General features: G+C 35.8%; 2 protein-coding genes and 1 non-coding gene across 3 annotated transcripts; 2 read left to right on the top strand and 1 right to left on the bottom strand.

Annotated features, from left to right (window-relative positions):
- Positions 1 to 29,255: 29,255 nt before the first annotated feature.
- On the top strand, positions 29,256 to 29,355 carry LOC145151552 (U6 spliceosomal RNA). Its single transcript, XR_013732120.1, has one exon. It is a non-coding gene; the product is annotated as a U6 spliceosomal RNA (small nuclear RNA).
- A 1,347-nt stretch (positions 29,356 to 30,702) lies between these two features.
- On the top strand, positions 30,703 to 31,170 carry LOC145112456 (uncharacterized). The gene has a single exon (XM_079048620.1). It carries the CDS (start codon positions 30,703 to 30,705, stop codon positions 31,168 to 31,170), a length of 468 nt encoding a protein of 155 aa, XP_078904746.1.
- Positions 31,171 to 47,993: 16,823 nt separating this feature from the next.
- Positions 47,994 to 50,326, bottom strand: LOC145161708 (Adenine nucleotide alpha hydrolases-like superfamily protein). Its single transcript, XM_079081352.1, has 4 exons — positions 49,919 to 50,326; positions 49,705 to 49,826; positions 48,671 to 48,823; positions 47,994 to 48,309 (listed from the first exon to the last, which is right to left on the bottom strand). Exons 1-4 carry the CDS (start codon positions 50,162 to 50,164, stop codon positions 48,216 to 48,218), a joined length of 615 nt encoding a protein of 204 aa, XP_078937478.1. The 5' UTR covers positions 50,165 to 50,326; the 3' UTR covers positions 47,994 to 48,215.
- Between the last annotated feature and the right edge of the window lie 21,763 nt (positions 50,327 to 72,089).

Raw genomic sequence — 72,089 nt, 5'->3', positions numbered from 1 at the left:
TAAAGAATGGAAAATTGAGCGTCACTTACGTCGTTGCATTCACAAAGAAGATGAGACTATTTCCCTACTTGGCGCCCACTGAACTCTCCAAGATTGAGAGATTTGCTAACGGATTACCAGCGGACTTTGGTCCAACGGTGAAGATGGCAACCACTCTGAAGGAAGCTCTCAGAGCAGCTAAGAACGTAGAGACCCAGATTAGGGAAAAGGGTCTGGAGAAGGTGGATGTTGGAGAGAAGAGGAAGTTGGAGGGATCCTCCAGACCCGATAAGAATGATAAGTCCTCAAAGTCTAAATATCAGAAGGCTGGAAGTGACACGGCGAGGTGGTGTGACAAGTACAAAAAGAAGCACTTTGGAGAATGCATTGAACGAGTGACATGTTACAAGTGTGGGAAAACTGGTCACTATGCTAATGAATGCACAGACAAGAAGGAATTATGCTTCAAGTGTGGTGAAGAAGGACACTTCAAGCAAGACTGCCCGAAGAAGGAAGGAACTGCAAGGCCGAATTCCCCACCAAAGGCAAGAGGGGGGCATATTTTATGGGACTTGATGAAGCAACAAGAGGGCGAGAGTTTGGAGCTACTTGTTTAGAGTAATTGAGGGAGGGAGATAAATAATTAGGGTTATCCTATATAGGCTAATAAGTATGGAAAACTCAAATAAATGTTGTAATCGTTTTCAAGAAATAATATAATTTCCTAAATTATGTTATGTGTTTTCTGTGCGAATTCCTTTTTGCCATAACTTAGTGGATTGCGAGACAATACTTGGGACAGTTATGAGTAGGTGTGAAAAGTAGTAGAGGCATATACTACCGGAAGCAAAGGATTCGCACTTGAATCAAGGAGAGTCACAAGGTTGCTAAAATCTGGTAGTTGAGTTGTTTTGTTCATTTCCATCATTACCTTTGTTTCAGTGATGATTCATGTTTCGACCCTAGTGGTCATATCAAATTGAGTACGGCTAATCTACGAGGAACTTTTGACATAGTATGCGACTTTAGTCAAAGATTGAAGTAGTAAAGGATCGATGCGATCGATAGACAGATCGCAGTCATCACAATTAAGTAGATAGAAGCTAGGAAAGCTACCTACAAAGATGTGGTAATACCACATTAGAACTGTTGGATAAGGTGTCTAAGTCCATAACTATTTCTGGTATGTACTTGACCCGACCCGGCATGGTCCATTTGGGTTGCATGGCACCATGCAATTGGATAAACTAAAATGAGAGAAATAACACTTATGGTTTATTAATATATTATAAGTTCTAATATATTAATAATATTATTTAATTAGTTTGATCAAGAATTAATTTAGAATTAATTAAGTGATCAAAAGATAACTAATTAAATATATGGGTAGATTATGTAAATCTTCCATATCTTATATAGTGGGCTAAGAGGCTCCATGGATTATCAAGTTCGGTTCCACCCATAGGATGCTCCATGGGAGTTACAAACCCATGGGTCATGGAAATGAAGAATCATGACACATTAGGGTTTACATGGTGTAACCCTAGATGTGTCAACACTATATAAGAAACCCATTCTCCACCAAAATTGGCTACACATAAGAAACAAGAAGGCTAGGCCGATTTTAGAAGTGTGTATTCTCTCTAAAGTCATTCCAAAAGCATTTGGTGTTGTGTGAAGCATTTGAGGCATCACACTTGGGGTGCTAGGCTCACAAGGTTTCAAGGATCATAAGCAACAACAAGGTAAGTTATTCTATCTTTCATGCAAGTTAAAATTTGTTCCCCATGTATGCTAGATAGGAATATAACCTTGGAATTCAACTTTGCATGATAATTAGACAAACATAGATCCAAGGTTATTAGGGTTGCATGTACACTTAGGAAGTGTTAGAATGCTCAAAACCCATCAAGAACATGAAGGAAGGTACCTTTAGGAGTAAGCATTATACTCTTAGAGACAAGGTTATAGAAATCGGAGGACATGTGAGTTACAATTACCACCTAGGATGGAAAGGTAACATGCCGAGTCAGTATGCAAGCCCTGTTTTGTTGATGATTCCGGGACGTAATCATCCTAAGGGGGAGACAATTGTAACACTCGTAAATTCGGGCTAGGCAATAAATTTATTATAAGCTATAATAATGAAATTTAAATAAGAGATTGTTTAGGATAAATAATCTTAACCGAGTTATAATATATGTTGTAAATAGTAAGTTGCAAATAGGTTACTTATTAGCCCTAGCGATCTAAATGAAAGTCGTAGTATTTGGAAAAGTAAATTTGTGCATACAGGGAACGTCCAAATCTGACTTCAATGGAGGAAGTTATGATTTTTCTAAGATTTCAGTGTAGTAGTGTGCACACAGAAATCGAGTTTTAGATCGGTTGATTTTTGGCCAAAACAATCTTCACGAGGATTGAACGTCTCGTTAATAGGATTCTAAAGGGGGAGATAATTGTAACACCCGCAGATTCGGTTATCACCTAGGATGGAAAGGTAACATGTGGAGTCATTATAAGAGTTACGGTTATCACCTAGGATGGAAAGGTAACAGGTGAAGTCATTATACTAGCCTTGTATTGTTGATGATTATGGGACATAATCATCCTAAGGGGGAGATAATTGTAACACCCGCAAATTCGGACAGCACATAGTAAGTAATAATTATTAAAAATAAAACCCTTGAATAGGATAATATATAGTCATGCGCACTACTAAATATATAATATAAGTTTCGTATTAAGAAAAATAGGAAAAATTAAACCGAATCGTCCATAAATCGTAAAAATGAGTGCGCCAAAACATATATATATATATATATATATATATATATATATATATATAGAGAGAGAGAGAGAGAGGGAAATTACACGTTGTCCCGTTCCCGAAAATATAACTTTCGTAGAAATCTAACTCCTTATGAATTACATATGATTTTTATAAGATATAAAACTCAGCCACGCACAAGGAATGTATGACATAAAATGCTACGAAGAAAATGGTTGACCTTTAGGTAAATTCACCAAAAGGAAAATCATAGTACTCTTTAAGATAAGAATTTTGAGAAAAGGAATACAAAAAACGGAGTCCGTACGACAGAGTTATGATTTTAGGAAAATCATTTAATCATATATAATAGGGACAAAAAATAAATTCTGAATTAGCCGATACAGTCTAAACGAAAGTTGTAGATCTTATCGATAGCTTTCCGTGGATATAAAGAATGTCGAAAACGAAGCTCTTATGAAGAAGTTGTAGAATTTACAAAATTTGTGTTTTGCATCGTGCGTAGTTCATGCCTAGTGTGCGACGTGCGCTTCTAGAAGGTGAAAACACGGACCACAAAGAGGCCGACATGTGGCACAAAGCATATGGGGAGACTTCGCCTTAAAATGCATGACGTGCACCCCATTTGTACGCCGTGAACCCCAAAAACCGCCTATAAATGGCCTCCAATAGCTCATTCTCTTCCCACACGTCCCAAGTTCTTCTCTCTTGATTTGCTTTCGATTTTAGCCTATTTTCCCTTAGTTTTATTCTACGGAAAAGCCCTGTGATCCCTAAAGTAGTAGTAGCTAGCAAGTAGAAGCTCTTCCAGTGCAATTTTCGGACTTTAGTCTAGGAAAACTTTGTAAGTTAAATTACACTCATCCTTATTTCAATGTAATTTATATTTATAAGTCATAGTCATTATTATGAACCTATAAATAAGATTTATCAGTAATTCCAAGTCACAATGTTGATTGATGTACTTACGAGAGAGATGTCTAGAATGGTCACGTTGGCTTGGTTGTTGGATTTCAAAAAGGCTATATGCCGAAATGATCCTGTCTCCCAACTGTCCTGCCTGGCTTATCCTTATTTGATAGAACTCTTTATTCATTGAAATTATAGAGGAATCTAGACTATTAATGTAGTCACCGGGATTACGAGACTAGACTAAGACTTAGTGTTATACGTTTAGGTCTTTGAGAAGTATCAAGGGCAAGCGTTGCCGAAATCACAAGTCATCTGCTTTTAACTTGCGAGTGCATAGTTACTTTCTGCTTACACATAAATACAAGTATTCTAAATTCTTAATTGCTATGTGTGTTGTCTTTGATGTGTTTAATGTTGTTGTACAATATTATTGTTACTTGATTTAATAGTATATTTATCATACTTATTAATAGAATTGGGTAGTGAAGGGTTGTGTGAAATAACAAATGAGAGGTTATGATAGGGCTGTATGAGATAGTGTTTATGATGGGTAGTGAAAGTTGTGCGAAATAATAAGTCATCTCTGTCGTGTCTATCCCAAGTACTTTTGTATTATCGTGCTTATCCAAGGTGCTTTTGTGTTACCGTGCTTATCCCAAGTACTTTTGTACCGTTGTGCTTAACCCATGTACTATTGTACTATCGTGCCTACCATGACTATCCAAAGTACTAATGTACTGTCGTGATGTTGTGTTTACCCAAAGTATTATCATAATGTCGTGCCAAATCATCTAGGAATTTTAGTTTTCTACTGATAAAGATCCTTTAAGAAAGATCCCTTGAGATTTTATTTTAATGATGATGAATATATAATTAATGATTATAATATTGTTCGTTGAAAACTATATGTATCTCACCAGGTATCCCAACCTGACTCGCTCAGTTTCTTTGTATCACATGTAACGATACGAAGGTACTGATAGATAATTATCTTCTAAGAGAATTAAAGGAGTTCATAGATTGCTAAGAATATTGATGTAAGGTCTGTTTATGCTTATGTTTCTGTATCAGTTATGACATCCGAAGGTTTAATAGACAACGAAAAACATTTCTTCGGAAAGACTTTTACGGGACCAAATTCCGCATCAATAAACAAACTATGGTTTTAAATAAGCATAAATAAAAGTTTTAAAATCGATGTAAATTTGGGGATGTCGCAATGGATTAGTTAAAACCATTCATTTCTGAATCCAAGAGTATGGATTAAGTCGTTATGTAGGATTAAAATGTGAGGATCGATGGAATATGGTAGATTGCCCATATGAGGTGTATTTGCATATGGAAAGTTTTACGATATATATATATATATATATATATATATATATATATATATATATATATATATATATATATATATATATATATATATATATATATATTATAACATTGTGGGATTGAAATCCCTATGTACTCACCAAGTTTTCCAACCTGACTCACTCAGCTTCTTTGTATCATAGGTAGCAGTACAAAGGTACATGCATGATGAGCGATTCAAGGAGATGTAGACTATTAGTCTAAGACAATGTAGGGCTTGTTTATGCTTATGTTTTGTATCAATTATGACATACCAAGTTTAAGGAATTAATGGAAAACATTTCTTCGGAAATACTTTTAATCGGACAAAATTTTGCATTTACAAATAAACTCAGTTTTAAATAAGCATATATGAAAAAATTAAAAATGGCCGTAAAAATGGGGATGTCACAGTGAAAGTGGAAGTATCCATGAGTATATTTGCCGAAAGATCAAATGCGGCAAGTGCGGATAGAAGGGACATAATCAGCAAACTATATGTTGGAAGTAGAGTTATGCCATCATTGTCATCATCCTCATCACATTAGGGCTAAATGCACGTATTTGGTAGTGGGGGTGATTCAGATCCCAACACTTGTTGTTCCGCAAGAAGCAGAGGGAACGATTTTGGTTTCAACACCTAAGGTTTTGCAATTATCTAATGGATTTTTGGGGGAAAGGGAACCCATGATCAATAAATTAGTTGTGTTGTTTTCTATCATGGAAGAATGAGTTGTGCCGGTGGAAATGTTTGATATGTTCTCAAGTATGTTGTTGTGTCCATTATTTTTCACTTACGTGGGGCACAAGCAATAATACTATGTTGGGAACATCAAAGTCATTAGATATGACAAACATGAGTTTCTTCAAAGTAAAAAAGGAACTACAAATCACATAGGAAAAGCTTGCTTGGACTTTGGTCAACCACGAGTTGCAAAAGATGATGGTTCAAACCTAAGTAGGGAAGAACTGACTCTTAAAGTGAAAGTGCAAATAGCAGTTCGACTTTTGGTTTCTACGTTAAGGTCCCATAGAATTAAGACACAAGTAGGTGGAGGTTGTTATTTTTGGTTTTGGTTTAAAGAAGAAGGAAGTTTTCTAGAATACCCATTGACTATAAGTTTTTCGAAGTACTTCTCAAGGAGAGGTTGACCTTTCCTCCCAAGCATCTGATAGGCTTTAGGAATTGACCAAATTCTTGAGTGCGGCACATATAACCAAGAGAGCCAAATAGGTTCGTGTCATCTAGGAGATGGGATTTATCCTCATAACGGAGAAGCTACTAGACAAGAAATTCAATAGGTCACATAAATCGCCATAAGGAGCGTCGAGTGCTTTCGTGTAAAAAAAGGATGGACCACACAAGGAATAAATCAAAATTAGAAAGTTTAGTTAAGCTCATAGTAAGGATTTCGTGATCCCATGCCAAAGATTTACAACAATAGGATCACTGTTAAGAAGAATATGTTTTAGGTATAACTGTTTTAAGTTATCGTCTAATGTGTGTATAGCTAAAATAAGAGATGCCTAGAAGAGGATCATTCAGGATGGAATAGGTCAATTAAGAGATGTCGTAATACTTTCCAAGGGTTGCATATGTATCAACAGTATATATGATAGGATTGGTGGATCAAGTTGTTGATCCAAGTTCGACCAGACGATATTGATGTTATCGGTAGCAGTTGAGATTAACTAAAAGTACCTAGCATGAATTGGCGAGAGTTCAATTATAGGAGTGACTCCTTGTTTAAATTGACGTAAGCAGTGCTAGTTGTTGGATATTTAGCTTCGAAGACGCCTCATTAGTTTAAGTGTTGTTGAGGTTGTTGGATTAGTGTCTAAGTCCATAACTATATTTGGTATGTACTTGACCCGGTTGTAGCATGGCCCTTTTGGGTTGCCTTCACCAAAGCAACTAGACAGGAGATTTATGAAGAGAGAGGATATTATGGTTTATTAATATTTTATATGAATAATATATTAAAAGAGAAATCATATTGTTTAATTAATATTGGTCAAGAATTAATTAAGAATTAATTTTGTGGCTAAAAGAGATTAATTAAATAAAGGGGACTGGAATTGTCAATTATAAGATAGTTGAATTTGGGCTATGGATCTTATGGATTAAGGGAGTGGACGATTTCAAGGTGGAAGCCCACTTGGAAATCGTCCAAGGGCCTTATTCCAGAAGGTTATTGGAGCTTCTTAGGGCCTAAGCTATCCAATTAGGGTTTTGACTGAAACCCTAGCAGCTCAGCTATTTAAGGACCCCTAGGGCTTCATATTTCGGCTACACCAGAAACCCTAGAGTTCCTATAGCCGAAATTGTGCCTCCATCTCTTCTCTTCTTGATCATCTTCTTGCCTTGGTGTTTGTGATTCATTAGAGTCACAACATTTGGGGTGCTAAGGTTCTCAAAGCTTCAAGATCTACAATCAACAATCAAGGTATTCATCTAACTTGTTTATTTGATATTCAATAGTTTTGTTGTATGCTACATTAGGGTTTACAAGCTTTGGATAAATTTGCATGTACAATAGAGAAACCTAGATCCAAAGCTTTAGGGTTTTGCATGTGCACATAGGATGTTCTTTTGCTCAAAACCCATCAATGGTATCAGAGCCTTGCTTGGTTTCTATTGTATTTGATGCATTGTGTGTTTGTCTTTTGCTTGAAGTCGATTTTTTGGCCTTCTGCCCGACAGACTCGTCGAGTCAGATGAACTCGACGAGTCCAAAAGGGGACTCGGCGAGTCGGGCTGTCAGACAGAGGGAATTTCGGGAGTTTTGCTTATTTTGACTTGGGATAATTACCATAAGTGTTTTTAATTAATAAAATCCGAATTTTATTGATTCTATAAGATTATCTTTGTCAAAATAAAAGATTTTTGTCATTTAATTAGATAATTATTACCTTATTTGATAAATCTTAATTATTTGAATTATTTGATCAATTATCTTGCATGAAATTGAATTAGGTCAAAATTAGATAATCACCAAATTAATTGTTTAATTGTTTATTTGAATTTTGATCTAGATAGTTCAAAAATGTTTCAAAACTTGCCCTCAAGTTTTGGAATTTAAAATTGTTTTTTATTAAAAGTTTAAATTTGAAATAATTAAATTCCAAACCCTAGAGTTTTACAAGTTTAAAATTCAACCCTATACTATTATAATATTATAAGAGTAATTATTATATATGTATAAGATAAATGCTAGTCTTACCGTTAGTAGGCCTCATTCACGAAGCCAATCTATAAGGGGGGTATAAGGTTATGGCCTATAAAATGGTCGTTTAATGGGTGTCCACTCTCACCCACTGCTTCATTGATTGGTGGAGGGTCGTTAGCCGAACGGGTTGGATCGGGCTACTAAATTCCTCATTAAAAGTATAATGATTAATAAAGTAACTAAATGTTTTTATAAAATTCCCAATCTTAGTTACTTTAGGAAAAATGTGAATTTTGATGCTATTCCACAATTATCCAAAATTAATAATTATCCAAAACTTTGATTTAATAATTATCCAAAATTAAACAATTAATTTAAACTATTAAATCTTGAAGGATTATCTTTAAATTAAACAATTAATTTATCTTAATCCCTTTATCCCCTAGATTTCGAAAATTATGGAAAGGGATAATTCAAAATCTTTAATTATCTAGTTTAAACAATTAAATTGATAATTACAAAGATGGCATTATCCAAATCCCTAAAATTTTGGGATCTTATCTTGGGGACATGTGGTATTCGAAAAACCCTAGGGTTACTCAACCCTAATTTCGAAAATATGGAGGCAAAGGAAAAAGGTTTAAGAACCCTATCAAAAATCGCCAACTAGAGTTTTGCAACCCTAATTGCGAAAATTACCAAGCCTTAGGGTTTACTAGCTATAAACCCTAATTTGTCAAGTTCATATTATGTATCAAATCCAATTGAAAACAAAACATGGCTCTGATACCACTGAAAGGTTTTATACAAACAATCCTATGTGTGCATGCAACCCTAATTGGATCTATGTTTTCACTATAAGACATACAACTTTATGAACACATAAGGAACCCTAGCATGCTTCTACTATTTTCGAAAATCATATAGAAGAGTAGAACACATACCTTTGTTGTTATATTGCAATAACAACTAATTTCCTTGATCTCTTAGACTCTTGAAAGCAAGTACCACAAATGTAGTACCTCTAATGGCTCACAAACACCAAGAAGCAAGAAGGCAATTATGAGAGAGGAGGGAGGATGCTAATTTTCGGCCCTAGGGTTTCTCTTGGAAGCAAGTGGCCGAAAATTGCAAGCAAGGGTCTCTATTTATACTGTAGGCTGTTAGGGTTTCAATCTAAACCCTAATGGACAGCTTAGTCACCAAGCAGCCCAAGGAACCTTCTGGAATAAGGCCTTGGACGAAAATATGATGATCCTTCATCATAATTTCGTTCCCCCTTAGCCCATTAGGTTTCTCAGCCCAAAACTCAACTATCACACATTTGACAGTTTAAGCCCCTTTATTTAATTAATCTCTTTTAGTCACCAAATTAATTCTTAATTAATTTATGACTAATACTAATTAAACAAATATGATTTCTCCTTTAATATATTATTCTTACAATATATTAATAAACCATAATATCCTCTCTCTTTCCTTAAATTACCTTGTCAAGTTGCTTTGGTGAAGGCAACTCAAAAGGACCATGCACAATCGGGTCAAGTACATACCAAATATAGTTACGAACTTAGACACTAATCCAACAGTTGGATCCTAGCCCTAATTTCTCATTTGGGTGTTTAATTGGGGATTCTTATCTAATCAAACTTTGTCTTTTTTCCTTTTCAGATGTCGAACTCAAACAACGCTTCAGGCTCAAACTCTTCCGGCTCATTCTCACTCATGAATTTGTGTGGGAGGGTAATCTTCGATGGAAACAATTTTAATGATTGGATCCGCAACATACGAATGGTTACCCGCTACGAGGACAAGGAGTATGTCCTCGACAAGGAGCTGAACGAAGTGAACATCGAGACTGCTACTCCCGAGGAGATTGCTGCCAATGAGGCCCACGAGCGAGATGTTACGAAATTCCATTGCATCATGCTCGCCACCATGACGGTAGAACTCCAAAAGTCCTACGAGGACTTCTACCCCTACGATATGCATCAATATTTGATGGATAGGTACCATCAAAACGCGAGGCAGGAGAGGTACGAGATCATCACTTTGATGATCACGACCAAGATGAGAGACGAAGAGTCTGTCACTGCTCATCTCCTGAAGATGAAAAGATATGTCGACCGCCTGCAGAAGTTAAATGTGGACTTCAATGAGGAGCTGGCGATTGACATAATTCTTCACTCCTTACCTCCTTGCTATAACCAGTTCTGCATGACCTACCACATGAACAAAGAGTAGGTCACGTTGAGCAAGCTTCAAGGGCTATTGAGGACTGTTGAGAGCAACCTCAAGGACAAATCTGTTGCATCAACTCCTACTGTTGCCCTCGTCTTGGCTATTGGTAAGAAGAGGAAGACTCCTTCCAAGAGCCACCATAAGGGAAAGTCCCATGATGGCACTTCTTCTAGTGGAACAAAGGCTGATCTCGCTGCACCCACCTCCAACCCAAAGGATGCAGAGTGCTACTACTGCCATGAGAAGGGGCATTGGAAACGAAGTTACCCGAAGTACTTGCAAGATATAAAGGATGGTAAGATCAAGCCATCCTTCACAGGTATTTACGCTATTCAATATAATAACTCATCGCATGCTATTTCTTGGGTACTTGATACAGGATGTGGTTTTCACATTTTTTCTGATTTGCAGGGCCTAAGAAGAAATAGGGATATGGAGTATGGGAAGATAAACTTGATCATGGGGAACAGAATATCGCCGCCTATCACCAAGATTGGAGTTTACTCTTTAGTGCTTAGTAGTGTGTTAGGTATAGAGTTGAATAATTGTTTCTATTCGCCAGAAATGGAAAGAAACATCATTTCTTTTCATGGTTTATATAAACAAGGATTTATATTTTCGTTTGATAATGAAAAAGGTTCTATTAATGCTTTTCTTAATGGTGTTTTCTATTTTGAAGCATTGCCTTGTAATGGAATATATGAAACTGTGATGGTTGTAGACAATTTAGGAAATGATGTGTTGTGTATCGATTCTTCCAATAGTTTGGATAAAGCATGCTTGTGGCATTGTCGTCTTGGACATGTCAACAAGAAACGCATAGCCCAACTCCAAATGGATTGAGTGTTGGAGTCATTCGACCTTAGGGACGATGACGTGTGCGAGTCTTGTTTACTTGGAAAGATGACCAAGTCACCCTTCACTGGTACTTGTGAAAGGGGTGAGGGTTTATTGAATCTCATACACATCGATGTGTGTGGGCCCTTTAGATCCACCACAAGGGATGCGAGCCACTTCTATGTGACTTTCACCGATGATTATAGCAGATATGGGTATATCTACTTAATCAAGGGCAAGTTAGAAACCTTTGAAAAGTTCAAAGAGTTTAAGCAAGAAGTTGAGAATCAGTTGGGCAGGAAAATCAAGATGCTTCGATCCGATCGAGGTAGAGAGTACCTTAGTCTTGAATTCCACGACTACCTCAAGGAATGCGGAATCGTTTCACAATTGACGCCACCTAGGACACCGCAGTTGAATGGTGTGGCTGAGAGGCGTAATCGAACCTTTCTGGACATGGTTCGTTCCATGATGAGTCGTGTTTCGCTACCTATCTCATTATGGGGGTATGCCTTAGAGACTGCCACCCATATCCTTAAATTAGTCCCTACAAAGAACGTTGCTAAAACACCTCACGAGATATGGACAGGGAAAGCTCCCTCGTTGGCACATATCAAGGTTTTGGGTTGCGAGGCTTTCGTAAGACGAGAGACTCATGACAAGCTCGAACCTCGTAGTGAGCGGTGTATTTTCATCGGCTACCCATAAAAGTCCTTTGGTTATCTCTTCTATAGACCGAGTGACAATGTTGTCTTCGTTGCGAGGAGAGGGGTTTTCCGAGAGCGAGAACTTATAAGTCAAGGGGACAGTGGGAGGCAAATCGATCTTGAAGAGCTTCAAGAATCGAACGATGAAGAAACCTCTAACACTGGCGCTCAACTTGAGGAGGAAACTCCTATTGAACCGATTGACGAGTCATTACCTCTTAGACATTCCGAAAGGGTTAGCGTTCCACCCCAGTTTTATGGTTTCCATATTACTACTGAAGGGGATACGTTTACTAGTGATAGTACACTAATACATTTGGACGAACCTAACAGCTATAAGGAAGCCATGGCAGACACGGAGTCTGCGAAGTGGAAAGAGGCTATAGACAGCGAGATTCAGTCCATGTATGACAAGCAAGTTTGGAATTTGGTTGACAATGTGCCAGGTCGTAAGACAGTCAGGTGCAAGTGGATCTTCAAGAAGAAGACCGACATGGATGGGAAAGTACACACTTATAAGGCGCGATTGGTTGCGAAGGGCTTTACTCAAACTCCTGGAGTTGACTATGATGAGACCTTATCACCGGTTGCGAAGATAAAGTCTATTAGGGTGATGCTAGCCATTGCTGCATTTCATGACTATGAGATATGGCAGATAGATGTCAAAACTGCTTTCCTTAATGGGAAGTTGGCTGAGGATGTTTACATGAGTCAGCCAGAGGGTTTTGTCGATGCGAAGCATCCCAATAGAGTGTGTAATCTTGAGAAATCCTTTTATGGGTTGAAACAAGCATCTCGCGGATGGAATCTTTGTTTCGATGAGAAAGTCAAAGAGTTTGGCTTCCTGCGAAGCGAGGATGAGTCATGTGTATATGTCAAATCCAATGGGAGTATAGTTAGCTTCCTCGTATTGTATGTCGATGACATACTGCTCATAGGAAACGACATCCCAACCCTGTAGGAGGTTAAGTCCTGGCTTGGGAAGTGCTTCGCTATGAAGGACCTCGAAGAGGCTGTCTATATTCTGGGAATAAGGATAGTGAGAAACGGGAGTAAAAGACTAATAGGACTTAGTTAGAATACTTACTTGGACAAGGTACTAAAGCGTTTTAGTATGGATAATTCCAAGAAAGGGGAGTTACCGATCCAAAGCAGTACCAAGTTGAGTAAGACTCAAAGTCCGAGTACCGAGGCTGAGATAGCAGAAATGAGTCGAGTACCTTACGCTTCCGTAGTTGGCTCGATTATGTATGCTATGACTTGTACTCTCCCTGATGTGGCCTTCGCTTTGATCATGGTCAACAGATATCAAGGGAACCCTGGTAGAGTGCATTGGACCGCAGTTAAGAATATTCTTAAGTACCTTCGGAGGACCAAGGAATGGTTTCTAGTCCTCGGTGGGAGTGATGACTTAAGGGTGCGAGGGTATAGTGACGCCAGTTTTTAGACAGACTGAGATAATTACCGATCTCAGTCAGGCTGGGTCTTTACCCTAAATGGGGGAGCAGTGACTTGAAAAAGTTCGACGCAGGAGATCGTAGCCGATTCAACATGCGAATCAGAGTACATAGCAGTGAGCGAAGCGTCAAAGGAGGCAATATGGTTGAAGAACTTCATCGAAGACCTTGGAGTTGTTCCAACCGTAAAGAAGCCTATGGAAATTTTTTGTGATAACGAAGGAGCGGTTACCTTGACCAAGGAACCGAGGGATCATGGCAGATCTCGACATATCGACAGGAAATATCACTTTATTAGACATCGGGTGGAAGAAGGACTCCTCGTAGTGAAGAGGGTATTGTCAGAGGATAACCCAACAGATCCCCTTACGAAGGGACTGAGTAGGGTTAAGCACTTGCAGCACGCTAGGAGCATTGGGCTGAAGGACAATATTAGTTTAGATTAGATAGCTTTGAAACATGTAATAGATAAATTGTAATTAACATTTGATGAATAAATAAAGGAGTATTATTTATGAGTAAAGTTATTGTCTTGTGTTAATTATTTACCTATTGTTTCACTTTGCATGTTTTAACTTCCTGAATAATAAGATTATTTGAATAGTCCACAGTCGCTTGTACTTTGGAAGTAGGTATGAAAGAAGACTATCATGAATTGGTTTGTAGACTGTCTAAAATGTATTATACATAGCAAAAGTTTGATGCAACGTTCATGAGTGCTTATGAATAAGATTTGAGCATTGAATTAAACCCATGCTTGCTGGCATCACTTCATGGAATTTATCACGAGTGATCGCAAGACGATAATATCATATAGTCTTTGAACCTAGATATATGGTTTATTGTTTGCAAGTTGATTGTGCATTGATAATGCGTAAACGCATCAGTAACTTGATGTTATAAAACGCATTGTTGTGCATGATTTGATGAGTGAATAGTAAATACATATAAGTCGAAGTTTATCTATTCCTTTTATCCTAAGAGGGTAAAAGCGATATATGGGCCCCTCAATGATTTGGTTTGACTTATGTGTCGGGCCTGGTCAGGACTGAATTGATGTGTTCAATTAAGTTCTATGTCAAATAAATTAGAGATCGAGAAACAAACTGCTGGACAATAAGTATGACCATGTTCCATGTGATTGTCCGCACGATATCTAGAACAGGGGACTATACGATCCCTTATCTAAAGGACAGGTTATTGATAAGATCAAGAGTTTTGAGAACTGCGATTGCTAATCGGATCCTGAAGTCGTATTTGCATTTATAGTTATTAGACTTATCCAAGTGGGAGACTGTTGGATTAGTGTCTAAGTCCATAACTATATTTGGTATGTACTTGACCCGGTTGTAGCATGGTCCTTTTGGGTTGCCTTCACCAAACTAACTAGACAGGATGATTTATGAAGAGAGAGGATATTATGGTTTATTAATATATTATATGAATAATATATTAAAAGAGAAATCACATTGTTTAATTAATATTGGTCAAGAATTAATTAAGAATTAATTTTGTGGCTAAAAGAGATTAATTAAATAAAGGGGACTGGAATTGTCAATTATAAGATAGTTGAATTTGGGCTGTGGATCTTATGGATTAAGGGAGTGGACGATTTCAAGGTGGAAGCCCACTTGGAAATCGTCCAATGGCCTTATTCCAGAAGGTTATTGGAGTTGCTTAGGGCTAAGCTATCCAATTGGGGTTTTGACTAAAACCCTAGCAGCTCAACTATTTAAGGACCCCTAGGGCTTCATATTTCGGCTACACCAGAATGTTGGGTTTTGAGCAATTCTAACACTCCTAAGTGTACATGCAACCCTAGAAAACCTTGGATCTATGTTTGTCTAAGATACATGCAAAATACTTTTTCCAAGGTTCATAAACCTATCTAGCATACATGGGGAACTTTATAATAAAAGAGATAGCTAGAAATACATACCGTGTTGTTGTTATGATTCCTTGAAACCTTGTGAGCCTAGCACCTCAAGTGTGATGCCTCAAATGCTTCACACAACACCAAGTACACTTGGAATAAACTCTAAGAGAATAAGAACACTTGGATTTTCGACTAGCCCTCTTTGATTCACACTAGTGGCCGAAAATGGTGAATAATAGCTTCTTTATATAGTATGTTACAATTAGGGTTACACCATGTAAACCCTAATTGTCATGACCTTTCATTTCCATGACCCATGGGTTATGTAACCCCCATGGAGCATCCATGGAGCATCTTATGGGTTTAACCCAACTTGATAATCCATGGAGCCTTGGCCCACTATATAAGTTATGGATGATTGACACAATCAACCCATATATTTAATTAGTCTTCTTTTGATCACATAATTAATTCTAAATTAATTATTGATCAATACTAACTAAATATTATTATTCTTATTATTAATATATTAGAACTTATAATATATTAATAAACCATATGTGTCTTATTTCTCTCATTTAGTCTATCCAAGTGCATGATGCCATGCAACCCAAATGGACCATGCCGGGTCGGGTCAAGTACATACCAAATATAGTTATGGACTTAGACACTATATCCAACAGTCTCCCACTTGGATAAGTCTAATAACTATAGTTGCAAGTATCACTTCATGAACCGATCAGCAATCGTAGCTCTTTCAAGGTCTCTAGGAACTGAGAAGATGATGGTGTGCCATTTTAGATAAGTGATCATATAATCCTCTGTTTTAGATATCAGCCGGACAAACACATGGAACAATGTCTTTCTATTGTCTAGCAGTTGTTTCCCGATTTCCGATTTGTTTGACATAGAACTTAATTGAACACATCAATTTAGTTCTGACCGGGCCCGGTACATGGGTCAAAACAAAATCATCGAGGGGCCTAGATATCAGCTTCTAATCCAAGAAGGAACAGATAAATTTTGACTCATATGTTTGCTCTACTACTTGTTGAATTACACACAAAGGTACGTTTTATAACATCGAGTTACCAATACGTTTTCGTACAATCAATGCATAACCAACTCATAGGTAACAAATCATATGTCTAGGTTTGAAGACTTATATGATATTACCGTCTCACGATCACTCGAGATAAATTCCATGAAGTGATACCAGTGAGCGTGGGTTGAATCCAATACTCAGAACTTATGAGCACTCATGAGTGTTGTAGCCCCCTTTGTTCAACATCTTGGACCTCTACAAACCAACCCATGACAGTCTTGATTCATATGTACTTCCAACATATGATTGACTGTGGAGAATTTGAATAATATGATATATACCATAACATAGTTATTCTGGAAGTCAAAACATGCAAAAAGAAATACTAGTAAATGATTGACAAGAGATAGCAACACTTTACTCATAAATAACAACTTTTATTTATCATCAAATGCCAATTACATTTTACATATTTCAAAATTATCTAACTTCTAAAAACTAATATCATCTCTTAGCCCTATGCACCTAGCATGCTGAAGATGCTTAACCCTACTCAGTCCCTTCGTGAGGGGATCTGTCGGGTTCTCATCTGATGATACCCTCTTTGCCATGAGGATTCCTTCTTCTATTCGATGTCTGATGAAATGATATTTTCTGTCGATGTGCCTGGATCTCCCGTGATCCCTTGGTTCCTTTGCTAAGGCAACTGCACTTTCACTATCACAGAAAATTTCCATGGGCTCCTTAATAGCTGGTACAACTCCAAGGTCTCCGATGAAGTTCCTTAGCCATATAGCCTCCTTTGCTGCTTCACTTGCTGCTATATACTCTGATTCACAAGTGGAATCAGCCACTGTATCTTGCTTGGAACTTTTCCAAGTAATTGCCCCTCCATTTAGGGTAAAGACCCAGCCCGACTGAGAGCGGAAATTATCCCTATCAGTCTGAAAGCTAGCATCACTATACCCTGCTACTTTCAAGTCATCACTCCCACCAAGGGTAAGGACCCAGTCCTTAGTCCTTCGCAGGTACTTGAGAATATTCTTTACTGCAGTCCAGTGAGCCTTGCCAGGATTACTCTGATATCTACTAACCATGCTTAAAGCAAAAGCAACATCAGGACGAGTACAAGTCATAGCATACATGATCGAGCCTACAGCGGAAGCATATGGGAATCGATTCATCTCAGCTATCTCTTCATCTGTACTCGGGCTCTGAGTTTTACTCAGTCTGGCATTACACTGAATAGGTAAATCTCCTTTCTTGGAATTTTCCATACTGGACCTCTTCAGCACTTTGTCCAAGTAGATACTCTGACTAAGTCCAATTAGTCTTTTACTCCTGTTTCTCAAAATCTTTATCCCGAGGATATAGGCAGCTTCTCCTAGGTCTTTCATAGCGAAACACTTCCTAAGCCAGGATTTCACTTCCTGCAAGGTTGGGATGTCATTTCCTATGAGCAGTATGTCATCTACATACAGTACCAAAAAGCTAACTACACTCCCACTAGCCTTGACATATATACACGATTCATCTTCACATCTCGAAAAGCCAAACTCCTTGACTTTCTCATCGAAGCAAAGATTCCATCTATGAGGTGCTTGTTTCAATCCATATATGGATTTTTCAAGCTTACACACTCTATTAGGGTATTCTGTACTTACAAAACCCTCTGGCTGAACCATGTAAACATCCTCAGCCAACTTTCCATTAAGGAAAGCGGTTTTTACATCCATTTGCCATATTTCATAATCATGAAATGCAGCAATGGCTAACAGAACCCTAATAGACTTAATCTTGGCCACTGGTGCAAAGGTCTCATCATAATCAACTCCCGGAGTTTGAGAATAACCCTTTGCAACCAGTCGTGCCTTATAAATGTGTACATTACCATCCATGTCGGTCTTCTTCTTGAAGATCCATTTGCACCCTACTGTCTTACGACCAGGTACATTGTCAACCAAGTTCCAAACTTGATTGTCATACATGGATTGTATCTCACTATCCATAGCCTCCTTCCATTTAGCAGACTCAGGGCCTGCCATGGCTTCCGTGTAGCTGTTAGGCTCTTCTAGATTTATCAGTGTATTATCACTGATAAGAGTATCACCTTCTGCAGTAATATGGAAACCATAATAATGTTCAGGTGCATTCCTAACTCTGGTGGAACGCCTCAGAGGTATGGACTCTTCAGTTGGCTCAACAGGAGTTTCCTCCTCAGGTTGAGGGCTAGGGTTTGAGGTTCCTTCACCGCTTGACTCTTGAATTTCTTCAAGGTGAACTTGCCTCCCACTGTCTCCTTGGCTTATGAGTTCTCTCTCTCGAAAGACTCCTCTTCTTGTTAGAAAGACCACATTATCATTGGGTCTGTAGAAGATGTAACCAAAGGATTTCTGTGGGTAGCCGATGAAAATACACCTCTCACTTCGAGGTTCGAGTTTGTCATGAGTCTCGCGTCTCACGAAAGCCTCACAACCCCAAACCTTGATGTGGTCTAGATTTGGAACTTTTCCAGTCCACATCTCGTGAGGTGTTTTGGCAACCTTCTTTGTAGGGACTAGATTAAGGATATGGGCGACAGTCTCTATGGCATACCCCCAAAATGAGATTGGTAGCAAAACTCGAGTCATCATGGAACGAACCATGTCCAACAAGGTTCGATTGCGCCTCTCAGCTACACCATTCAACTGTGGTGTTCTGGGAGGTGTCAATTGTGAGACTATCCCACATTCCTTAAGATAGTCAAGGAACTCGGTACTAAGATACTCACCACCTCGATCGGATCGAAGCATCTTAATGTTGCTGCCCAACTGATTTTCCACTTCTTGCTTAGACTCTTTGAATTTATCAAAGGTTTCCGATTTATGTTTGATTAAGTAGACATATCCATATCTACTAAAATCATCAATAAAAGTCACATAAAAGCGATTAACATCTCTAGTGGCGGTTCTGAAGGGTCCACACACATCTGTGTGTCTGAGATCCAACACACCTTCACCCCTAGCACAAGTGCCAGTAAAAGGTGACTTTGTCACTTTCCCAAGTAGACAAGATTCACAACTATCATCCGACTTTAGGTCAAATGATTCCAAGACTCCATCCTTTTGGAGTTGGCCTATGCGTTTCTTGCTTACATGTCCAAGACGACAATGCCATAAAGATGCTTTATCTAAGCTAGTGGAAGAATCAATACACAATACATTATTTCCTAAGTTATCTTCAACAGATACAGTTTCATACACACCATCACAAGGTAATGCTTTAAAATAAAGAACACTATTATAGAAAGCATCAATACCACCACTTTTATTATCAAAATAAAAGGTGAAACCTTGTTTATACAATGCATGAAAGGAAATAACATTTCTTGCCATTTCTGGCGAATAACAACATTTATTCAAGTCTAATGTAAACCCATTATCTAGTAACAAGGAATAAACTCCAATCTTGGTGACAGGTGAAACTTTCCTATTCGCCATGATGAGGTTTATCTTTCCATGCTCCAAATCCTCACTTCTTCTTAGTCCCTACAGATCAGAACATATGTGAATTCCACAACCTGTATCAAGGACCCAAGACTTAGAATGAGGTGAGTTATTAGACAATATTGTGTATATACCTGCATGGTTAGGTTTTACTTTCCCATCCTTAAGATCTTGTTGGTATTTAGGGCAATTTCGCTTCCAGTGCGACTTTTCATGGCAATAGAAGCATTCAGCCTCATTAGGGTTAGCAGAAGGAGTGACAAAACCTTTCTTGGTTTTGCTTGAAGAGGAGCCTACAAGGGTCTTACCCTTGGTACCCTTAGAAGGGTTCTTTCTCTTCTTACCTTTGCCATGCCCGATTGCCAAGACATTAGCCGCAGTAGGAGTAGGAGGAGTAGTACCACCCGACTTACCCTTAAGACTACTTTCTGCAGTCTTTAAGAGTCCTTGAAGTTTACTAAGTGTAACTTCTTCCTTATTCATGTGGTATGTCATTCTAAATTGATCATAACATGAAGGTAAGGAGTGCAAAATGATATCTATTGCTAGCTCCTCAGGAAAGTCAACATTCAGTTTCTTCAAGCGATCCACAAATCTTTGCATTTTCTGCATGTGGGTCGTGAGGGACTCTTTGTCCTTCATTTGGGTGGTTATCATGGAGGAGATTATTTCATACCTCTCTTGACGAGCACTTTGATGGTATCGCTCCATCAAGTCCATGTGAATCTCAAAAGGGTAATAGTCCTCATATGACTTTTGGAGGTCAGCTGTCATTGTGGCAGTCATGATACATGCTACTTTGGTAGCATCCCTTTCATGTGCCTGAAATTCAGCAGTCTCCTCTGGGGTAGCAGTTGACGAGTCATTACCTCTTAGACATTCCGAAAGGGTTAGCGTTCCACCCCAGTTTTATGGTTTCCATATTACTACTGAAGGGGATACGTTTACTAGTGATAGTACACTAATACATTTGGACGAACCTAACAGCTATAAGGAAGCCATGACAGACACAGAGTCTGCGAAGTGGAAAGAGGCTATAGACAGCGAGATTCAGTCCATGTATAACAAGCAAGTTTGGAATTTGGTTGACAATGTGCCAGGTCGTAAGACAGTCAGGTGCAAGTGGATCTTCAAGAAGAAGACCGACATGGATGGGAAAGTACACACTTATAAGGCGCGATTGGTTGCGAAGGGCTTTACTCAAACTCCTGGAGTTGACTATGATGAGACCTTATCACCGGTTGCGAAGATAAAGTCTATTAGGGTGATGCTAGCCATTGCTGCATTTCATGACTATGAGATATGGCAGATGGATGTCAAAACTGCTTTCCTTAATGGGAAGTTGGCTGAGGATGTTTACATGAGTCAGCCAGAGGGTTTTGTCGATGCGAAGCATCCCAATAGAGTGTGTAATCTTGAGAAATCCTTTTATGGGTTGAAACAAGCATCTCGCGGATGGAATCTTTGTTTCGATGAGAAAGTCAAAGAGTTTGGCTTCCTGCGAAGCGAGGATGAGTCATGTGTATATGTCAAATCCAATGGGAGTATAGTTAGCTTCCTCGTATTGTATGTCGATGACATACTGCTCATAGGAAACGACATCCCAACCCTGTAGGAGGTTAAGTCCTGGCTTGGGAAGTGCTTCGCTATGAAGGACCTCGAAGAGGCTGTCTATATTCTGGGAATAAGGATAGTGAGAAACGAGAGTAAAAGACTAATAGGACTTAGTTAGAATACTTACTTGGACAAGGTACTAAAGCGTTTTAGTATGGATAATTCCAAGAAAGGGGAGTTACCGATCCAAAGCAATACCAAGTTGAGTAAGACTCAAAGTCCGAGTACCGAGGCTGAGATAGCAGAAATGAGTCGAGTACCTTACGCTTCCGTAGTTGGCTCGATTATGTATGCTATGACTTGTACTCTCCCTGATGTGGCCTTCGCTTTGATCATGGTCAACAGATATCAAGGGAACCCTGGTAGAGTGCATTGGACCGCAGTTAAGAATATTCTTAAGTACCTTCGAAGGACCAAGGAATGGTTTCTAGTCCTCGGTGGGAGTGATGACTTAAGGGTGCGAGGGTATAGTGACGCCAGTTTTTAGACAGACTGAGATAATTACCGATCTCAGTCAGGCTGGGTCTTTACCCTAAATGGGGGAGCAGTGACTTGAAAAAGTTCCACGCAGGAGATCGTAGCCGATTCAACATGCGAATCAGAGTACATAGCAGTGAGCGAAGCGTCAAAGGAGGCAATATGGTTGAAGAACTTCATCGAAGACCTTGGAGTTGTTCCAACCGTAAAGAAGCCTATGGAAATTTTTTGTGATAACGAAGGAGCGGTTACCTTGACCAAGGAACTGAGGGATCATGGCAGATCTCGACATATCGACAGGAAATATCACTTTATTAGACATCGGGTGGAAGAAGGACTCCTCGTAGTGAAGAGGGTATTGTCAGAGGATAACCCAACAGATCCCTTTACGAAGGGACTGAGTAGGGTTAAGCACTTGCAGCACGCTAGGAGCATTGGGCTGAAGGACAATATTAGTTTAGATTAGATAGCTTTGAAACATGTAATAGATAAATTGTAATTAACATTTGATGAATAAATAAAGGAGTATTATTTATGAGTAAAGTTATTGTCTTGTGTTAATTATTTACCTATTGTTTCACTTTGCATGTTTTAACTTCCTGAATAATAAGATTATTTGAATAGTCCACAGTCGCTTGTACTTTGGAAGTAGGTATGAAAGAAGACTATCATGAATTGGTTTGTAGACTGTCTAAAATGTATTATACATAGCAAAAGTTTGATGCAACGTTCATGAGTGCTTATGAATAAGATTTGAGCATTGAATTAAACCCACGCTTGCTGGCATCACTTCATGGAATTTATCACGAATGATCGCAAGACGATAATATCATATAGTCTTTGAACCTAGATATATGGTTTATTGTTTGCAAGTTGATTGTGCATTGATAATGCGTAAACGCATCAGTAACTTGATGTTATAAAACGCATTGTTATGCATGATTTGATGAGTGAATAGTAAATGCATATAAGTCGAAGTTTATCTATTCCTTTTATCCTAAGAGGGTAAAAGCGATATATGGGCCCCTCAATGATTTGGTTTGACTTATGTGTCGGGTCTGGTCAGGACTGAATTGATGTGTTCAATTAAGTTCTATGTCAAATAAATTAGAGATCGAGAAAGAAACTGCTGGACAATAAGTATGACCATGTTCCATGTGATTGTCCGCACGATATCTAGAACAGGGGACTATACGATCCCTTATCTAAAGGACAGGTTATTGATAAGATCAAGAGTTTTGAGAACTGTGATTGCTAATCGGATCCTGAAGTCGTATTTGCATTTATAGTTATTAGACTTATCCAAGTGGGAGACTGTTGGATTAGTGTCTAAGTCCATAACTATATTTGGTATGTACTTGACCCGGTTGTAGCATGGTCCTTTTGGGTTGCCTTCACCAAACTAACTAGACAGAATGATTTATGAAGAGAGAGGATATTATGGTTTATTAATATATTATATGAATAATATATTAAAAGAGAAATCACATTGTTTAATTAATATTGGTCAAGAATTAATTAAGAATTAATTTTGTGGCTAAAAGAGATTAATTAAATAAAGGGGACTGGAATTGTCAATTATAAGATAGTTGAATTTGGGCTGTGGATCTTATGGATTAAGGGAGTGGACGATTTCAAGGTGGAAGCCCACTTGGAAATCGTCCAATGGCCTTATTCCAGAAGGTTATTGGAGTTGCTTAGGGCTAAGCTATCCAATTGGGGTTTTGACTGAAACCCTAGCAGCTCAACTATTTAAGGACCCCTAGGGCTTCATATTTCGGCTACACCAGAATGTTGGGTTTTGAGCAATTCTAACACTCCTAAGTGTACATGCAACCCTAGAAAACCTTGGATCTATGTTTGTCTAAGATACATGCAAAATACTTTTTCTAAGGTTCATAAACCTATCTAGCATACATGGGGAACTTTATAATAAAAGAGATAGCTAGAAATACATACCGTGTTGTTGTTATGATTCCTTGAAACCTTGTGAGCCTAGCACCTCAAGTGTGATGCCTCAAATGCTTCACACAACACCAAGTACACTTGGAATAAACTCTAAGAGAATAAGAACACTTGGATTTTCGGCTAGCCCTCTTTGATTCACACTAGTGGCCGAAAATGGTGAATAATAGCTTCTTTATATAGTATGTTACAATTAGGGTTACACCATGTAAACCCTAATTGTCATGACCTTTCATTTCCATGACCCATGGGTTATGTAACCCCCATGGAGCATCCATGGAGCATCTTATGGGTTTAACCCAACTTGATAATCCATGGAGCCTTGGCCCACTATATAAGTTATGGATGATTGACACAATCAACTCATATATTTAATTAGTCTTCTTTTGATCACATAATTAATTCTAAATTAATTATTGATCAATACTAACTAAATATTATTATTCTTATTATTAATATATTAGAACTTATAATATATTAATAAACCATAAGTGTCTTATTTCTCTCATTTAGTCTATCCAAGTGCATGATGCCATGCAACCCAAATGGACCATGCCGGGTCGGGTCAAGTACATACCAAATATAGTTATGGACTTAGACACTATATCCAACACAGAAACCCTAGAGTTCCTATAGCCGAAATTGTGCCTCCATCTCTTCTCTTCTTGATCATCTTCTTGCCTTGGTGTTTGTGATTCATTAGAGGCACAACATTTGGGGTGCTAAGGTTCTCAAAGCTTCAAGATCTACAATCAACAATCAAGGTATTCATCTAACTTGTTTATTTGATATTCAATAGTTTTGTTGTATGCTAGATTAGGGTTTACAAGCTTTAGATAAATTTGCATGTACAATAGAGAAACTTAGATCCAAAGCTTTAGGGTTTTGCATGTGCACATAGGATGTTCTTTTTCTCAAAACCCATCAGTGGTGATGTCAGTAAAGGTTCGACCTGCAATGTAGTAAAAGAATCTAAGTACCCCTTTTGGGATATAGAAATGCAATAAGATGGTAGAGTATCATCAGAGATTGTTCAAGTTTTTGGGTAAATGGTTTCATTTGGGATGATAGAGAACACAAAAGGGTAGTAAATGACTAGTGTAAATTTCCTAGATACGTTTGTTCAATTAAGAGTCACATTAGATAGATCGTCGAATGAGACTACGAATGTGTCAAGTAATGCGTTGGTATTATCTTAGACTTCAAGATAGGCTACGCTCCTACTTTAGTGTCTTCTTATAGGAGGGAGTGTGAGTTGATAAAAGACTATAGTTGAACGATAAAAATCATAGGTTATTATAGGGCGACAAGTTAGACTTTAATTCGTATTACCATGTAATCATATGTTAATGCATCATTCTTATCATAGGTTTTTGGGGTAAGCTACATGTTTGGTTCAGTTATTACTTTTGTTGATAAAAATAAGAGTTAATATAAAACTAGGATAGAATTTTAGCATTCGTAGGTCGACATAGGACAACAATTAGATTTTAGCATTTGTACGGTGTAGTGCCTCAGATCGGTTGTAGCCTCAGAAGTTTAAGTAGCAAAGATTTGTTATGATTAATGGATATCAAGGAAGGATGATGTTTGGGTTCTTTCAGGAACAGTGGGATAATGGTTGTGAGTCTTCAAGACCACCAAAGGATTGATCATGAGTGTTCGTACCCAATAGGGATGATGACAAGAGTGATCTAGCATCGTAATCCCAATAGTTGGATAATATCACGATGTGTCGTGAGTAGGCATAGGAACGAATTGCTCGAGCAGTAATTGTATCTTGATACTGGTAAAGTAGTTAAAGCATTGCGAGAAGGCTATTTGTGACCTAGTGTTCATTATAATCTAGTAGTTTGAAAGATGAGTGAGCTTTATAATGAGCCCGTAACCAGTACTAGAGTATTGGTTCTAGAAGTTTTCAAACCAGTAAGCTCACTTTAGTAACTGTGGTTAGATTTCATGATGTTGGAAAACCTGAACTAAATAGGAAAACCCCTTGCAATTTAGGGTTGTGTGTGCATGTTTTAAGGGTATACCATAATATCATGGGACACAAAGTCAAAATGGTATACCATATGCCTTTACAAGGGCATGATTACAGAATGGATCAACATTTACGTCTGAGAGCGATTATCAGTTATAAAGTATAAATTCTGGAAGTCCAGGTTGACGAGTTCCCGATTTTGGGAGACTTTGCAAGAAGTCGGGGGATAGATTTAAGGTAGAAAACGAAGTTCTATAATTAAATAAGTGTAGATAGGTGAAATCAATGTGGAAGCGTTGGTTAGGTCCCGAATTGACCTCAAGTACCACAATAAGATAGTGTTTGGGAATTTTATTAAGGTGCGCTGGGAGTAGAATTTCGGGGACGAAATATTTATAAGTGAGGAAAATTTGTAACACCCAATTTTCACTTTATAGTAGAATTAAATATAAAAGTCTGTTTATATAATTCAAAGTTGTGATATATTACTTATTAGTCTAAATGATCCAAATGAAATTCGTAGTAATGGTAATTCTGAGAGCGTGCATATAAAGAACACCTAAATTTGACTTTGTATGAAGAAGTTATAATTTTTCGAAGTTTTGGTGCAACAGTATGCGACACAGAAATTGAAATTAAAATCGGTTGCGTGTTAGCCAAAACAATGTAAACGAGAGTCGAAGATCTCATAAATACCAATTCGTCGATATCAAGAACATCGAGAACTGAGTCCGTGTGAAGGAGTTATGAATTTTACACGGTCTTTTGCAGTGTAATATTCATAGATTATTAAATTTAAAATAGGATAAGAACTATTCGATGGAGTCTAAATGAAAGTTATAGTACTCATCAATAACTACATGTGAATATTAAGAATGTCAAAATCGGAGCTCGTATGCGAAATATATGATTTTTTGAAGATTCACAATTTTACCCGTCTTGAGTGATGCAACACCAGCCAGAAACAGACATGTGACCCCACCATACTCAACACCTGCTACCTACCCATAGGAGCAGCGCGCCCTAGTCTGGTTGCGCGACGCGCCTACCCTATAGAGCCTCTATAAATAGCAATTAAAGGCCCCTTCATTTCTCACCTTCACATTTAGGTTTCTTTCTCTAGAAACCTTTCCTCCCTTTAGATTTATGAGTTTTTAGAGTTCTGAAGTATTCACAATAAGGCTCTAAGGCGGCAGAGAGTCGGGCAAAAAGAAATGCTCGATATCGAGGTCCTGCCCACGACTTTTCCGGTTTTCGCTAGAAATTTTTATAAGTTAAGCTGCTCTTACTACGCTTTAAGTGTAACTTATATTTATATTCATAGTTATTATTATGAATCTATAAATAAGAATTATCAGTGATTCCATTCATAATACTGATTGATCTACTTACGAGAATGATATCTTGGCTAGATTTAGTGAGGAGTTTAAAGTGAGATTCCCAAACAGTATACTTTGTATACCAAACGGACCATACCGCCGATATGATCTTACATGGTTGTTCCTTATTTGATAGAACTTTTGATAGTCATTGGGATTAGTGAAAATTATAGTATTTATTACCAGCCTGCCATAGAGATTAATAAATTCTAGTATTATAGGTTAATACTTGTTAGACACGTTACCCGCTTAGTTGGATCAACAGTTGGATAACGGATATTCATCGGATTAATTATATGTGTGAGTTATATCACTATACTATGTATTAAAATCTATGTTATCAATAGCGTGCTATAGCGATGCTATAGACACGCTATAGCGTTTTACGGTGGTACTGAACCGCTATTTCAAAATAGTGTTTACGAATAGCGGTGACGCCATTGATCGCTATTTACCGCGAACCCCATCAACACTATAGCGACGCTACACCCGCTTTTACAATTTCGTACACATTGGGCTACTTTGACAAAGAAAAAACTGATTGTGAGCTATTTCAATATTAAATCTGTATTTTTTTAATTCCCCCACTACATTTTTTGTTTCAATAAGTCCAAATAATAAATCTAATTAATTACAAGCTACAAAGCAACGAATGACAATTTTTTTCTCGTCTCTTGTTGTACTTAGAAACCACGAACGACTTGAGTTGCGATGACACTTTGACACTTTTTAGTTTCCATATTACTATATTAGAATATATATATATATATATATATATATATATATATATATATATATATATATATATATATATATATATTATGTTATGTTTTATATGACTTTTTATGATATTGATTCTATATAGTATTAATACTCTAATATATAAATTTTGTATAAATATATAATATAAATTATACATAATGTTAAAAAATTGCTAGACTACCGCTATACCGCTGCAATAACTGTGATTTCAAATAGCGGCATGTGACCGCTATTGAAATTTCGACCGTGATAACTGCTTAGATTACAATATATATCCATGTATGTTAGGATATAAGATTCAATAGATTAGAAAGTATAATCTTTATGTGTTGAATGTCATTATACTTAAGTTATTTGGATGAGGTATACCATTAGGCTATGATATGATATGAGACCGATAGACTTGTTAGGTTGTTGCTTGTAATGATATTTGTTTATATGTTAATATGATTTGTTAAGGGTTAAGGCTTTCTCGCTTTGTGCGGAAGGCCAAGATGCGGGCGGACTAGCTTTGTACTGAAGGCCAATGGGTGAGTTGATGGCAATATCAACATTAAGTGTTGTGAGCCTATATATTCACAAAGGGGTGAACCAGCTTTGTGGTGAGGGTAAAAGGGACGGACCAACTTTACGTTGAAGGCCAAAAAGGGACATACCAGCTTTATACTGAAGGTCATTATGTATATGCATGTATATGTATTGTGGTGTATGATATTTTAGGGAACTCACTAAGGTTCGTGTTTGCCTAATTGATTACAAATGTTTTCAGGTACTTCTCCGGATCGTGAGAATGACAAGACGTGACTCTACACACGCATTGAAATCATGTTTTTCGCAAAACTTAATTACACTCTATTTTAATTGAATAAATAAAAATGAAAATTTTGTTATGAAAATCGAGACATAACAAATTCATTTTATTTAAAGGAAAATAAAAATATTTTATATGTTTAAAAGGTTTGTGTTTCATAAATAATAACGAATCCTATTGTTTTTTATAAAAATAAATATATTTGTATAAGCTTGAATTTATGATAAAGTCTAGACAAAAAAAGTTATTTATATATTAAATAAAATATATTTGTATGATGATTAAACTTTGTAAGGTAGTTTTTTTATTTATATAAAAATTATATTTTCTATGTTTTAGTTTTTTGCCTTTTTATTTGTTTTATGTTTTTTTATTTGATTTATGGTAATTAATACAAGATTTGATTTATGGTAATTAATACATCCGATAAAATTGGAACGATACATAGAAGATTAATATGACCTTTGCGCAAGGATGACACATACAAATTGAGAAATGATTCAAATTTTTTAATTTTGTCAAAAAATACAAAATTTAATAGATTTATTTGAAATTTCACAAATGATCATTGGGTAAAATTTCACAAATGGTCCTTAGACAAGTTTCATAAAATGACAGAAGTAATAGTTATCTAAAATTATTTAAACTCAAGGGATCCATCTAATGGACATTCATAATAAAATATTTACGTACATGTTTGCTCCAAATGGAGTATAAATGCAAAAAAAAAATTTATACAAAAAAAAAATGTTTCACAAGGATTATGTTAGAAAAAAAAAATGAAAGGATTTAGCATCATTTGTAAAATTTTGTCTAAATTTTTTGTATTCATAGACTCACAGAGAAGCCCACTGTAAAATATGTAGTTAATTTTATATTTCTTTAAAAGTTATATTTTGTTAGGAAGTCGGACTTCTAATATGTTTATTTTTATCTTTTCTTTTTTTATTAAATTATAAATAATATAATAGCATAACTTCGGCAGTTATTTTATTTACTTAATTAATAATAAAAATAAACCAAAAAAAAACTAGGTAAGTGACACCTATAATATATTGGAAGGCTGAGGTTTGAGGAATATTATAGAGATACCCACCACCATAGAAGTTGTGGCAATTTGATTCAAGTGAAGTTGACCTAATTTTCTAAAGTGTTGATTCATTTTTGAATCACATTTCTAAGTTATCTGTTCATTATTTTATATTTATTCATCCCCATTTGAAAATGAAAAGGAGGAACCGAGGAAGCAAAGTAGCAAACACAAACGTTTTCTTCTATATTTTTATTAGGTATGTGTTGTCGAAATTTAAATTGATAAAATACGTACTCCTCCATAATATTCAGTCTAATGAAAAAAAAATAATGACCCAAAATGGTGGGTTATCTACTTATCTTTATTTTTAGTTTAATTAGAACCTTTTATGTGCATTCTTAAAATACAATATAAACAACATTCTATATACACGTTTATAGATTCTGTTGTTCGAGGTATTTCTATCATTTAACTGCTTATATCTTTGTTTATTATATATTATTATTTCTTATAGGCTAATATGTATATTACATATAAGTATACTTGCCACGTTATATCTTTTATATACTAGGTACAAATGTAATTAATACTTTTTAGTTTTTATAGAAAGAGCATAAAAGTCATAATCCTTATTTAAAAAGGAAAATATATATTTTATTAATTCCTAAAATGTTTATAGAAGAAAAAAGGAAATAAATTCAATGTTCAAACTCCGGTCAAACCCTTTAGAATAACCGGGTATTGCCGGTCACCTTCGTTGTTCTCTTACCTATATATATATACCCTCATTCTCCAAGTAATGGAATCACAGCCCTTCCTCCGACATGGCTAGTAAACTCGGTAACGACGGCGGTAGCTCCAGCGATGTCAAGTCTAAGCGTATTTCCGCCGGCGTTTTGCAATCGATAACATCTCTTCTGCTTCTCTGCGCCAAGCAAACGATTATAGCTTCAAAAAAGTTGAAAAACAATACAAAGATCTCATCGGGGACGCCGAAGAAACTAATTTCCTCCATAAGCAACAAAGCGATCAAGTTGCGCCACCGGATGAAGAGAACGGGAGAAGAAGGCGGTGAGCACGGAAACGACGGGCTGTGGCGGAAGGAGATACTGATGGGGGATAAATGTCAGCCCCTGGATTTCTCCGGTGTAATCTATTACGATAAAGACGGGAACCTTCTGAGTGAGTTGCCCATTCGATCGCCCCGTGCAAGTCCGTTGCCGGGCTATGTTTGTACTCCGGCGAGGTCCAGTTGGACCTCAACGCCGCGGCGAGAATTGTCGTCTCAGTGATGTTAGTTCTGTTCTGTAAAAATCTTTCTTTTGTTTTCCGGTGAGAATTTCGTAGGGTCAAATCCCAATTATGTTTTCCTCTTTATTTGGGAATTACCAATGTCATTCCCTAATATTGAAAAAAAAGAACTCTTTAGATTGCCTAAAAATATTGTATTTAACTTTTAAATTATAGGAAGTGAAATACCCTCGGTAACTATTGTCTTATTCCAATTTCAGTCTTTTATTTTTATTTTTTAGTTAAAAAATAATTGTCCACTTTGGTTGGTATTAGTTTCACGGTAACATTACAATTTAAGACAAAACATTAACGATATGGAAACCATGTGTTGCATTTGTCATACGTTCGTCTTTATTCATATTTTTAAAGTCTTCCATATTCTTAAAACGTTCTTATATGGTCATCTAAGTCTTGCAACATCGTTTTTGTGGGAAAGCCATACTTTTTCGTCCAAAAACTTCACTCTAAATGAAATCGATTAAGGTATATACTACTTCAATTTTGTATAATGTTGGAATTTGAAGTGTTAATCTTAACCGTAAGGTTTGATGCATGTAGGATGACAACTTCCACCGACATTGGTAGCTAGCGATTCATAGTCGTTAACAATTGACGTACTTTACGAATGTGTTTTTTTCCAACATCCTAACCTAGGTAGACCCTACAATCTTAACTTTAGAATGATGATGAATATGTTTGTGTAATATGCCATACTTTTCAAACTTATAATTTTTGTGACTTATGGTAATTAATGAATTGGATCTTTATGATGTAATATATCACCCTTTTTAACTTATGGTAGTGTGTTGCCATTTAAGACTTATTCAAAATTGTACTTTTGTATAAACCTAATGGAAAACTGGATCCAAAACAACATGTTATATTACGATCAAACATCTTTAAATAAACTGTTTATATCTATCGTAATAATAAATCTATCATAATAAATAAGAATAATTATGTCACATGTCGTTATCTCATTCAATTGGTCACATGTCAATTTGTCATAATTTTGAGATATATTTATTTTTCATTTGTCATTACTTCATTTTTTATTTTCCAATATATCATTGTTTAGTTTCCATAAATTAAACCTACCATAATGAATATTAATTTTAAATTTTAAAATTTAAATTTAAATTTAAATTTTAAATAAATTTCCAGTTTAAACCTTTGTATTTAACATTTTGTTATAATTAACCTGTTTAGTATACAAGTATGACAACTAAACACATAATTTAATTTATTTATTTCTCGCATGATTTTTATTTCTCATAATTTTCACTTAAGGTATCCACAATGCATTGAACTCCATAAAGTTCGATGGATTGCCACATCATTTTTCTACAATCCAAACAAATCTATTATTTTTTTTTCTTATAATGCATTGAACTCTACAAAGTTCAATAGAATATTACAAAATATAATTTATAGTATATATTTAAGAATTAAAAACTTTCCTTTTTTTTCATTGAAGAGTTCAATGACCACTGAACTCTAAATTCATTGAATGTCAAAGTAGCATCTCACAATGGTAGATGTTCATCCATTGAATGACACATATGATTGCCACCTCATTCAGCTTTTTCATTGAACTCACCATTGTGGATGTTCTTATTTCATATTTCAAATTCAAATAAACTTCCCATTTAATCGTTTCTATTTAATATTTTATTTTAATCAACTCGTATAGTATACGGGTCTCACAACTAGTAAACAAGTAAATGAACATCATTACAATCACGCTGCCAAATACAATCCATCTACTACTAATTCTTTTAAACGTAATTCCTTCTAAATCCCTTTTTTATTTTTGAGGATTAATATTAGTCTTGTAAGTGTGCACAACCATTTCTTTATCCACATTGTCAACCTTAGTTTTGTTTAAATTAATCTTGTTTTGTATAACTTCTAGCTTCAAATAGCACATTTGGAAGTTCAGGATCAATCCAATGAAAGAACTTGCATTTCTTCTTTGGATCTTACATAGTTTGTAAGAAATTAACAAATTTTATGAAAAACATAAAAAGACGACGTTACCATTCAATTAGGACATCATTAAAACTTCAACTTTCTTCACTGTAACTAACTATCTAAAATGTTCCTTTTCTCCCACAATCATATCAATGTGGATAGTTGCATTGAAATTAAGTTTTTATTGTTGTTGCTTATTTAGGTCGATGAGGATGACGTTGTACTTCAAGAGCTAAAATTGATGTATTGGGAAATGGATAGCCGATAGTAAGGAATAAAACTGAACAAAAAAGACAATAGCAAATAATAATAACTAAGAACATGTAAACAAAAAGCTATGATATGCGAACCAAAAAAAATAAGGACTAAAATGAGATAGAGAAATAGTTGTCGGGACTATTTCAAAAATTACTCATTTTATTTACACTGAACGCAAATGCACCAGATTATAACAAATACACTTCTTTTTTTTAGTTTTTTTAGGCCATATTTTTTATCGAAAAAAAAAACCGAATATACCATTGTTTATGATTTTCCGTCCTCTTTTCATAAAAATCTATATTGATATATAAAAAATGAACTTTTTTTTTCAAAAAAAATCCACTTTATTTTCTTTATTTTTTAAAAAGTTAAAGTCTATTTTTTATCGAAAAAAAATAAAAAAAAATATCAAAATTCATATTTTTTGGTACTCTTTAAACATAGATTCATATTGATGTTTAAAAAAACACCGAAATTCCAGTTCAGATTCACATTGTTAATCTGTTCGAATTCACGGATTCACAGAGTGAATAATAGTAAGTCAGATTCACATTATAAATTCTGACAACTAAATTGTATATAGTTCAGATTCACAATATGAATAAATCCATTTGTTAATTTTACAAAACTAATTTACGAGTAATCAAATGTTAAAATATTATAAAACTGCATGGAAATATATTTCGATTCATATGTTAATTTCTCTTAATTTGTGAATGATCAAAAAGTTGAAATCGTAAGTCAGATTCACATTGTGAATGTTAAAATTGAAATATTTACAGTTTAGATTCACAGTGTGAATCTAAACTGATCGAGTTTTTTTTTAATCGATGTTGATGTTTATTGATAGATGACAAAATATTGAGATTGTTATTATAATTAGTTTTTTTTATAAACATAAACTTAAATATTGAAAAAAAAAACAAAACAAAGTGGGTTTTTTCAAAAAAAAATTTGTTTTTTATATATCAACATTGATCTTATGTGACGAAAAATCGTGAACAATGGTATATTCAGGTTTTTTTCGATAAAAGACATGGCTTAAAAAATTAAACAAAAAAAAATGTGAGTTTTTTGGCAAAGAGATATGTTTATGGTATAATCTGGTGTATGTACGGAAGGGCGAAACCATGAATTAAGAATAAAGGGGGCTTACATTGATTTTGTTAATAATTAAGAATAAGTGAATTAAGAATAAGGAGTGCTTACATCACAATCGTAATAACAGGCATGTTAATAATTTGTTGGTTGTTATCTTTAATTTTAAGCATAATGGAAAATATTGATTTTGTTTGTGTCGATGTAAGCAAGTGAATGTTTCCCATTTAAACAATGTATCTAAATAGTAATATGTATGCCAACGATAATGTATCCTAACGATTGTTCAAATACGGCAAAATAGATTTTGCACAATATAATTATGATGAAATAAAATTTTATATAAATATCTTGTAAAACTAAATATAATTTAGGTATAAAAGTAATGATTAAATTAAATTAAGGATGCAAAGTTGATTTACAAAACAACCTATCTTGAAATAAAATGACAATCTATACAATTTTTTAATAAAAATAATTAAAATAAAATAAAATCATCATCTGAAACAGCAACACATAAACACATATAGGGCTCAGATATAAAAAAAATGGTTTTAGAGCTTACATATCAAAAAATGATGATAGGACTATAAGCATCACATATATCAAAAACTATAACCATCATTCACGAATATTTACAGCAAAATGTGCTTTCATTTTTACCTCAAATGGAGAAAGAGAGATATGGAGCTCACTCTACAACTAACTTTCTCAAGAGAGAGACATGAAGGAGACCGACGATGGTCTTTCCGGGATGGAGGCTGATGGCGAGAAGAGGAAAATGGTGGCGACGCAATGACAACGATGGGTTGGGTGAGGCGATTCATCCGAGAATACGGTGGGAGCGGGAAGACAACTCGTTTTCTTTGAATTTTCGTCTTTTTAACTTCTAACTTTTGCAACTTTTTCAATTCTTTTTATCTCTTGGTTGCGATCATTTCTCCTATTTTATCTCTTGCCAACTGTGTATACGTAACTTAGAAAAACTATTTCTTCTAAAATCTTCTTGGTCAAACGATATCTAAGGATTAGATTAATGCTATGTAATTGGATGGATACACCTAACAAAGAGAAAGTATGTAATAGCCCAAATTGCATATGAATCCCAAAAAGAAAAGCGATCAAACAAAAAACCATAACAAAAATATTATAAGTAGACAAGTTTGAGGGGGCTAAGCACCGGCTAGCCCCCTACTGCCTCCGTCACTGTATGTACGTCTAATGTACAAGTGTACATCAATTCCTATGACCGTTGATCATTATGATTTTCGACGTTCACGATTGGTTCATTGGTTCTTTGGTTCCTTGTTAATAATGGTTATCTATTGGATAATTTGGTCGCCTATTTTAATTTTATACTATTAATAACTTATTTACTCAAATATGTAAAAGATATTTTATAAAACCCGACTCCATGAACATCAAATATTTATCAAGGAATGATATAAGATCAAAATCAAGTCTTTTATAAGTTTGGAATCAAATCCGATAGCCAAGGACCAATGACTTTACAATAGACCGTTTCCAATTGTTTTTCAAGATTCTAGATAAATTCTAACATGTATCATTGTCGTTCATTATTTTAAAGTTATCTAAATTACTCATATTATAATACAAAATAATTCCTCATACTTTACAACAATTTTGTTTTACAATAATTTAAAGAAATCTGTTATAAACCTTTTCCTAGTTTTGTCTTTGGAAATGGCTCAAAATAAGGAAGTAACAACACATCAAACTTTCGGACATACACCACACGTTTTAAACAAAACCTCATCATCACTATTTGTTGTTCATGTTTATTGATCAAAAAGCCTAGACTTTCTCCACTTCATGTGGACAAAATTTCTTACTCTTGTCTTTTGAATAATTGGAAATGTTAGAATTGACGAGTGATGACGACTATTAAAATATCAAATGTTTAAAAGGGTTGACGATGTCCTTCCAAGAAACCAAAAAAAAGGGTTGACCAACCTGCTATAGACCATTTCCCAGTCAATATTTGGTTGTGACTTGTGACAATATACATCTATTTCTACGTTTGAAAAAGAAAACAAGTTAGTTATTTCTTAAGGCCTTTCCTCATAATTTCTTCATAAAAATTCTTACAATAATCACTTAGTTAAAATATAAAAATAACATGGTCATCTAACATGCATGGATTTAACATGGAGAATAAGTCATTCTATTGCATGTACGTCATTTTAAGGTTAGATAACGAGAATATATTTTTTATTACATGTATGTCATTTGATTGTTAAATCCTTATTCTAATAAATGAATAGTTTTAATCTTCTTTTGTCAAGTGTCACTCTAATACAGATCATCATTAATATTATGTCATGTGTCATATAGATATATTAGGCTACTCATTTCAAATTTCAAATTTATATTTCTAATTATATGTTAAATTTGAAGTTATAATAACTTTAAAATTTTGATATATCTCTTAATTAATAATTTATATAAAATGGCTTATTTAAAATAATTGATTGATATTTATAAATTTTTATTATAAAAATTTAATTAATTTTATAACCATGTTTCCTACGGGTTATAAACTAGTATGGAGAATATATATCTCAACGATGTATATATGTAAAACCCAACAAGATAATTTTAAAATTAAACATCTTTCTAAACATAAAACATAAAAACATTCTATTTAGACAAAACTGTCACTACAACGAAAACGATCATTAGCGGCGACAAAAGTCGCCGGTAATAAGTCAAGTTGTCGCCGGTAACAAAGTACTCGGTAATTACATAACATTCGATTAAATATCAAAAATAATAGTGTCGACGCTAATTACAAAACAAACATCCGATTATAATTAATTATATATCAAAAGTCATAATATTCGATTAAATATAAAAAGTAATAATGTCGTCCGGTATTAGTGTCGCCGGTAATTACAAAAAACAACCAAAGTTTTACAATCTACCAAGTAGCAAAGCGTGACAACGTATGCAAATAAAACTCATCCTGGCCTACATACCATCATCTTCATTCCCATCGTTTCCTCGATTATTTTGGGATTGAAAAAACGAATACAGCTCATCCCTACATGCCGGGTCATTCAACATTGCACGAAGATTTTCCAACTACATAATTAATAACAACATATATAAACTTATAAGTTAAATTATCAAACATAAACAAAAACTATCAAAACACATTGCTATTTTTAAACTAAGACAAAAAACCAAAGTATGTTGTTATTTTTGAACTTGGGACAAAAACCTAATTACCAAACTTTTTAGCAAATAATCACCACAAAACCAAAATTACCAAATCAACATGCATTTTACGATGCTAAAGTAGATTGTTATTTTTAAACTAAGACAAAAAACCAAAGTACGTTGTTATTTTTTGCACTTGGGACAAAAACCTAATTACCAAACTTTTTAGCAAATAATCACCACAAAACCAAAGTAGATTGTTTTACCTGTGATGGTTGTGATGGTTGTGGTGATGGTTGCGAAGGCTGTGGAATCGGCGGGAGAGCAGAAGGTTTACGGCCAATGCCTCTAATATTGTGACAACCGTCAGTTTTTGGCCAAGTCAAAGTCAAAGTCAACTAAAGTCAACAAGTCACACCGGTCAACTCATCTAACCCTTGTATATTAGGGTTTCCATTATGATTCTCATTGTACTACTCGCAATCTTAAAATAAAGTATCACTTAGAGTTTTCACGTGTTCGGAAATTCTAAACCCTAATTAGGGTAAGTGATGAATCTACTCGATAAAACATTATTCCATACCCCTCGAGAGCGTATAACATTCATAACAAGGCTTAACAGAGTGTAAGAACCTTGCGTTGCGAAGCCAAACACTCAAAAAGGTCACAAAAGATGTCTCTCCCAATCTCTTTCACTCTAACTCTCCCAAAACTCTCTAAGTAAGAGAAATCTCTCCAAGAATGTGAAATCTCTCCCAAATCTCTCCAAGAATGTGAAATCTCTCCCAAATCTCTCTCTGTATGAGAAATCTCTCCAAGAATGTCAAATCTCTCCCAAATCTCTCCAAGTATGTGAAATCTCTCCCAAATCTCTCTCTGTATGAGAAATCACTCCAAGAATGTCAAATCTCTCCCAAATCTCTCTCTGTATGAGAAATCACTCCAAGAATGTCAAATCTCTCCCAAATCTCTCCAAGTATGTGAAATCTCTCCTAAATATCTCTCTGAATGAGAAATCTCTCCAAGTATGAGAAATCTCTCCCAAATCTCTCTCTGTATGATAAATCTCTCCAAGTATGTCAAATCTCTCCCAAATCTCTCTCGAAATCTCTCTCAACTTCTTATAATCACTCGGGGCATCCCGACCCTCGATTTAGTCGAAAACTGCTCGAAAACGGAAGTCTACGCGAAAAACAGCCTTAAGGAGCCGAACCCTCTTAAGGAGCCGAACCCTTCTTAGGAGCCGAAACCTTCTTAGGAGCCGAAACCTCCTGAGAACCGAAACCCTCTCAGCCGAAATGGACAGAGGGCTCGGTCTATTTCGGTCCCCTGATCATGTTGAACCGAGCCTTCTCATAGAACCGAAAGGCAACAGCCGAGACCGAACCTCGCAGATAGCCACCGAGACCGAGCCTCGCCTTCTGTTCCTTCTCCTCGCACTCTCGGTTCCCTCTTCGCACCTTCGGTTCCTCTTCCCCTTCTCTCGGTTCCTCTCCAGCGACCGAACCCTCCTCTCGGCTCCCACCTACTTTCGGCTCTAAGCATCAGGAACCGAACCTCCGGCCCAGACTTCGGATTTTCGCCTGTTTTTCCCGGTTTTTGACCATTTTCACGTATTAAGCCCGTTTTTCGTGATTTTAACGCGGGATTTTCTCCAAAAATCATATTTTAACATATAAGACCCTAAATATTCATAATTTAAACATATTTTTATGGAAATCTTTATTTAAGAATAAAATCTAGTGGGTGAATATTTGAGGTAGAGTGTTGACTTTACCTTAGTGTGTAACATAAGCAACCCCCCATACCTACTCCTTGACCATCCACAGTCACTATTCCACCATACCTAGTTAATCATTATCCTCTTCCTACCATAATTCCATCCATACTCTTGGTCAAGGTCTAGAAAACTCTTATCTCTCCTCACTCTTCTCTCATTCTCCACCAAAGAACAAACACCTTTCTCTCTCACTTCTCTCTCTCAAATTCGAGATTCAAGGGTTGATCATCAAGTTTTCTTCCACTTTTGATCTTCGAACCTTCAAGGCATCTTCTAAGTGTTCTTGAGTTGAACACTTCTTTTCTTCAACATCCATCCACTAAGAACACACAAGGTGAGTTCATACCCCTACATTTTCATGTTTTTCTTAAGTTTTAAGGGGGGGAATACAAGTTAAAACACCAAAAACTTAACTAAACTCAAACAACAGCTTTCATCAGAAAAGTTGAGTCTTATTCACGGACTGTTTTGACTATCTTAAACTTAATATCTTTCAAAACTATTTAATATGCAAATAGTTCAGGTTCATACCTTTAAAATGACTACTTGCACATTTCCATACGATTTTTCTACGATTTATGGTGATTTTTACAAAACTGCCTATCATTTCAGAAACGAATTCGGACCAGTCTGTGAATGTGAACATTTTAACACAAGTTAAAGACTTCTAAAAAATCATAATAAAAATTATGAATAAACTAGACACATTTTGTGAACTCTCAGAATTTACGGAATCAGTTTTCGACTTCGTATGATTTTTCTATGATTTTTCTAAAACAGTGTAGAAAGGTAAAAATTTAGATAACAGCTTATAACTTTCATCACACTTTGTAACTTGTTGAGCAAAGTGTTAATCTTTGAAGATTTCATATTTTACATGTGGTTCTTGTTGTGGTATAATTATATAACAGAAAATACTCACTGAATTGTAAGAATTCTCCATTATTACCATTAGTACAAAATAAGGCATGATAAACATAGTTATATTTTTGCTATACATTCAACTTACATAGAAAAAGGGTCATTATACATCACAAACAAACATGCTAGAACTATAATAGTTATAGTTAGGTTGCATATACATTACAAACATTTTGGATAAACTATAATATGCATAATTCATGTTCACTATCACTGCCACTATTTGGTGAATTATGATATGTATAGTTTATGTTCACTACCACTACCACTATTTGATAAACTATAATATGCATAATTCATGTCACTATCACTACCACTATTTGGTGAATTATGATATGTATAGTTTATGACCACTACCACTATTTGATAAACTATAATATGCATAATTCATGTTTACTATCACTACCACTATTTGGTGAATTATGATATGTATAGTTTATGTCCACTACCACTACTTGATGAATTATGATAAGCATAGTCTCGGTCTTTGGTTTTTAAGTCTACATTCTATCTAGAATTGTTAGTTTTCAGCCATAATTACTAAGTGTATATGCTAGAGTTATATAGAATTTAGTCGTGATCGACTTAGAATTGGTGGGTCCGCTTTATTTCATGTTCCTTGTTTGGTTGTGGGCCTAGGGCAGACCCATTACATTCGACGGTCTATTTAACTTAAATTTTATATAACTTATATACACTTAGAGATTATAGAAGGAAACTATAGGAAATTCTAGGATGCACTATTTATTAATATAGAAACTTACGATTCACTCTTTAAGGAAAATATCGGATTTTCTTTGGAAACATATTTCTATTAAAACTACATTACGTCTAGAATTGTTAGGCTTCGGCTATAATTGCTAAGTGTATATGCTAGAGTTATATAAGAATCTAGTCACAATCGACTTAGAATTGGTGGGCCCGCCTTATCTCCTGTTCCTTGTTTGGTTGTGGACCTAGGGCAGACTCATTATATTCAACGGTTTATTTAACTTAAATTTATATAACTTATATACGTCGGGTAATTATAGAAGGAACCTACAGGTCTTTCTAGGGTTCATTATCGCATAACATAGGAGCATTCATTTCACACTTAATTAAGAAAATATTGGATTTTCTGGAAACATACTCTGTCGCTTTTACAAGGAAAACGGTTTCTTTCTCAAACAAAACTCTTATGAACTCACCAACTTAATTGTTGACACTTTTTTTCAAAACTACTTGTATTCTCAGGAAATCAGTGAAACAGGAAAACCAACAGCATTTTGAGGATGGGACGATAAATCGTCAAACAGTTCATTTTGTCATCATAATGTAATTGATTTTGAAACATGTAAACTTATTCTATGGTGTAACCTTTTCAATTATATTTATGATGGTTGTATTTACTTTGAGCACTATTATACTCGTTGTTGTGATACTATACATGAAGTCCTCCACCCCCGGACGTTTCCGCCATCCTTGGTTTGGGGGTGTGACAAATATGGCCACGTCGCTCTCCTAATACTTTCTCAAACGTAGCTCTTTCTTGAGCGGGAGTTAACTCACTTTCACATTGAGTTTATTTATACCAAATACAAAAATTTCACAATCGTATACCACATTTACAACAAACATACATACATTCACATATACACAATAACATCCTACTTATAACAAATACGTATAATTTCACATATATATATATATATATATATATATATCTATATATATATATATATATATATATAGATAATAAGATCATATATATACTTCTACCAAATACTCATATACCACATATACATCAAACACACATACATTGGCATATATACACCAAATTCACATATATTCATACAAATACCAAATATACAATCTAGTTTTCACATATGGCAATTTTCACATAATTTTCACATACAAATACCAAATTCACAAAAAATGAAATAATAGAACCTGTAGTGGCGGAAATCAATGGATATGTAGCCGGAAAAATTGGTCTTCACCCGAAAATACCCTCACCGGTAAACCCAAAGACAACACCACCAAAAACACTGAAATTGAACAATTTATTGCAATTTAATCATCAAATTCAGCTCTTAATAATCACCAAATGTCCCTAAAGGCTAAACTACAAGTAGAAGTAATACAGCAATCAAATTCATTTTTTTTTTCTAATCCAAAGACAACACCACCAAAAACAAGAAATTGAACAATTTATTGCCATTTAATCATCAAATGCAGCTACAAATCGAAATTAACATACAAATTAAAATGGAAACAACAAAATCAAGTAACATTTCTTCAAGAAATGAAGCTAGAAATCGGTCCCAAAAGCCCTAACCACCCCTTGATCCTTAATCTCACACAATGTGGAGAGATATGTAGTTGGAACAACCTAATTGAAGACAAACTCGGTAGAAGCTCAAAGAGTCGACTGTGGGAAATAGAAAGCAGAAAGCAAAATGGGAGAAATGAAGAAACTGCGTGCGTTTTTTTTATCTGCGAGAGCCTTTAGCGGCGACAATTAGGGCTTTGCCGGCGACAAATGTAAATAGCGGCGACAAACTGGAGGAAAGGGTACCGCGTCATTTTTAGCTAACTATTAGCGGCGACAAGTATGTCGCTGGTATTAGGTTAGTGCGGATAAGGGTACCCCAACCGTTGGATTGAATGTTTGATCGAACAGCTTAGATGTAACGGAGGGGGAAAACGCGGATTCGGGTGATAACCCTTTAGCAGCGACGCTATTACCGGCGACGTGGACTTTTACTGGCGACTCTAGCATTTGTCACCGCTAAAAGCCCATTTCGCCGGTAATAGTGTCGCCGCTAAAGGGTGATATTCTTGTAGTGTGTAACATTGGTCCCTGTGGTATTTAAAAAGCTTTGGATAGGGTTCAAAAAGTTTTTCAGTTGCACAGAATGTCCAAAATCATGGTTTTTCTGTGTTTTTGGTCCAAAAAAACTTGAAATGACGGTTATACCCTTTTACTTTCTTTTTTTATAGAGTAAATTACTGAAATCGTCCCTATGGTTTGGTCAAAATTGCACGTTTGGTCCCTAACTTTTTTTTGCACTCGGATCGTCCCTGTGGTTTGATTTTGTTGCGTTTTTCGTCCCTATGGTTTGGTCAAAATTGCACGTTTGGTCCCTAACTTTATGTATGTAAGGGACGAAAAACGCAACAAAATTAAACCACAGGGACGATCCGAGTGCAAAAAAAAGTTAGGGACCAAACGTGTAATTTTGACCAAACCATAGGGATGATTTCAGTAATTTACTCTTTTTATATTTTTTTAATTTTTAAAATACTATTTTAAATTAAAAATAAAAAGAAAAGAAATAACTCTCTCTCTCTCTCTCTCTCTCTCGATCTTGAAAGCCATTCTCACGGCACCACCACCTGTTTTTGATTTAGGTACTTTAACAAGTGCTTCAAGAAATTTAAATACCTAATTGTGGCTTAAACAGAAATTTGTGAAGCCAAATTACTGAAAATCAATGAACATAACTAAGAACTACAAGTTGCAGTATGGAAAGATCATTCAGACAAAAGATCAAACACTTGGTGGGCATCAAACATACTTTATGTTCATGGGTTGCAGCTTTACTGAGTAATCTTTCACATTCTTTTCTTCTTATATCATTCAATTCCCCATTCTTTCAACTCTAAATCTAAACCATTTCCATGAATGGTTTAAAGGTATAAAAAGATGCAGCAAGAACGATCTTTACAGATGAGAAAGAAGATAATAACAATGCCTATTTTTCTTTCTGCAATGTAAGATTTGTTCAGAGATCGCCACCATCGGTCTTCAGATGTGTTGTACCTACATGAATTGAACTCAATCTGGTCTTCAAATGGCCCCACTCCGTCTTCTTCCCCACCTAGTCTTCTTCACCATTTCTAGACTAGAAAACCTGTAACAAAGATACAAATCCACCACCTCCACCATAAGCATCCATCAGACCCGTCAAATAATTGAATCGAGATGAAAAGAGATTAGATACAAAAAATGAACAGAGAAGAGGGATGCATTAGTCGAAAAGGGGTTTAACCAGAAGGGGTAGGGAGGAGGGTTTTGATCGGACCCTATGGGAGTTTGATTCCTTAACGATCTCCAATCGCCTTCTGTATAATGTTCTATTGTTATATCGGGTTTTCCGATCCATTCTCTATCTACAAAATCATATTTCACAGTTGTCCGACCCATCATTCTGGCGATATCTTCTGGTGAAAGCCTTGGAACATCATTCAGGTTCATTGCGACAGTTCATGGTGAATCTGAATAGAGAAGGTTGAGAATGAGACCGAAGACACCAATCGCGATTCGTGTTTCTATACACTAAGTTAGGGTTTATATCATGGTTGATAGGGTTTTAAAGAACAGGGACTCATGGATATGTGAGAAAGGCTTCCAGGGGAGAGAGAGAGAGGGTGAGAGAGAGAGAGAGGTGGGGTCGTCCTTCTAATTTTCTTTTCTTTTGCTTTTTTTAATTACAAAATAATTAAAACAAATAAAGAAAATGTGAAAAATAAATAATAAGGGCAAAATAGTCCTTTCAAATTTTCAAGGACCAAAACCAAATAAAATTCTTGATTTTGGACATTCCATGCAAGTTGAAAACTTTTTGGATCCCATCCAAAGTTTTTTGCAAACCACAAGGACCAATTTGGCAGTTTTGTCTTCTATTTAATTGATTCTTAAGTTGTGCTCATCCTTTTACTTATTATAATTTACAACCAACCGACTTTATTAAGGGGGTGTTTGGCTTATCTTTTGAGAGGCCAAAAGTCATTTTAGGAAAAGATAAAAGGTAAAATATGTTTGGTAAAAACATTTTAAAAGCTACTTTTGGATTTTTGATATAAAGAAAACTGACTTTTTGGAAAAGTCAGGAAAACTGACTTTTTGCAACTTTTCCAAAAATGACTTTTGGCCTTTCAAAAGATAAGTCAAACACCCCCTAAGCCGAAACTAACAAAAAGGTAGCCCACCGAAAAAAAAAACATGAGAAAATGACTAATCTACTAAAAACACTAACTATTTTTCATCAAAAATTTGGCAATATCTAAAAGTAGCCAACCAAACTATAGCCTAGACTAAGACGTGTGCGGTTTCGTCACTGTACTCCTCCTTGACCTCCTATTAAAAAAAACAATTTTTTTTTGACAAAACCGTAGATGAAGTTACTCACATACAATATACTTTCAACAAAGCTGCTAGTATTGTTTCAGGTTTAGATGAACGTCATGCTCGTTATGAACAAAACCGTAGGTGAGGCCTACAAACCTATCGTTTCCCTACATCACCTACTATTTCATTTTCTTTTGGTGTTGATTGTTGTTTGGTTGAAGTTGACTACTATTTCAGATTTGCTTTGACTATTATATAGTATATATTTTTACTAGTATATATAAAAGAATGTATTTTTTTGGAGAATAAAATTTAGTGTTGTTGTTTTTTTCTCTCAAATATCATACTATGAGTTCCAAAACCGTTATATAAACAAGGTATTTTTTCGGAGTCGCCATTGGAGGGCGTTTCAATAACTTCAATCACCCAAAAATGATCTAAATAAAATTTTATAACTTTATTTATTATAGTCTAATGGGTCCCCAAACCGTAGATAAGTTCCAAAACCATAGCCCATTAGCCCTAAACCATATGTTATTACCTCCGAAACTCTCCAAATTCTAGGTTTTTAGTCGAAATCATATATTTCCTTAATCGTCTATGTTTGGTTGATTATTTTTGGTTATTAAAGAAAAATCATTATATAACATGGATAAACTTATAATTTTTATCAAAAACGTTACAACAGACTATATTTAAAAATAAAGTTAATTAAATACCTACATCGAAAAGTTATCCGTAAATATTTTTATTTTATTTTTAATACTTATATTGATGATATGTGGTCCTCTAGGCAATAGTGCAAAATTTAGTTCGGTGTCTATGACAAGGATATCTCCTCCTTATAGGTAGAAACTGGGATTTCAATATTATTTTTGTTTTATTTTAATTTTCCCAAAGCATATGAATTTTCAACCAAAAAAAAAAAAAAAACATGTTCATAAATATATAAACTACAATATCATACAATGTAACAAACTCTAATCCACTAAATAGTAAACACCTTATCTCAAAAATTTTACCATAGGTGTAACGACTCTTATAGTGTAGTCCGTTAAAAAACATCCCTTACTTTTGGACGTCTAGAAACCAACACCTCTCAGCTGAAGATTACATCTCCAAGCCTATTTAGCCCAACAGAGTTCTTCTTTGGGTTAATGCATTATGCCTAAAGCAACATTTTCACAATGGGGGCTTTAACGACGCACCTAAAGGCTAAAGCAACCAGTTGGTTATCATAAAGAGTTGCAATTATCGTAGAAATGCAACTTATATATATATATATATATATATATATATATATATATATATATATATATATATATATATATATATATATATATACACTGTCATTTTTTTACATTCAAATTCAACCTTTTAACCCTCGAGTACAGACCTTATTATGTTTTTAGTTATTGAATTTGCAAACTTAACCTTTATTTTAGTTACGAATTTTACAACCTTGTTTACACTCAAAATCAAATTTTTTTTTTCTTATAGTTACAAAAAAAACAACCTTTTTTTACACTAAAATGACGCCTTTATTATGCTTTTACTTGCAAAAAGTATATCATTTTTTACTTGCAAAAGGTATATCATTTTTAGACTTAAAATGTAACATTTTTCATTATTCACTCAAATACAATTGCTATTATTTTAATATAACAATAGTAAAATATCAGAGATAATACTCAACTGTACTTGACATATACACGTCAAAACACAAAATAACAAACAAAACATTCAACACAAAAACTATCAATTAAAATCACAACTTGTACTTTGCTTCATGTAATATGGTTGTTTAATTTATCATCTTTACAAAGCGTTGCTTTATATACCACAAAAACAAAGTAGTATCCCATATATAGACGATAAATTATGAAGTCAAACCAGAAGCTACAAAGTGATGAAATCAAACAGTTACACACATAATAAGTGATAAGTCGAATTGCATGACAAAGAACAGTCCAAAAAGTGCCTAATAACATCATACCTTGTACCAATTTTATGTTAATATTCAGAGGAGTATTTCCATCATGATTTATAATACACTATAACTTCATCTAGAGTTTGGTGGTGTTGGTAGAAGCTTAGGAAATAGAATCATAGTGTTGAATTCTTTTAATTGTAACATGATATTAACAAGTCAAATCATGATTAATTCTCATTATCTACTATTCTACTCACTTCACTCTTAGTACTCGATCTTTCACGAGTAACATAATATGCACCAACAAATTAAGTGCTAAATTTCAGAAAAATAGAGTTACCCATGGACCTAGAATGTCAATAATATTACTTTTATTTATTAATTACTATTGATTTTAATCTCATTGTTTGGTTTATTCTTGCAACATGTGCTTCCTTTTCGTGCAAGAGAAATGTGTGTGCTAGCTTGTGGTCTGATGTCAACAAAACAAAAATTTGTCTTTTTTTTTTGTCACGCCCAAAAAAGTAGGACATGACTCGCTCTCAATTTCCTGCATGTCTTATAATATGTGAATGTCATCCTTATACCCATCACTAAAAATAATCCTAACTTTGAGAGAAGAAAACTTGTAATGGAGAAGAGTAAAATTTCAACTTTTTGTGTGGTGTTATGTGGACTTTTAGAAGAAAATGGGCCGAATTTTGCACAATGGTTTGAGTCCAAACGATGCACACCCCTAAGCCCTAAGGCCCTAACTAAAGTATTAATCCGGCTTTGTTATTCATTGCTTTCTTCTTCTCCTTGATCTCCATATAATGGCTGATGGATCTGGACATACTTGATACGGAATTTTTGGTGGAGGAATTTCTGGTACACTGCAACAAATCAACAAATTTTATAGAAATTACAATAAATCTAGTGATTGTAAACTTCAATGGTGAACCTATCTTACTTTCAAATTGCTATAAAATAAACTGTACATTCATCATTTATGTGGTTTTGAACAACCTATCTTATTTTTCTGTACTATTTTTCCTACCATACCTATCTTATTTTTAAGAAGAGACAAATATGTACAAACTGGTCCATTTATGTGATTTTCATACATAAATGAACCATGAACCAATGCCTATGTCATATGTTGTGATATAATAAAAATAAATTAGAATATGTATCCTAAAAACCTATATATTACAACAATATATAAGAAGTTATCAAGTAAGTAAGAAATAATACCTTAATGAGGAAATTTCAATCTGAGAAAAGTCCATGCTGGTTGAACTATCTGACAAAGTGGGCCCACTTGATGTTAATGGTGAAGTAGGTTGCTTGATGGCAAGAACTTTGCAATTCAAATTGTTACCAATGTTCTTGTGGGCCATTGCTAACCTATTCCATAAATCATAACAAAATTATCACAATTTGGTTTAAATATTGTACTGGTTTTCTGTTATGAACAAATTTAATTCGACACTGGTACAAATTAATAAAATGGGAGGCAAAGTAATTTATTGTTGCATTAATGTGCAACAATTAATTTGCATTTCATCCTTATCGCGTTTCATTAATTTGAGAATATTCCCTTTAAATGCAAATTTAATCACAACAGAATAATTTACTTAAAATATGCAACGAATGAAACATGGAGACAAAACCATAACTTTTGGTGTACCAAAGGGGCAAAGTTGTAATTTACTTTGATTTCTATTATTAAAAAAAATAATTGTACAAAAACAGGACATGTTGTGTAGTGATCAATAGTGTTCAATGTCCACCACCACTCTCCACCCATAACCGGTTGTTATTGTTTGTTTGTGCGAAACAGGCATTTACAAGATCAATAAGCATAGAAATCTGAACGATTGCAATCAAACGCTAAATGAATGATAAAAATAGTGGGAAATGTCTGAACAATCTGCCTTTCATCCTAGAATGTATATTTTAATCATCCATGTGTCATATTTATGACATGATTTGGACATGAATCAATCATCTTCTTTAACTTTTTACAGATTTTGTTCATATTATACGAAAAGAAATCCCAATTTGGAATTACCTGTCAATTTTTTAAACTAATTTAATGCGTTAAAAATTTGGAAAAGAAAACTCCATGGTCGGTGTTGAAGCAGAGATGAACTGCGTTGACCAAACAATGTGTTCGTAGAAAATTGAAAATTGAGTTTTCGTATGAAGAATCGATTGTTGAAGAAGTGATAATAGACGAATGATTAATGGATCATAAGAATAGAATAAGTGTAAAGGAAATTTACCTGTAGAGAAAGCTCTGATCATGGAGGCCGGCAACGAGAGTTGAAGCCCCAATCTGCCGGACCAAATCCGTGATCCTACTGCCTTCTTCATCGCCTTCCGTCACAACGATCTCTATCTTCGTCTGTTAGCGATTCCAATTGCGTAATTACAATTTAAGCAATTGAGCAAAAGACGAACAAATTAATCGATTTAAATCAGGAGTTATGTGCTTACGTTTGGGAAACTATGAATGCAGATGTCCTTGAATGAAAGAGCCAACTGAAAGCCTTTCAATCGGAGCAACCTGAGCTTCTTTCTGTTACGCGATTTACTGCCGGTGGTGGTGGTCGCCGGAAATACATGAAGAAGAGTTACTAAATCGCCATATCGGAGAACATTATGAAGAGCCCATACCATAGCTGTTCTTGCTACTTCCACTTCTTCTACCACCACAACGATCCTCCTCACCTCCATTTCCATCACCCCTCTCGATTGTCTTCCCAGAATTATTTACAGAAAAACTCCCCCAAAATCCTTTTAATCCGCTGCTACTATGTTCAAAGTCGACGAAATTAATTGGAGTATTCCCGTCTGCTTGTTGGCCGGGGCATCGGCTTGGTCTTGTGGGTGCCGATTGTCTAACTTACTATGTGGACCAAAATATATCCGGGTATTCTTTATAATATTAGTTAGATTAAATTACATAAATGGCCCCTGTGGTTTACCTTAGTGTGAAGGTATAGTCTAAATTTTGGGAGATTGATGCAGAGCATCCTTACGGTTTTAAAATCAAGCATATTTGGTCCGTACCCGATTACCGCCACCTGGAATCCATTAGAAATCCCTCACGTGCCTTGGGATCCGTCTTTGCACATATCCTTCTAACGTATATATTTAAATTAAAACATTAAAAAGTCTTCTTCATCGGTTACTCACATTGTCTTATTCATCTGTCACTTCTTTATACAAATTAACCACACTCGATCAACCCCTAAGTAAATGGTGATTTGCCAATGTGGAGCCCGACAATCATGGTCACATTGTGGACGAACCGCAACCCAGAGAGACGATTATGGAGTTATCAAAGGTTTGGATCGTGATGCAGCTTTATTGGGTGGGGTGGATCCCCCGATGTAACCTAGGACTATTTACATTATTCATGGGGCGTTGATGTCCAAGAACAATCTTAAAGCTCCAACTGACGACTTCAAGACGATACGAATTCATGTTATATGGTTGTTAGGTTTTCTTCTTTATTTATCAATTAAATGGTTTTAGGGTTTATGCGGTGGTCTTTTGGGGTTCCATTGGGTTTTAGTGTTTATTGATGGGTTTTCTAGGTTACAATAAAAAGATTTGCACAACAGATTTTACTCACAAGCTCTTATGGGCACATGAAACCTAGAACTCTTTGGCATTTTCAATTTTTCACTATTATATCAACCTACTTTTATGAAACAACATTAACCTACTAAAATCGAAAATACAAGGAGAATACATACATTTTTATATACTCAAAAGTACTAACTCTTGAGTCTCAAATGCTCCATGGAAAGTTAACATCCAATAGTATGGATGTCTCTAATGGTTCACACCTAAAACCCTAAAACACTTGAAATCAACTTGGATAGTGGATACAGTTGATGAAAATCGGATTCCATCTTCCTTAAAGGCATATGAACGAAACTTGCATGTCAAGGGGTCCTATTTAAAGATTGGTTAATATCTAAGATATGTTGGATTAGGTGTCTAAGCCCATAACTATTTTTGGTATGTACTTGATTTGATTATGAGCATGGTCCTTTTGGGTTGCCTTCACTCATGCAACTTGATAGGATGACAAGAGGAGAGAGAGTAGGATTTATTATATGAATAATAAATTGGTACTCAAAATGGTTTTATTAATATATTACAAGATTAATATATTATTTGGAAATCATATTATTTAATTAGTATTGATCATAAATTAATTTGGAATTAATTTAGTGGTCAAAAGAGATTGATTAAATAATTGGGGGACTGTTATGCAAATCATTGATAGTTGCATAATTTGGCTGATGGACTTCGTAGAGTGGAGTGGACAAAATTTATGGGGAAGCCCATAAGATTTTGTCCATGGGCTCTAAGGAAGGAGTTCATGGGCTGCTTGTTGCCTAAGTTAGGTATTAGGGTTTCCACCTAAAAACCCTAGCAGCCACAGCTATATATAGGACCCCATACAAGGGGATTTTCGGCCTAAGCATTCAAGAAAGAAACCCTAGCCGAAATCCTTCTTTCCCAAGTCATCCTCCTTGCATTGGGTGTTTGTGACTCCATTATAGGTGCAACACTTGGGGCACTAGGCTTTCAGAAGTCAAGGTCAAGAAGGATTAAACTTGTTATTGCAACATAATAAGAGAGGTAAAGATAGTAACCCTAATCATATGTGATTTTCGATATATGCATGCTAGTCATAGGGTTATTGCTTTGGTATTCATAGTTATATGTTCAAATTAGCAAAACCTATATCCAAAGCAATTAAGGTTGCATGTACACCATAGGAATGATGTTATGCTTAAAACCCAACAAGATAAGCCTTGATTTGAATAATAAAATAATCAGATTTTATCATATTCAAATTTTTACCATATCAGCAACCAGGAGGGTTTTAGAACCCTTCCACAACACTCCAAAACTGTCCACATGATGAACCATTCTAGAATTGCTCATTTTATTCAAATATTAAACAATTACAATTCACCCCCACACCTTTAATTAATTCCAGTTAATCCCAAATTAATTCCATATTAGTTCTGATCAATAATCAACTAATTCAAACTATTTCTAATTAATTTATTAATCACATAATAAATTAATAAATCATTTTATCTCTCTCCTAAATTCATTTCTTGCTATTTATGGTAATGAGGGCAACCCAAAAAAAACTTTACTTTTATTCCATAAAGATATATCAATTTAGTAATGACCTTGACCAGTTTAGTTATGACATTGGACACTTATTCCAATATTTATATGGGATGGAATATTGATGTTGTAATCCATGTTGTTCTTTAACGTATGTTCCTGTAAATGAGAAACATGGTACTAATGTAATGGAAATGTTTTTTTTTTGTAGATTATGTTCTTATACAATGTTAAAGTAAACAATTTGAGTTGAACAAAAATAGATTATAGATTTACTTATGTAATATTACCTGAAAAAATTGAGAATCGTGTTCACTAAATGATGTGGAATATAATATAGTTCAATAATTGATGTCTAATTTTCCAACTTGAAATAGAATGTATAATGGTTAATTACAAATGTTGTAGTATTGATGGCTACTTCAAATAGTTTACAAATAATAAGTACAAAACATACATTTAGTGGTCATTCATTAAGGTTCTTATAAGGGTCATTTTGGTCATTTAAACTGGTAAGATATTATCCACCAAGTTAAAATTATGAACTTATGTTTAGCATATATCAAATTTTAAATAACATCAAATATGCAACAAAAACCATTTCTAACCAAATTAGAGGCACATTAATATACCACATGTAACATCCCAAAAATACAGATAAAATTTTTTGTTTTTAAATATATTCCATTCATAAGAAACTGATACCAAAATATTCAAGAAGTCATATTATATCATAACATCAGATTATAAATCCCAAAATCACTAAGTGTGGAAAAACATGGAGTGATGCGGCGCGATCAAGACGGGCCATTCCCCTTCTAACTAGAGGTACCTGAAACAGAAACTAAAAACTGTAAGCATAAAGTTTAGTGAGTTTCCCCAACATACCACATACAAATCAAACATGCTACACAACATACTGAATAAACATATTGCCAAACATATCTTGGTGTTGGCCTGCCCCTTCGATCTATTTCAACCAGATACTGGCAATCATATATGGGTGCTAGCCTACCCCTTCGGTCTATCCCAACCGGATACTGCCAGACATATCTGGGTGCTGGCCTGCCCCTTCGGTCTATTTCAACCGGATGTCGGGTCTATTTCACCCCTGTTAATACCACACAATATCATAACACTAATCACTGAGTCATCATACAAATACCAACACGATTGACAATTATCATAAAGACAATCATCATGTTATAACATAATTAGTGGGCCGGCCTTGGTGCCTTTGATCCACAACTACTGCGAAGGAAGACTCACCTCAAACTGTGGGTGTCAAAACGTACTCAGCGGATGACTCGCGAACTCCTCTCCCTATCGCACAAGCATAAAATCCTAATCAGCAATTAGGTCATAATCTACCCCGAAGGTCCAAAACCCTAATCTCGGACTTAAGACAAAAAGGTTCCTTTATCTTTGCCTTATTGGGCCTCCTCCCTCCAAGGTCCAAATCCAAAACAACCCAAAAGTATCCAAGCCCAACCAAAAAGGCTTCTAAGGCCCAATATGGCCCAAAGACATCTAATTATGGTCCTCGGCCCAAAATGCCTTGTTACAACAGGTGGGCTTGAGGCCCAACCTAAACAAATCCAAAGCCCAACAGGTGGGCATGCGTACGCGCGGCGTACTCAGCATGTACGCCCAGCGTACGCTGGTGTTGAAACGATCCAAAAATACTGACATAAAATTTCGTTTAATTTATAAATAAAGGGTCATCAATTAATTTCTTAAATACAACAGGTACATTATAATCAGAGTATAAATCCTAGGACAAGTCAAATGTGGAACAATAAGTGTGCGTGCCATGCAGTCAACCCGAACTCTTCCTTTGAAAACCAAAGTACCTGAAACATAAAGTGAAAACCGTAACCACAAAGCTTAGTGAGTTCCCAACATACCACATACCAAACATACACTAACATATAGTGGGCCCCGCCTGGCTTCAGACCCTGTCCGGCATCGGGCCCCGCCCGGCATTGGGCCCCGCCCGGCATCGAGCCCCGCTCGGTATACAGATCTGTAAGTCATCAGTCCCCGCCTGGCATCAGCCCCGCGCGGTATACATATAAACATATAACATGTAAACATATAAACACATAAACATATAACACACAACACATACCAAATCATCACAAAGATAAATAACATACATACATGTCATCGGGCCATGGTCCGACATCGGGTCATACCCGGTAACCATAAAAACACATATCGATGACTTACAAGATACTCGTCATGCCCCATCTGGCATCGAGCCCCGCTCGGTAAACATAAAATACATAACACATGCAAAAGTCACGAAGAAAACAAGCATACTAAGCATAACATACTATGGGCCGGCATTGGTGCCTTCGACCCCCTAAATATAGTGAGGAGACTCACCTCGCATTGCCGAATCACGCAGACGATCCCTGGCTGCTGGCTGACAGATTTCCGAACTGTCAACAACAAAACAACACCCAATTAACAATTGGGTTCCAATACATAACCACAAATCCATACTTAGGGTAAAAGACTACTTTACCCCCATCCTAGCTTGATCCAAGCCCAAGGTACAAACACACACTCCGAAGGCCCAAAATCCAAACAATGAACCAAGGCCCAACATATGGCCCGATGTTCCAAATTGGGCCCAAACCCCTCACATTGGCCTTACCCTAAAGCCCATCCAAATATCTTAGTCCATATACTTGTTCTTAGATGGCCCATCAAGAATCCAATTATCTAAGCCCAACTCAAAACCCAACACAATTAGGGTTTTCACATAAAATGACGATTAGGGTTAATTAAGAACACTTAACCCATTAAGGACTTAATCCATTAAGTCCATAACTCTATTAGGTCAACCATATAATATGGTCGGGCTTAATTCATAATTCCAATCCAGTGGTCCAAAATGCGGGTCCCGACAATTCCAAAACTAACGTATCCAAAATTAGGGTTTTCTAAACCCTAATTAGGGTTTCCAACCCAATCGTGTGCCAATTAGTCCAATGGTTAAGTTTTTAGGTCAATTAGGGTTTCACTAGGCCGAACACAACCCACCGCCACCTCGGGCGGTGGTGGTTGACGACGGCTCACGGTGGCAGCCACCACCTCGTGGTGGTGGTTATGATTCAAGACAAAAACATGTACAAGCATCCCAAATAGCAATCCAATCACACACAAATGCACACCGCCACCCAACACGGCGGCTGGTGGCGGCAGAAGCCGACAGCCACTACCTCACAGTGGTGGTGGTGAGTTTCTTCGGTTTTCCGGCCAAACAATGTACTTACAACATAACACCACAAATATCACACAAGTTACACTAAAACACACACACACACACACACACAGCCACCCACACACGGTGGCTGATGTTGGCAGAAAAGAATAAGTGGCGACAGCCACCATGGTTGGCAGCCATGGTGGTTTTCTCGCTCTCCGGCCAATAACACACGTCCTTACTCGAAGTATGAACACAACCACCCACCTGGTGGCGTACGGTGAACGAAAACGACCTAAAATGGAGGGAACAGCAGTGCTAGCGGTGGCAGATGAGAACGGGTGGAACAGCCATTGGAGCGGCGGAGGTGATGCAACAGTGGAAGAAAGGTGGCGGAGAGCTGAACCGGAATAGCAACGATAACATCCTCGGCGTCCGACGGCGGCTTCGTCTTCAACGGGAGCGACGCAGCGACGACAACAACCCCGATCGTTCACGACCCACGCACCAACGTGTTGGATTAGGTGTCTAAGCCCATAACTATAATTGGTATGTACTTGACCCGAGAGTAGCATGGTCCATTTGGGTTGCATGGCACTGGAACAATTTGTAAGGATGGACTTTTGAGAAGAGGATATTTATGATTTATTAATATATTATAAGTTCTAATATATTACTATGAAATCACATTATTTAATTAGTATTGATCAATAATTAATTTTGTGATCAAAAGAGACTAATTAAATATATGGGGATTGATTGTGTAAATCATTCATTCTTATAAAGTGAGCTTATGATCCATAGTTATTTATATTGGGCTAAACCCATGTGGTGACCCATGGATACTCCATGGAGGTTAAAACCCATGGAGCCTAAGGAATGTGGAAAGTCATGCACATTAGGGTTTACATGGTGTAACCCTAGTTGTGTCACACTATATAAGAAACCTCATGGCTACCAAAATCGGCACTTAAGTGAAATACAAGAGGGCTAGCCGATTTTGTGTGTGCAATACAATCTCTTCTCAAGTCCTCCATTGTTGGTGGTGTTGTGTGATTCCATTTGAGGTGCAACACTTGGGGCACTAAGTTCTTAAAGGCCAAACTCAAGAAGTTCTACAAGATACAACAAAAGAGGTAACTAAATGACTCCCTTTTATGTTGATTATATCATTTTGTATGCTAGTTGTAGGCTTAATGCTTTGGAAACAATATTGCATATATAATTAGAGAAAACATAGATCCAAAGCATTTAGGCTTGTATGTGCACCATAGGATGTTGTAATATACTAAAACCCATCAGTGGTATCAGAGACTGGTTTTGTTTTCAATTATACACTATACTACTTGTTTTTTAAAGTTAGAAAATCTGCCATTTTCGGTTCTGCCTGCTCACCACGACGTGGTGATGCACCTGTAAGCAGAAGTTCGAGTTTTGGCTTGCAATTGGATTGGGATCATTACCGTAAACTGTTTTTTGAACCTAGAAACCTGTTTTTCAATAGGGTAATGTTCATTCTTGTCCAATTAGTAGATAATTGTCAAAGTTTCAAGTTTTATATTAGTTTATATGATTCTTGAAAATTGTTGATGTGAATTATCCTTGCTTATGAGTTTTGCTAGACCATAGATATTATTTGACATTTCTTGTTAGTTTAATTATTGATCTAAATGCCTTTTAATGGACTCTATAACTTGTCCTCAAGTTATGGAATTCCAAAAGTCTTTTCCTTAAAAGTATTAAAACTCATAAGTTATAGAGATGAAAGGTTTTGAATAGTTTCAAAACTTGCCCTCAAGTTTTGGAATTTGTAAAGTCAGTTTAGAATACTTTAATTCCAAACCCTAGAATTTTAAAAGTGTAAAATTCAACCCTTATACTATCATAATATTATAGGTTTAATATTTAGATATATGTATAAGAATAAAAGTCGGTCTTACCGTTAGTAGGTCTCATTCACGAAGCCGATCTATAAGGGGGGTATAAGGTTACTGCCTATAAAATGGCAGTTTAATGGGTGTCCACTCTCACCCACCACTTCCTTGACTGGTGGAGGGTCGTTAGACGAACGGGTTTGACAGGACATTTAAATTCTCATTAAAAGTATAATGAAATACTAAGTAACTAAACACTTATAAATTCCCAATCTTAGTTACTTAGGAAAATGTGAATTTGGTGCTAACCCATGAAATTGCACTTTGCACCTTGTTAAGTCGTTAGTGGAGCGCGTGTGGTTAACTGGCACACTAATCTGGGATTGACAGTGCGTGGCAAAGGGTAGCTTGATGTTAATCATAGATCAATGGAGCGTGAGTGGTTAACCGACACATTGATTAGATGGTTGTAAGATTAGGTGTACCAAGATAATTTGCATGGTTATTCACACCTTGTTTGTGATCCTCGGCATCCCAATCACAAACTTGAAGGGAACAATCAAGATTTAAACATGTCATTGAATAGTTCAATGAATCTCAAAGGATGTAGGAATTTCAATCCATTTAAAACTTAGTAATCAATTTCGTTTTTCATGGTGGAAATTGGTAAATCGTCATTTACCTACCTTCAAATATTTTGCATTCGGATTACGGCATCCCTCTTCCGAATTGTAAAATATTGTGTTGGGTCCTAGCCTTAATATTTCATTTGGGTGTTATATTAAGGACTTAAATCAACTAACTTGAATTTCTCCCTTGTTGATGTCTAGTTCAGACAACTATGGTCTTCCCGGATATTTAGGAACAAGCCTTCCATATGAAGATGATATTCCACAATATCATGCTTCACTTCCTACACCTCCTCCAAATATTCTCCCTAACCCACAAGTTCGAAGACTTGAAAAGTTCAAGATCACTCAAGCCCTATTGGATAGCAAACACAGGGATGGAAAGTCTGTGTGTTCACATGTCTTGGATATGAAGTCACACATTGACAGGATGAGAATGTTAGGTGTCGTGTTCCCAAGGAAGTTGGCTATTGATTGGGTTCTTCAGTCACTTCCCGAGTCATATAGTGAGTTTGTTAAAGACTACTATGTGACGGATCACGACATGACCCTTATTGATCTTACTTATTTGCTGATTGCTGCTGAATCAGCAATGATTTGGTGCAATGGTCAAGCAAATTTGACTGGAAGATCTACCTCTCAAGCTGACATGGGCAATGACATGGGTATCCCAGAAATGATTCCTTCTCCTAAAGGAAAGGAATTGGCCATGATCAAAAGTTTTGATCATAAGGGAAAGGCCAAATCTGAGATTGTTCCATATGTCATTCCCAATGAGCATGTTTGTTTCTATTGCCAAGGAAAGAGACATTTTAATCGAAGCTGCCCTAACTACCTGAGAACTTTAGTCAGATTGTATGGTTCTGCTTCAGGTAAATCCGCTATCTAACTCTATTAAGTTCCTAATTGTTGATTCATAATACATGATGTGACAAGGTTGCATTTTGATGTTTTGTAGGATCATGCAAAAGGAAGGAAGATTAAAGGAAGAGTATGTTGAATCTGGTCGCGAAGATGGATTTCAATCGCATGGTTCGATGATCGGATTTTTGAGCTGCTGCTTAAGATTTATGATAGATTGCTTAGAAATATGTAGTAACATAGTTTTCATTTGTAATTTCATTGTAAGGAAAAGTTTTTCTGCATGTTATAAATAAAAATTTTGTTTTTTATTTTATTATATCTCCTTGCAATGGCATTTGTGAAAAATTGATGTTTGTATGTTTCTATGTTAGCAATATCAATTTGATTCTTTCGTTTGTGGTAGTGTCATAATTTACTAAATAAGGAAAGATTCTCATCACCCAAATTTTAGTTTGATAGAAACTTGGAATCATGCGGCTTGTATTGTGTGATGAATGAGAACCTTCATCATTGGGAAATTAAGACTAATTCCTTGTTCAGATGTGTATGTGAGTCAAGTGAAGGACTAGGGGATTGGGTACACTGGGTGTGCGCTGGTCAGGTCCACCACAAAGAACGATAAGACTATTCATCATGATTTACTAAATTTTAGTAAATATGATTATGCTTACAAGTTTATGTATAATTCTGAACATTGGAAAAGTTTCAATGTATGGCAGAACGAATGAGAAGAATCAAATTAGGCAGAAAGATAAAAGTTTCTCCAATCTGAAAAGATGGGAGAGTACTTTAGTATCGTGTTTTATGCTCATCTTAATGATTATGAAAACCATATCACAATTGATCCTCTAAGGTCATCTTAGTGCATTTCTATGGCTAAGAATAGGAATCGTGAATTGTTGGAATAGTTAAATCAAAAAGGTGAATCATACTTCGTTCCAAATCGAGTCTTAGAGTCATACTCCAAGATTGAGCCTTGAGTGACATAATCTTAAGAAAGGTTTATAACACTTATCAAATGTAGAGTAAAATGTTTTCTACTCTTGTACATTTGAAATTGGTAAGTTGTGTCAAGAGGTCATGGAATGGTTCATGACAAGAGAATCTTATATGTCAAGAGGTCAGTGGGAGTCTTAAAGATCTTGACAAGTTTCAAGAACTAATCAAGAATAAACCTATTGTTAAAACACTAACACACGACTTGAGGTTTGCAACCTATCGTGTTGACAAATTCTTGTTTCTGTGCCATTCCAGTTGGTTGACTATGCATGTGAGTTCTATGAGTTCTCAGTTGTTTGCATAACAACTTGGAAGCGATGGCAGGCCCTTGTGCTGCCAGGTGGCAAGAAATTAATATTGAACAAGTTCATTCCATATGAATTTGGATTTGTCACTAACCTTGTCTTGTGATTATGGTTTTGACAGATTCACATGGATAGGAGCACATACACCATAAAATATAAGTGTCATAAAGTTTCTCTCCAATTCATGAAAATGATTGTAAGGAAACGCTTTCACTAAGTAGATTTTAAGGAGATAGCAATTGTGTTATTTGCATTCTCAACTTCGATTATGATTATGGCATCCCTCTTCATAGTTCGAATTGTGAGAAATGGCAAAGGTCTAAACATTTGAGACTTATTGCTGTAAGTTCTAAAATTGTTTAGACACACATGTGAGCTATCTAAGGAAGGGTGTATGATTTTGAGAAGCCTAGATAAAATCTTATCGAAGCATCTCGTATCAGAAATCTGAACTTTGGTAATAAAAGTCAATAAGTATTGATTTCTAAAAGTCCATGTGATTTCTGAATACATGTCAAAGCTAGTGGGAGCATAAGTGTTATGCTAGTAAGATAATAATTAACGTGCTAGTGGAAGCATAATTATTATGGTAAGTGTTGCAAGTTAGCAATGTTAATTATAGAAAACAAAAGTTTCAAATCACGAAGTTGCAGGGTTTGAAAAGTCGTTTTGCTATAATTAAGGGACATGAATTTATACTTCATTTCAAAATCTAAAAATCTTAGATTGAGTTTTTAATCAAATTTAGTCATATATATGTGAATGTTATGTTGGAATGGTTCAACATAAGGAAATTCTATATATGGAAATGCTAATTGCGTTCTCAAAATTTGATTATGATTACGTCATCCTTCTTCATAATCAAAATTATGAGAACATGACAATTAGAAATATTGTAGCAAAAGACTGATCAAGTATCATGTCTTTATGTTAGACATTATGAATCGTATCCCATATGCTTCGGGTATAGAATCGATTGCATATGCTATAATATTCTCGCGTTCTAATTTTTCCAAATGCCTAGGGCATTAAGACGGAAAAAGGAATAGAACCGGATATGACTAAAATGGTTAAGCAATTGTCGAGGACAATCTGAGGTTTACCAAAGATTGGTTGCTCATGGACAGTTGGAAGTATACTTTAAATTTTGGTAAGGACCATATTGACATACTCTGAGAAGAGGTAACTCTTGTTCAGAAGTGATGGTCAAAATGGGAATATGGAAATGTTTCCATAAGTGGAAGTTATTCTTCAAATCTATGTAAGATTAGAAAACTTAATGCAAGAAGGATGTTCAAAGGAATGTACTTTGAATTTAAGACTTCGTTTCCATGGGATTGCTCTCCATTGGAATACTTTGTAATGTCTGTTGCCAAGTCTCTATGACTTTTGTGCATAGTCATTACAAGAGGATCATTGCATATAAGTTTAGAATCTAACATATTACAGTAAATGGACAGAATTTGATATTCTTACACTTACGATAAAGATTTGGAATTGTGAAATGAGCATCATTGAAATGTTTTTCAATTGATCTATTTCACAAAGTCAGGACCATAGACAAACATAGTGTGCATGCTTGGAGCATGGCATAACTATTGTTTGAATTCAAGTATTAAGTTGATAAATCGAAACATTATACAATGAATAATGAGTAGTCAAAATGGCACTCGAAAGTGTTGGGCCATATAGGATTAGTATTATTCTTGTGTTTCACTTTGCATGTTTTGACTTCCCGAATAACTAGGTTATTCAAACCATCCATATTCGATCGGACTTTGGAAGTAGGTATTGAGGCAAGACTATCATGAATAGGTCTGTAGAGGTGTTTTAGTCATAGCACAAGTTGGCTACTGTGTTCATGAGTACTCCTGGAATAAGATTCGAGTATTGGATTCAACCCACGCTCATCTGAATCACTTCATGGATTTTATCACGAGTGATCATGAGGCGATAATATCTTATATTCTTGAAACCTAGACATGTGAGTTGTAGTTACAAGTCGGTTACACATTGACATATGTAAACGCATTAGTAACTTGGTGTTATAAAACATATTGTTGTGTGTAATTTGATAAGTAAGTACAATCAAGCATTTGGGTCGAATTTTATTCGTTCCTTTTACCCCATGTGGATAAAAGCGATATCTGTGGGCCCCTCGATGATTTAGTGATGACACCCGAAGTTCTTGGCCAAGCCTGGACTGATTTGATTTGTTCAATTAGTCGGTCGTCATAAATCGGAAATCGGGAAACAACAGATGGACAGAGAGAATGATTATAATCCATGTCTCAGTCCATATGATATCTAGAATGGAGGAATATATGATCCCTTATCTAATGGACGCGTCATTGACTAGGTCAGAGTTCGACAGCGACTTTTAAGAGCTAAGATTGCTAGTCGGGTTGTGGAGTCGTACTTGCAATAATAGTTATTAGACTTATCCAAGTGGGAGACTGTTGGATTAGATGTCTAATCCCATAACTATAGGTGATATGTACTTGACCCGAGAGTAACATGGTCCAATTGGGTTGCATGGCACCGGAACAATTTGTAAGGATGGACTTTTGAGAAGAGGATATTTATGATTTATTAATATATTATAAGTTCTAATATATTAATATGAAATCACATTATTTAATTAGTATTGATCAAGAATTAATTTGGAATTAAATTTGTGATCAAAAGAGACTAATTAAATATATGGGGATTGATTGTGAAAATCATTCATTCTTATAAAGTGGGCTTGTGATCCATAGTTATTTATGTTGGGCTAAACCCATGTGGTGACCCATGGATACTCCATGGAGGTTAAAACCCATGGAGCCTAAGGAATGTGGAAATTCATTCACATTAGGGTTTACATGCTGTAACCCTAGTTGTGTCACACTATATAAGAAACATCATGGCTACCAAAATCAGCACTTAGGTGAAATACAAGAGGGCTAGCCGATTTTGTGTGTGCAAGACAATCTCTTCTCAAATCCTCCATTGTTGGTGGTGTTGTGTGATTCCATTTAAGGTGCAACACTTGGGGCACTAAGTTCTTAAAGGCTAAACTCAAGAAGTTCTACAAGCTACAACAAAAGAGGTAACTCAATGACTCCCTTTTATGTTGATTATATCATTTTGTATGCTAGTTGTAGGCTTAATGGTTTGGAAACAATATTGCATGTATAATTAGAGAAAACATAGATCCAAAGCATTTAGGGTTGTATGTGCACCATACGACGTTGTATTATACTAAAACCCATCACAACGCTCCTTGCTCCGCCTTCGGTCTTCAGTGGATCTCCCGGGCTGCTCGCGACGTCTCCGACAGCGGAACTATGGTGGCCGACGTTCAACGGTAAGGTAGCAAGCAGAGGAATGGCAGCGGCTGGAAGTTGGAGGGATAAGGGTGGCGACTGAGTATAGCTTAGGGTTACGGGAATAAGGGTGACGAGTTATAAACCCCCGTCTACATTCAAACCTTTAGCCATATTAACACTTTCAGCCCCTCCTTCTCTTTTTCTTTCAAATTAACTCCAAATTTAACCAAATAGCCCCCAACTTTCAAATTCCATTACAATTCAAGTCCACAAGTTACATATTTACCCCCAATATTGAAAAATATAACTTTTAACTCTCCAATGCATACACCCGCTAATTAATACGACTTAGGGCTGAAATAAAATATAAGATTTATATCCAAAAGTCTTATTTATTATTTAATTACTTGTTTTGCTTTAAACAGAATGTTACAGGTGTTGACCTAAAATCGAGGTGTTGACCCAGTACACGCAGTGCACATGGGAGTACGCCCAACATACTGGTCTGCCAACCCAAAACCACCTCCATGACTTATTCCATTAAGACATAACGCCCAAAACTTAGATCCAAGCCCCTAGAAATGTCCTAAGGCATAAAGTTGCAACTTTATGTTTTTGCATGCATGGGTGAGGCTCAAAACATGAATTAAGTCCATAAGCACGCTTGGTTGGTCCCTAACACTTGCATGGTTGAGGCTTAACCATCAAGATCCAATTTTTATGACTCATAACACCTCCAAGAGTTCAAAAGGACAACTCATATGGATTGAAGTTCCTTAACTCCAAGAATCCAAACTATGGGACCAAAAGATGACATTTTCCACCCTAAAAACTAGATCTAAGCATGCAATGGTCAAGGTTCAAACTTTATACCTTTAAAGGAAATGGTGCCAAACTTCTGGATCTACAAGCTCCTTCCTTTCCCTTTCTTATTCCCAAACTTCCTTCTTCTTCAAAACCAACAAAGATCACCAAAATCACCAAGGTAAGATAAAAAAATGCATGCAAGAGGGTTAGGGTTCGAGTTTGACACTTAAAGGACATGAGATGCCGGGATGGTGAAGATCATGAGGGACTTAAGGTCTTTAAATAGGGTGCAAAACCTAAAAAAATTAGGGTTTGTTGTAACATCCCCCTCTGGCACGTATCACACTATTGTCTGCTTTGGGTCACTCGGCACGGGGACTTCCCAGGGGGTCACCCATCCTGGTACTACTGCTGCCCGAGCACGCTTAACTACAGAGTTCTTATGGGATCTGCTGCCCTCACGGCTTTAAAACGCGTTGTGACAAGGAAGGTATTCACACCCCTTTATAAGAAAGTGCTTCGTTCTCCTTCCAAGCCAATGTAGGATCAGGTGCAACCAACCTTCACCCCCCATTATAGGGTTCGATGTCCCCGTCGAAAACATTGACCCGTGCCCTAGCTTTGATACCATTTGTAACATCCCCATCTGGCACGTATCACAATATTGTCCGCTTTGGGTTACTCGACACGGGGACTTCCCAGGGGGTCACCCATCCCGATACTACTCCCGCCTGAGCACACTTAACTGCAGAGTTCTTATGGGATCTGCTGCCCTCACGGCTTTAAAACACGTTGTGGCAGGGAAGGTATCCACATCCTTTATAAGGAATGCTTAGTTCTCCTTCCCAGTCGATGTGGGATCAGGTGCAACTCACCTGATCCCACATCGACTTGGAAGGAGAACGAAACACTTTCTTATAAAGGGGTGTAGATACCTTCCTTGTCACAACGCGTTTTAAAGTCGTGAGGGCAGCAGATCCCATAAGAACTCTGCAGTTAAGCGTGCCCGGGCGAGAGCAATCCAGGGATGGGTGACCTCCTGGGCAGTTTTCGTGTCGGGAGCCCAAAGCGGATAATATTGTGATACGTGCTAGAGGGGGATGTTACAAATGGTATCAGAGTTAGGGCACGAGTCGATGTGTTTGACAGGGACGTTGGACCCTATAATGGGGGGTGAAGGTGGGTTGCACCTGATCCCACATCGGCTTGGAAGGAGAGCGAAACACTTTCTAATAAAGGGGTGTAGATACCTTCCTTGTCACAACGCGTTTTAAAGCTGTGAGGGCAGCATATCCCATAAGAAATCTGCAGTTAAGCGTGCTCGGGCGAGAGTAGTACCGGGATGGGTGACCCCCTGGGAAGTCCCCGTGCCGAGTGGCCCAAAGCGGACAATATTGTGATACGTGCAAGAGGGGGATGTTACATTTGCCCTTGCCATGAGTACGCCCAGCGTACGTGGGCTATGTCCGCGACCAAGCTTCAGCTAGTATGCTAAGCGTACCCATAGAGTACGCCCCACGTACTAGCCAAAGGACCATTTTTTAAAAGATTTAGTTTAAGGAAGGGTTGAAAAGGAAACTTACAATGGTCCGAATGTTACACTACAACCATGACAATCATGTTCCATACATTAGTACTAACAAACAAAGGAAATGTATTCAGGAAATCATCCATACAAAAAAAAAATAGCAATTGGTCGACTTTCACCTTTATATAATCTACAATAACCTAAACCCAAAAGATAATAATTACGCACTACTATAATTAAACAAAATTACTATCAGATAAATAGAATCCATCCCCATAAGCTTAAAAATCAGCTCCACCTCCTAACCTTGATGTAGAGCCCTTTGCTTGATCATTTGACCCAAATTGCCCCTTAAGGGTCATAAATTGTGAACCTTGTTGTGGCATTTACTACATGTCTTAGTAATGTATTTTCCTTTTAAAACTTTAACCTTTGGCTTAGTGGTTGACTCCCTTAAGTCACAACTCCATCCTCTTTCTATTCTTGGTCTACCAAACTATAATATCTAAAGGTATTAGTATTTACAAATGACCACCATTTGACATCATCAAACTTGAATGTATTAATACCTGTTTGTGATGCTTTAGAAAATTCATAGGATAAGTGAAAATTATACAGTCACAACAACTAATTACTAGATTAGATGACTAGATGATTGGGTACGTCTTCAATCAAATATTTGAAAATGAATTGCAATTGTGGTGATGGAGATGAAGGCAACAAGGAGGTAATCACATGTAAAGGTTTGAGAAAACACAAGAAATATAAAAATAACTAAGACTTCTTCAAATTTACCACAATAACATTTATGTCTTTAAGGAAATGATCGGCCAATAATTTTCCTTGTGGCTCTCATTAAATTTGGGGTTCCAACATGATTCAGATCCTATACGTATTTATATGTATGTATGTATGTATGTATGTATGTATGTATATATGTATGTATGTATGTATGTATGTATGTATGTATGTATGTATGTATGTATGTACGTATGTATGTTTGTATGTATGTATGTACACATGCATATAACCATCACTTGATGACTCACATAGGTAAGGCTTGATAAACACTGGTAGGTGACCCAGGTTCAAACCCCTTCAATCAGGGTTACCCATGAGAAAGGGTATGGTACACAGTTTTTAAAGAGGTTGTTTAATATCATCGTCAAAGATGAGCCATATCCTCGCATAATCAGGAACCTATTTTTTATATGTATGTATGCATATATGTATGTGAGTGTGAAATATGAGATTACCTTTTTCACTTTAGAAAAAAAATGTTAAACACCTTGTATCGTAGAAAGATTACAGTAATTTGCTTTATGTGAAGTTTTAATGAAAATGTATAGATTGTCTTTTAGGTAAAATTTCATTTTCGAGTTATCTATTTATCTTTTAAGTTTTAGACAAAATTAAAAAAATGGTCCCTGTGGTATGCATTTTTTCAGGGTTTTGGTCCAAACCCTAACTTTTTGGATTGGTGGTCCCTTTGAGCTAGTTTTGTTATGTATTTGGCTCCTCTGAAAACTAAAAAGACTAAAATGCCTTTCTATTTTTGTTTTTATATATTTTTAATACTTATTTTTATATTTTATTAATTAAAAAGCAAAAGATGACCCATCCTCCCCCCCCCCTTCTATCTCTCATCTTCCTTTTCCCAAACCCACCTTATCTTGCTAATCGACGACTTCTTTACTCATACCTCAGTTAGTTACTTAGTTATTGAACTTTTGGCTATTGATTTTGTTATTTCTTCATGATTCTTGACTTGTAGTTCTTTATTTCTTCTCTAGTGCTTGCTTCTTGACGTTGTTGCTGAAATTGTTAGATCGAGGTTGGGGTAACTATCAAATTCCCTTACATTGTTGGCATTTGGGATGAGTTCTTGTAGAGCCTTCATCCTCTCTGCAATAAGAACAAGATTTTGAAGAAAACGTAATACGAAGTTTACAATAAAAATAAAAACATGGGTCAAAATCATCTAGCTGTTATTCTCTGATGTGGCTGCTATGGTGCTCTACCACCCGATGTTGGCGTGTTGCAATTTCAGTCTGTACTTGGTTCATCACCGCCGCTGTTGCCACTCCCGGAGATCGAATTTATGCACCTACATATCGAGTGATTGTCGGTGAACCCTGCTCAATAAACAAGGGGAAAAGATCAAATTAGTAATGCAATTATCTCTAAATTACCAAAATTTTCACTAGTAATGAATTTAGGAGATTAATCTTACGATTGCAGATGTGTGTTATCTGGGGGTTCATATGATGAAGCAGATGTTCAATTAATTTAGAGTAAGACTAGAAGGGGTAGTTTGTGAATGGTTTACGGGTTCAAAATCAAAGCAGAAGATGATGAGGGCAGTTCATCAGATCCGAAAAAAACAAGTTGTTCTTCTCTTTGAAATCAGGAAAAAATGAGTGTTCTTGAGATCTGGAAAATCGACTAGATCCAAGACTAAATCCACAATGAAGAACTCAACAAGAGATTGTTTTTTAGACTGGATTTGTGGTTGTTGGTTTCATGTTCTTTGCTCAAGAACATATTTTTTTTTGTATAATTCAACCCATATCAGATTCATGTTCTTGTGTTTATTCATCCTTAGGAGAGAGAGAGAGAGAGAGAGAGAGAGAGAGAGAGAGAGAGAGTGAGACTTGTTTTTTTAATTATTTAAATAAATAAAAAAAAATATTAGATTTAAAAATATGAAAGAAAAATAGAAAATAAACACCTAATGGTATTAAAATCATTTTAGTTTACCGAGAGACAAAATCCGCAACGAAACTAGTTTAAAAGGACCACGAAACCAAAAAACTCGGGGTTTGGACCAAAACCCAGGAAAAATGCATAATACAGAGACCATTTTTATAGTTTTGTCTAAATTTTAATATGATGTACAGTAAGAAAAGTAAAAAAAAAAATTATGTAAACTTACGAACGAATTTGATTTTTTGTTATTTTTAGTAGTAATTATCATCGACTAAGATATATATGAACTCAAAAGTTATCATAGAAAGAAAAGAGTTTTTATTTTCTCTAGAAATCATAATAATTTTAAGACAAAACTGCAAAAATGGTCCCTGTGATATGTATTTTTTTGAGGTTTTAGTCCAAACCACGACTTTTTTGGATTGATGGTCCTTTTGAGGCTGTTTGTTTGTGATTTTGGTCCATCGGTAAATTGAAATGACTATAATACCATTCTGATTTATTTTTTATGTTTTTTCCATTTAATTTAAATGAAAAAGAAAATAAATAATAAAGTTGGGACCACCTCTCTCTCTCTCTCTCATGGATGAATGAACAATGTTTGAATGATAAAGTCAAAATTGGATCCACAAGCGTTTCTCCTCCGTTCAATCTCCTTCAACAGTCGACCTCCTCCGTTCAATCTCCTTCAACAGTCGACCACACCCATCGTCGGAATCGGCCAACACCGTTGTCATCTAATTCTTGTATTCCGCCACTGCAATCACCAACGACCACCACCGCTGCAACAACCAGCGATCACCGCCGCTGCAATTTTAGGGGAAAACACTTTTTTTGGCAGAATTACGATGATACTGTCAAGGCCAAGGTAGGAAACAGGAAGAACAGAACAACACCACATTCAAATTGGCAGAATTACGATGATATCAGATGGCTGCCACAGACGGGAACATTTCTTCGCAACAACAAGCAAAGGGAAGGGGGTAAGGAAAACAGGAAAGCCATAGCCAGTAGCTCTTGGATGAGCTTGACCAAAACCTCCATTGTTATGTGCACCAGCACCACTCATTCCCATGGTTTTGCCTTCGTTTTCAGGGATAAGAGACAATGGTATCAAAGATGGATGTGAAACTGATGAGAAATCCATTCTATTTTCAAACCCCTTTGATAAATCTGGTACACCGACATCATCAATTCGAAATTTATGTATGGATCTCGCTCGTTCCTACTTCATAGGATCCATAAATAGGGGGTCGTTTCCCCGAATTCGACCTATATTCTGATGAGAGCTTGAATTATCACCATCCCCGGAGATGAATCTCGATAAAATGTGTACCGTTTCGAGGCTTGAAGCTAGAGGGTTGAAGAATGGGTCAGCATCTTCGTCTTCATACATGGGAGTTTTGGTGTGGCTGGTAAATACCGAGGAGGGGAAAGGAGTCGATATCTATCGAGCTCTCCTTGGTCCTCTCACCTCGTCGTTGGCAACAATAAACCGGGAGAAAGAAAACAACTGAAATTTCGACATTTAGGGGTGCTTGGTAGCAAATTATGAATGAGAAAGGGAGGCGGAGGCGGTGGCAGCCGTCTGTGGTGGTGAGGGAGGCTGCTCCAGCAGCTTCCCTAGGTTTCCTTCCTGCTGATCTAGTAGCGCAAGCGCAGAAGAAAAGTCGTCGCAGCAGCAATGGGTGTTTATGGGTGGTGTATCACGATAGGATAGGAAGGAAGAACGAGGGCTCTTGCCCCCTCTAGCCTCTCCAGAAAATGAAGAAGATAGAGAGAGAGAGAGAGAGAGAGAGAGAGAGAGAGAGAGAGATGATAAGTGGGCCCACTTTTATATTTAATAATAATAACAATTTTAAAAGGTAAAAGAAAAATGAAAACTAAATTCATTAAGGGTATAATAGTCTTTTTAGTTTGAACAGGGACCAAAACTGCAAGCAAACTAGCTCAAAATGACCACTAATCCAAAAAACTCATTGTTTGGACCAAAACCCCAAAAAAATACATATCATAGGGACCATTTTTGCAATTTTGTCTAATTTTAAATAATAAATTTATTAAATTTTGATCCAACCAAATCAAATAGAATGTTGATATAGTATTTGATATCTTTTCTGTTACATATATTAAAATCAAATAAATTAATAACAATAAAAGAAAAAAACATAAAATGTAGAAGGAAGTTTGGTGCAGTGGTTTTGAGGGAGTCACGAAAACGGTTTTAAAATAGGGATAAGTGACGAGTGACGAGGGAATAATGGTCAGAGTTGCAAGCGTGGTTCTCTGCGTATTTCTTGGATCTTCATGCACTGGCTTCTCGCTTTTAGCCTTTTTTTATTCCTTCTTCTACCACTTTATTCTTTTAGTTTTATAATATACGCACACTTTCTTTTTTCTAAACTAATTTATTTTTTTGTTTTATGATTTTTTTATTCAGGTTTAACTTTCTTACACACCAATCATTTTTATAGTTTATACAAGTGAAACTGAAAGTTCAAATTAAAGGACGTCGATAAAAAAAAACAATCGGTGAGGAATTAAAATAAATGTTTCTTACGAACAGATGAGAATAGAGGCTGACTACACAAATAGAAAATCACGACCCTGATAATTCTAGTTAGTAACAAAAATCACAAGTATAGGAGGTCCAAAATATAATAAAGAATGACAAGTTTATAGGATTTAAGAAGGTTCCTAATAAAGATGCTAATTATTTGTCGCATGGATACTGGACAAGAATCCTATGCTTTTTTCATTACAATATATATCAAAAAGGAAAAGAATAAGATAACAATAAAAGATATTAATATTTAGGGGTCGACTTAAAAAGACATTTTATTTAGCTAAATAAACAACTAATCATTTCTTTTAATAATTAAATGATTTTTAATATCTTTTAAGTAATGATTACATAATAATTATTTATTACTTTTGATAAACACGCATATTATATTTTTTAATAATGAAAAATGACAAATACAAACATGATGTGTATACCAACAATATTAATAAATGGAAAACAGGAGTATGAATGGGGTTGTCTTCCTAATTTTGAGCTATCCACGATTTTCTTTTTAATTTCAGATATATTGATAATTATGATATTTGTTTTTATTTGACTAATTAAGTTTATAAACAGTGGCAATAATAGAATGCTAAGACCCTAGGGTGTGTGCGGGAATAATCTCTCACTTTTTGTCTGTCACGTCAGTCTTCTTTTATTTTTCTTTCCCTCACCAAAACCAAAACCCAGGG

The sequence above is a fragment of the Lactuca virosa genome, chromosome 1 (genome assembly GCF_052849685.1).
Source record: "Lactuca virosa cultivar CGN04683 chromosome 1, Lactuca_virosa_CGN04683_v6, whole genome shotgun sequence".
Taxonomy (NCBI): Eukaryota; Viridiplantae; Streptophyta; class Magnoliopsida; order Asterales; family Asteraceae; genus Lactuca; species Lactuca virosa.
The sequence above is the reverse complement of the archived record's forward strand: the minus strand, read 5'-3'. Positions and strand labels throughout refer to the sequence as shown.

What these genes read in the sequence shown, in the direction of transcription:
- LOC145112456 (XM_079048620.1), top strand. Translation starts at nt 30,703, where the DNA reads ATGGCTAGTAAACTCGGTAACGACGGCGGTAGCTCCAGCGATGTCAAG.
- LOC145161708 (XM_079081352.1), bottom strand. Translation starts at nt 50,164, where the DNA reads ATGGAAATGGAGGTGAGGAGGATCGTTGTGGTGGTAGAAGAAGTGGAA. An exon ending in GCATTCATAGTTTCCCAAAC is followed by an intron (nt 49,827 to 49,918) that starts GTAAGCACATAA and finishes AATCGCTAACAG; the next exon opens with ACGAAGATAGAGATCGTTGT. An exon ending in ATTGAAATTTCCTCATTAAG is followed by an intron (nt 48,310 to 48,670) that starts GTATTATTTCTT and finishes GATTTGTTGCAG; the next exon opens with TGTACCAGAAATTCCTCCAC.